We start from the raw sequence: 72,089 nt of genomic DNA on the forward strand, positions 1-72,089 counted from the left end.
TAGGACTTCCATGGTGATCCTAAGAGTCGATTCTTTTGACTATCGACTGTCTCCGAGACTTAGCGATTTTGGGTGACTTTGGTTTCTTTCTCACGGTCATCCGTAACAGGGGGCCAAGTAGATTTTTTTCTGGGTCATTTCATGTTGTGCTTAGATCGGAAGGAGTTCGAGTTGAAGGAAATATTCAGCCTTTATCGGGTACTCGATATTTCTCAGGGCCACTCGAGGAGTCAGAATCGAAATGCATGGCCATGCTCGAATACGAATTCGTTTTATCAGTTAAGTTACTCTCTAGTCGGGGAAACCACTCTAGATACAGATCGATTGTAAAATACGACCTTTGCGGATCCGGATCTGCAAATTGTTTTACATTGAGTGGGAGAAATTTTAAATGAATATGAGAATCGGTTATCGCACATACACTTGTACGGACAAGTGGGAGTTTGTTGGAGCTTGTGTCCTCCAGTTAGTGCGGATAACGTCATTGCACGTACACTTGTACGGACAAGTGGGAGCTTGTTGGGGCTGGTGTCCTTAACAGTTAGTGCAAGGACTTATAAATCTCTAAAAGGATCAAAGGGCATACTTTTGGTATTATTATCAGTTGATCCACGTTTATCAATAACGGTTGGCTTGCTAGATAAGTTTGACGTTATTGTCATACAGATGGCGGTGATCAACTGGTCCCTAAAAGTCACACCTATAGGATACGTTTGAGAGACGTGACAGTATGAAAATACAGTCATGTTGATGCCAATTTTGACTAACCAGTTAGTCCGAGTTATTTGACTAATAATTAGTCAAAATGTGATGTTGAGATATTATATTTAATACGGATTAAATAAAATGGGCTAAGGCGAATTAAACAGTTAATTCGTAAATTAAATATAAACGATTATATTTAATTAATGTATATTGAATAAATCATACAATATCGTCTTTGTCGGACATATATTAATACTTCAACTAACCCGTGTTATTAGTTGATATTTTAATAGCCGATAACCGATGACGATTTATAATATAAACCATGACATATACATTTTAGCGAGACGAGTCGGAACAGTCGGATCACGAGTTAAAAGAGGAGAAAGTGGAAAGCCCACTCCCTCCTCTAAGTGACCCGCGGACCGAGGTTAACAAAAAGGGGGCTCTCCCTCTTTTGTAAACCTAGACAATTTCATTTTTACAGAAATTAGGTTTTGAGAACATTTTTCTCTCAATAACCTAGATCTCACATCGGAAAAACCTCACAATAGCTCTCTCGATATTGCAAGTCAATTAGAGAGCATTTCTAGCACGAGGGCATAGTCTCAGACGGTCTTGGGTGCAACGATTAGGAGGAAATCTCTGTTGATTTCTGTTCTTTACGCCGCACATCAAAGGACCCGAGGTTGATTCTTAATCTTTATCGTTTTTCATTGTTTTCCATTTATGACCATATTTCACATGTTAAATTTACGTTATAGTCCTAAATTTAAAGGGTCTTATACGGATATAACCCCACAAGCCATTTTGGAGTATATTTTGACGGAGTAGCTAAGCATGTAATGGCGTAGCTTCTTCGTCGCCCACACAAGAGCGAGGCATGTCTTTTCGAGTTGTGAGTATTTGCACTCGTACTCCAAGAACTTCTTACTAAGGTAGTAGATAACCATTTCTTCACTTCCTACGGTTTGAGCTAGCATGGCACCCATGGCTGTTTCGGTTAATGTGAGATACAAACCAAGAGGTTGATCTCGTTGAGGTGGCATGAGCACTGGTGGTTTAGCCAATATCTCTTTGATTCGGTCAAATGCCTTTTGACAATCGTCATCCCACATGGTGTGGTCCGTTTTCTTGAGCTTCTTGAAGAAAGGCTCGCAAATCATGGTGAGTTTCGATATGAATCGACTTATATATTACACTTTTCCCAGAAATCCTCTGACTTCTTTTTCTGTTTGAGGTTGCGGCATTTCGATCAGAGCCTTGATTTTGGAAGGGTCTATTTCTATACCTCGTTGGCTAACGACGTATCCCAGGAGTTTACCAGATGTTACTCCGAACGTGCACTTCTGAGGGTTGAGCCTCATGTTGTACTTTCGTAGCCTTGCGAAAAATTTGCGAAGGTTCGCAATATGCCCCTCTCTATCTTTGGACTTGACAATCATGTCGTCTACGTATACCTCAACTTCTTTGTGCATCATGTCATGTAAGAGTGTAGTTGCGGTGCGTTGATATGTAGCCCCGGCGTTGATTAACCCGAACGGCATGACCGTATAGCAATAGGTTCCCCATTGAGTGACAAAGGCGGTCTTATGCATGTCTTCTATGGCCATCTTGATTTGGTTATAACCCGCATATCCATCCATGAAGGATAGTAATGCGTGGTCTGCAGTATTGTCAACCAATATGTCGATGTGTGGTAGAGGGAAGTCATCTTTAGGACTTGCTTTGTTTAAGTCCCTAAAATCAACACAAACACGGATTCTTCCATTCTTTTTGGGTACAGGTACTATGTTGGCTACCCAGTCAGAATAATCAGAAACTTTGATGAACCCGGCTTTGAATTGCTTATCGACTTCTTCCTTAATCTTGAGAGCCCATTCCGTTCTCATTCGACGAAACTTCTGTTTTACAGGCTTGAAACCTGGCTTAATCGGGATTCTATGTTCGGCGATATCCCTGTCGATCCCTGGCATGTCTTTGTAGGACCACGCGAAAACGTCTTTAAATTCGTGTAGGAGATCTATGAAGTCGGCCCTTTCGGTAGAGGTCAGGGTAGTCCCTATCCTAAGTTCTTGGGGTTCTAGTTCGGTTCCTACATTGATGGGTTCGGTGTTCTCTATTACTGGTCCCCCTTCCCCTTCCTGTAGTATTTCTTTGGCTACATAGGGAGGTATCTTGATTGAGTCTGGGTCTTGGTCATCCTCGGTATCATCGTAAACAGAATTGCACTCAAGATAACACAAAGAGTAAGCAGAACTTGATTTATTCATATTAAAGTTTGAGAAAAGTTGAAACAAAGAAGCCATCTGATCTGTGATCAGTGGCGGCAAAGGGACAGTGGTTAGGACATTTCCCGAACTACTGTTACTACTCGAGACTAAGCTAGGAGAAACAAAGGGAATGGGGATGACGACAGGAGGTGACTCCTTAGCGACTTCTCTAGACTCCGACTCTGACTCCGACCCTGACTCTGACTCGAACTCATCGTCTTCTGGTTCTCCCTTGAACATCTCTCCTTCTCCAGTGGTGAGCTTGAAGAGTCTTCCTTGATTATTGGTCCACTTGATTGATTTTCTTCATCCTTTCTGCTGACTCGCGTTTGTTTCTCTGATTAACGCGGTGGGGTTGAAGCGATCGTCTTGAAGTATCATGGTAATGATCTCATCCTGCGCGGCTCTAACGAATCGATCCTCTCCAAATAATAGACTAACAGCTTGTTCGTCTAAGCAAGGTGCTTGACGGGTTTTGACGGTAGGAACCGTTTCTGGAGGGATGAAGTAACAATCGTGAAAGATCTCGATTCCGGCTAGCTTCCTCTCGAGATAATGCCAAGGCTCGGGAAATCCGTGAAAGAGTTCTAGACTTCCTTCCTTAACGAAGTGCCCATTTAGGGTAGGGAGATAGGGTCGCATTTGAACTCCTACGTACTTACGGTTTTGAACTTGAGCAAGCATCTCAAGAACTTCCTCTTTTGTGGGTTTGTACCCTAGTCCAAGTGGTATCCTTTTTTAGTTGCCTTCCTTGTATGGTGCGAAGGTGTTCTTTCGGATGGGGTTCAAAGGCATTCCAGGGAAGTATCCCTGGGATTTGAGTATGTGGTTGACCACCAAGTTAGAGTAGGGATCATAGTATAAGGGTGCCAATTCGCTTTCTATGACACTTATGCTTTGGAAGCCCCCAAGTTCATATACCGGATCTGCAAGGACTTGATTGTTCGAATTCTTTTCCATTATTGCCTTGATGGGTGACGAAGTGATCGTCACCACTTTGCCATTTAGTGGGATCTTGATCTTTTGATGAAGGGTGGACGTCATCGCTTTGGAAGCGTGAATCCAAGGTCTTCCTAGAAGTATGTTGAAGGAAGCTTCAATGTCCACTATTTGGAAGTTAACCTTTCGTTCAATCGGCCATGTGGCTATGGTTAGGTTAACGAGTCCTACTACCTTTCGTCGTGTACCATCATATGCGCGAACACCTTGATTGGTAGGGGTCCAATCCGACTCTTTCATGCCTAATTTGTATGCCGTTTTGAGGGGTATGACGTTGACCGCGGAGCCATCATCAACCAAGTCATTGGCACATTCTTCTTTAGACAAATGACAGTAATGTAAAGAGCCAAGTTGTGACTAGCGCCAAAAGGTGGCAAATCTTCGTCTGAGAAAGTAATAGTATTACTTAGTTTCGGTGATTCTTGGAAGACCAAGTTGACTACATCTTCGGGTGTGGAGTTATGCCCTACATTTAGTTTGGCCAAGGCTTGTAGTAAAGCTTGGCGATGTGGGAATGAGCTTGCTACTAATTGCCAGACTGAAAGATCAGCCTTTGTCTTCTGTAATTGCTTGAGCAAATGATCAGTGGAGTCATCTTCGTTATCATTTGGTGTGACAACGTTGGTTGGACCACTTTGAGTAGTGTTTTGATATGGACGCCCCGAACGAGTTAGGTGGTCCACATCTTGATCTTCACCATTTTGGACTATTTCTTTGACTAGGGAGTTTTCAATGAGATACTCGTCCTCATCATCATCGGCCCAAACTCCATTGATTGTAGTTAGCTCCCTCATTCTCATGATTTCGTCTTCTAATTGCGTGATTTGGTCGACTAGTTTATCAACCACGGCAATTATTTCTTGCATAGTAGCGTTTTAAGAGAAGATTAGTGGCACATGCTCCTTAGGTGTTGCATTGGGGTCATGTAAAGTTGTCACCACATATTCTAATTCCCAAACTTGTCTATCCACACTCTTTGCCCATGTGATGAAGTCGGAAATGGTAGGAGAGATAATAGAGTAGAATCCATCACTCTCGATTGTATGGATCTCATCTTCAATTGGAGAAATGAGGTGTGAACAATCTAAGGTAGATTCTTCACTTGTGATCACTAGAATCCCAAGAGGGTTCTGAGTGTTGTTGGGTTTACCTCCTGGCGGTATTGGTAGTCGGCCATCTTCAATCATGTCTTGAAGCACATTTTTCAATTTGTAGCATTTTTCTGTGTCATGCCCCTTGCCCCTATGGTATTCATAGTACGAGTTCTCGTCCCAGAACTTGGATTTCTTTTCAGGTTCGGGAGTAGGTCCTATGGGTTGGAGTTTGCCTTGTTTCATTAACCTTTTTAGAGCGTTGGAGTAAGTATCCCCAAGATTTGTGAATTTCCTCGGTGGGGTACTTTTCTTGGATGGCTCGAGAAGGTTAACTTCATCGGTCTTGCTAGTGGAGCCGTATGAACGAATTTTTGAGCCTTGATATCCCCGACCTACCGTTTTGGACAAGAGCCCTTTACGGATGTCATCTTCAATCCTTGTTCCTAGTACGGTTAAGTCCTTGAAAGTCTTGATGTTTTGGTATCTCAAATGATTGGCATAGATGGGTTTGAGATTATCCACGAACTTCTCCACAAGGGTAGCCTCATCCGGCGTTCAACTAGTTGGGAACTAGTCTTCCTCCACCTACTTAGGAAGTCGGTTAATCCTTCTTTGTCATTTTGGGTAAGAACCTCTAAAGTGCGCATGTTAACTTGGATTTCGGCATTATCCGCATATTGCTTAGCAAACTCGATCGCGGCATCTTCCCAAGTAGCGATCTTCTTGTGTTCTAAAGAGTAGAACCATTGCTTTGGGATGGTGTCAAGAGATGAAGGAAATATCCTAAAGAACATCTCGGGTTTGATGCCTTTGATAGACATGTAATCCTTAAAAGCACAGATGTGGTTCAAAGGGTTTTCGTGCCCCTTGAATTTAGGGATATCCGTCATATTGAAGTTGGTTGGCAATTTGGAGTTGACGGCCTCATACTTGCGATTATTCTCCCTATAATTGCTCCTCTAAGTATTGGAGCCTTTTCTCGGCTACAGTCATTCCCATGGGAGGATTTTCGTCCTTGGATTCACTCGCGAAGTCACCCACTACTTCACTTTCTTGAGGAGGCAACCTCCCCTCTACGGCGTAGATCCGGCCCTCGATGGTGTCAAGGCGGTCATACACTTGGTCTTGGGTAACTTGGATTTGGGCCAGCGCGGCTAGGATTCGATCATTACCATCTTGAAGTTGGTTGAGGTTCGCGTCGCTGGTTCCAGGCATCTTGAAAACTGGATAAGAGATCGATGACGAATGAAAATATGATCGACCATTCTAACACACTTGTTAAAAGAAGAAATGTTTTGACTCGTGAAGTGGGTGTGTGCCACTTGTGTTGAGTGAGCTTTGAAGAAAAGACAAGGTTTTGAAAATGTGTATCCTAGTCGACTATAGTGTAGTTGTAGGAGTGGACTCGAAGTGAGGTTTTGAAATGGGCTTGGGCCCGAATTTTGACTCGACAAACGGACAGAGTTTCGACTGGGTTTTGCGCTAATCAATGGCCTTTTTCGAAATTTTTATTTAAAAAAAGGGTTTTGATTTTTTTTACAAAAATCGTCATGGTTTCGTTTAGAAATGGTGATCACGTAAGGTACAAGCATTTATACAAGCATTATAACGGGATGCTGAGTGCATTTAAAAGGGTTTTGGTTTAAAGGGTGGGTTGCCATACCGAACCATCAAACCCGAAGTCTGTGGAGAGGCTCGTACCAAACAGGAGTAAGGCCAACTCCTAGTCCATTTCCTCAAGTAGTGAAGGCCCTTGATAGAAACAAGAGTAAGCATCATGGTATGGATGACGTCAATCGCTATCCATCCTTAGGCCCAAATAAGAATTAGGACCGTTTAGACGGGACGATTGGTCGAATGGGTTGGGTTGGGCCTAGGAAGGCCGAATAAAACGGTCTAGGAAGACCGAGTTATGAAAACCGACAATTGCCTTGTACAAACTATTCCCTAACCTTGTTCAAGTTTCACCCTTTTGGCTACACGTAAGTGTATTATCCCCAGCGGAGTCGTCAAACTGTGGACGATGGGGCCTACGGGGGCGCTTGGGAGAGAGAACAAGCGTTTGCATTTTGTGGAGTCGCCACCAATTTTTATGGGAAATTGGAACTGTTCGAATACCTCGTGCCATGTCAAGACACAAAGTAGAGACATAAACACCAAGCAATCGTTACCCTTAGCATTCTATGTCTAGAATGACTCTCGTGGATGCCAATGAACACGGATGTTCACAGAGATCTGGAGTAAGGGGTGAGGGTACGTATTAGGAAGCTCTTTTGATCGAACACCTAATCCCGCCCGCCTCGATAGCGGCCTCTACTAATGATTAGGGACATCATCTATACTCGATATATCGTCGATTATATGCATGCAATGCAACATCCAAGTTTTAATCCTAGCATGTGAAGATTAGACTAAGTCGGTGGACACGTAATTTTAATCATACAATTTATGTCAAAGTAGGATTTAGTGTTCAATTACATGTGAAGACATACAAATGATACAAAATACAATGAATGCAATAGGAAAATTACGATAATAAAAATTACAATAATTACAATGGGTTTAGCGATTTATGTCGAAAATACCTTTAAAACGGATAATTTGAGAAAAAGAATAAAGGAACGAATTAACGAACAGGATTTAGGCGATAATATGAATAATAGTTAATTATACGTAAGCTAATTAAACTAGGTCAAGCAACAACGGAAGTTCAGAGACAGAACTCATCCTGGAACAGGCGCAGCAGGACTGCGCCCTTTGGAATAGGCGCAGCAGTTGCTGCGTCTGTTCCAAGGGTGAGTTCTGGCTGTGAAGCCGGAACTGCAAATCGTTAATATTAATTGATGAATTTAAATGATTGATTACGATACATACTCGGATGGAAGTGATTAACAGGTTATTTACATGTGATTGATGTTCATAAAAGCAATAAAACATGGATGAGACGGATGCAAACGAATTAATTACAAGATGAATGATTGATTAGTGACATGGATGAACAAAATAGGCTAAACATAATGAATTAATGACAAATTAATGACGAACAACATAATAGACAGACGAAAATATATCAAAGACTCGAATTCCAGAAATCCGATATGAACGAATCGAATTTCTACAACCCGGATTGAATTTAATGACGAAAACCCGCAAATATGAGATTATAAGGGATTTAAGTCGAACTTAACGACGAATTAAACATGTTAATGATGATGATTAATATACATACGAGGTTATTATGATGTCATGTCAAAGAATTAGAAAAAACAAACGAAAACAAAATAAAAACGAACGAATTACAGAGGACGAAGGAAGAAGAAAGGAAGCAGGAACTGCGGCAGCCTCACGAAGAGGCCAGCAGGCGCTGCGCTCCTTCGAAGAGGCGCAGCAGTTGTTGCGTATTTTCTCGACGGTTGGTCTTCTGGAAATCCGTAAAAAGGGGTTTTAAAGCACAGTTTTAGAAATCGGTTTTAAGAGGTATTTTCGACATAAACCTTACATTAGTGATACAAAAAGTAAATAACAATAATAAAAGAGAGAATTACACCCTCAGACTTACATGTTTGACGAAGCGAGATGAACTAAGTTATCGATTAGTGATGCTCGACTCGAATGTAGACGAAAGTGCCCTCGTAAGAGGAAAACGATTAAGATTGATTAAGTTGATTGATGTGGAGTTGGTCAAATTGGTCGGTCATGCAAACGAGGCTGGTACTCAGAAGGATCCGAGCTTACGTAGTCGAATGTTCAAGCACGTAGACGCCAAAAAGTAAGAACAAAGGTCTAGAATGCAAAGGGAGAAGAGAAGGGCGGACACTCGGGTGAGAAATATGAGGAGCGAAGGCTCCTATTTATACTAATCACGTGAAGGAATTAGGGTTTCGGAGAGACTTTCGAAGTGAATCTCGGAAAGATATAAAAAAGATACGAAAAATACACAGAAAAGCCTTTAAGTCTTTTGCAGTAAAGCTGGCCAATCTAGCAGAAGACCTGAATACTGAATATATAAAGAATATACATAAATATCAGAAGAGAAGCGATAAGAAGACAACAATTGACATAAAGACATATAGAAGACGTACAGGAAAGAGCAGTGGAGCTAGGCTTGCCTTTGGGTACTTTGACCACACTCAGCTTGGTCTTCATATACCGTGGCAATAATCCCTGCCCAGACTAGCAGGCCAAGCCCTCTCTTCCTCAGGAATAGAAAGGAAAGCCTCTATCCTTGAAACAGCCTCCTCGTCAAGAGGGTCGAAGTTCCAATCAGGAGCTACAAATATTACTAAAAAATGCACAGTTAAAACTTAAATATCTTAATTTCGTTTAATATAAATTGCAAATTAAGAGTACAGGAAACCTACCACTCTCCAAAGGAGGATATCTCAAATAATCAAAGCCTGACCCCAGACTCTCAGTCCGGATAAACAGGAAAGTCTTCGCCCAGCTTTTATCATCTCCGGAGTCCAGGTTAGTAATTAATGGAGACATTTTTGACTTAATTCTCAAATTAAAACGACCAGTAGAAGGATTTTTCATATGATATACTGCTTTTATATCATTAATAGTAATTACAAGTTTATGCTTGGCACATAAATTTTCAATAGAGTGGATAAGTTTCCAAACCATTGGCATGATTTGAAAAGGTGATACTTCCATAACACGAATAGTATCGATCATTAAAGGAGTAAAAGGTAACTTACAACCTGCCTTGAACGCCCATTCATAAATACAGAACCAACCAGGTGACACCCAATTAGCTCTGACTGGACAAGACTCAAGAATCCAAACCTCAGTCGAATCAGGAATTAATTTTTTCTCCCTTAAAACCCTATCATAGTTCGTTTTCAATAAGTTTTCTTCAGGGAAATAAGGATCCAGAGATTGAAGAGCAGGAAAAATGTAATCCTGATATTTAAAAGCTATAGCACGAGCAGGAGGATCAATTTCAACCACCTCCTCCTAATGGACATCTTTGGGTTCAGGCTCAGCATCAGCTATCTGGGAAGCAGGACGTTTTTTGGCTCCCATATCCTTTGTTGTTTTGGTTATCGTGATGAATTTTATTTAATGAGAAATTATAAATCAACAAACTAGAGTTCCTGGGAAATAGGGGAGAATTTTATAGAAGATTAAGCAAGGAAAGTGGAAGAAATTTGGTGAAAAACAAACTCATCACAAATACCGTATTTATAGAGGAGGAGTAACGGTGCAAAAACCCTAGAAAACGCAAAAATGTCAGCATGACATCATACAGTTAGCCGTTGCAGTGTTTAACGGTCACTAGAAGTCTAAGAGTCCTTGAATAAATCTGATTCTTTTTATTTGTTTAGCCTGGTAAATTGACATCTCACCCCTGGCCTGATCCAGCACGGGTAAAAAGTCAAGGGGCAATTGTTAGGCCCAATTTAGCCTGGTCTGATTGTAACCTAACCTGGCCTTATTAGGCTGATTGGGGCAACCAGAGTCCGGGCAAGTATAGTTATTATTTGACAGGAGAAGAACACCAGAGGATAAATAAGCTGTTAAGGTCCAGGAAGAAAAGCCTGATAATGATATTAAGATAGCTTGATGGAACTCTCCAGCAAGACGACTGATCAGCAAGCAAGCAAGACAGTTATACATATGCCCTATTATCACGGAAGACCAAGTCCAACTCTAAGAATAGTATATTTCCACGTACCAGATCGTGCAAAGGAATATAAGCCAAAGTTTGTTGAGGAAGACTGGGTCAAGCGGACAAATAGGAAAAGTGCCCTATTTTCTAGCTAACAACTGAAAACGGTCAAGAAGAACGTTGGGTGGCATCCAACATTAATTTTTGAAGAGTATAAATAGCACTATTTAACATTTGTAAAGGGGATACGTGTTTTCCCATTATTCTCTACTGAATACTCATACTTACATACAAGATTTGTAATCGGCTTATCAAAGAAATACAATAACACTATCTATAATTCTTCTATAATTTTATCCCTAATTTACAGAACTAGATACCCCTTTTTCACAATAATTAGGCATGATCCCTTCAGGGAGAATCCTGCTAAAACAATTAATATACATACGAGGTTATTATGATATCATGTCAAAGAATTAAAGAAAACAAACGAAAACAAAATAAAAACGAACGAATTACAGAGGACGAAGGAAGAAGAAAGGAAGCAGGAACTGCGGCAGCCTCACGAAGAGGCCAGCAGGCGCTGCGCTCCTTCGAAGAGGCGCAGCAGTTGATGCGTCCTTTCTCGACGGTTGGTCTTCTGGAAATCCGTAAAAAGGGGTTTTAAAGCACGGCTTTAGAAATCGGTTTTAAGAGGTATTTTCGACATAAACCTTACATTAGTGATACAAAAAGTAAATAACAATAATAAAAGAGAGATTTACACCCTCAGACTTACATGTTTGACGAAACGAGATGAACTAAGTTATCGATTAGTGATGCTCGACTCGAATGTAGACGAAAGTGCCCTCGTAAGAGGAAAACGATTAAGATTGATTAAGTTGATTGATGTGGAGTTGGTCAAATTGGTCGGTCATGCAAACGAGGCTGGTACTCAAAAGGATCCGAGCTTACGTGGTCGAATGTTCAAGCACGTAGACGCCAAAAAGTAAGAACAAAGGTCTAGAATGCAAAGGGAGAAGAGAAGGGCGGACACTCGCGTGAGAAATATGAGGAGCGAAGGCTCCTATTTATACTAATCACGTGAAGGAATTAGGGTTTCGGAGAGACTTTGGAAGTGAATCTCGGAAAGATATAAAAAAGATACGAAAAATACGCAGAAAAGGACCTGGGAAGAGGCGCAGCAGCCACTGCGTCTCTTGGAAGAGGCGCAGACTGCTGCGTACGTTTCCCAAGTGGTTTCCTCCTGCGGAAGAAAGATTTCCGTGTTTAAGTTATGGAATAACGAGATAATTTGGTTTTACTTAATATTTTGTATGAATATTACGGGAAATTGTTTACCAAAGATTAAAGATTGTGAAATATTTATAAAATATGGAATAGAAATATCCGGAACATTCCAGAACATTCTGACTCGGGATTTAACGGTTATTAGAAAATGAAGACGGTTTTAGGCCCGGACTCCAAATATACTCTAATTACTTTCAAAACGACCGTATCGGCACGTAGATGACAACTAAGAGGTAGACATCAGTGTTTGAGCAATCACTTGACGATAAACTTACGAACTGTCACAAATCGTTCCGCATACCAAACATGCGGCCCAATCATCACCGGGTGGTTTGCGGGAGGTGCAGAAATGAGGTATCTACAAGTGGTAGTTTTATTGAGCCTATAATAAGTTAGAGCCTTTAGGTTAGAACCTTTAATTTGGTTAGTATTGTCGTCTAGTAGAGAGTATGAAAAACATGGTAAGACAATTCTCTTTCGTGTTTAATTAGTAAGATAATGTACGAATTTGACTATCTTTTTATGTAAAACATTTTGCGTTCAATTCTCTTTTGTTGTCTATTGATTCCCGCATTAGCGGTCGACGTGAAAATGGATTCCCGCTTGGCGGTCGACGATTGTATGTGTTTTGCAGGTTTTGGTTATATTAGAAACGATTCAAATAGGCATCGTGGTTGTATTTGAAACGATGCAAAAAACGCATCGTGGCTGGGCAGCAGGCTGCTGTTTCCAGGCCTGGTTTTTATTAAAACCGACGGAATTTCCGTCAGTATTTTGTAAAAACTGACGGATTTTCCGTCACTACCTATTTTCCCCATTTTTCCAGAAATCACATGAAAACGCCACGTGTCAGCAAAAACCGACGGAATTTCCGTCAGTAATGCAAAAAACTGACGGAAATTCTGTCAGTTCTATTCTTTTAATATGATTTCAGAAAAACACATGAAATGCCACGTGTCAAAGAATACCGACGGAATTTCCGTCGGTAATGATAAAAAACTGACGGAAAATCCGTCACTTCCTAGCTAGAAATAAAGACAGAATTCCCGTCAGTGATCCGTCAGTGTTTTGAAATACCGACGGAAATTCCGTCAGGACAGGTTTTTTACTGACGAAATAAGCTGACCCTGTTTCCTGACCGAATTTCCGTCAGTAAATGGAAATACCGACGAAAAAACCGTCAGTATGGCCTTAAATTTCCCGTCGGTATCCCGCGTTTTCGTTATAGTGCGTCATCAGCCCCATATTTTGTTTCCAACGATTCCCAAATGGTACAGGCAGACTTATGAATCATAAATAAATCAAACAGGATATCGGTCATGTTGTTCAGTAGATGGTATTTAGCAGTTTTATTGTCCTTATCAAACTTCTTAATAGCCTCTTCATTCGACTTAACTGCAGAAATAACAGGAGGGATTTGTTCTGCAATAGCATCAGTCTCGGTAACAGCAGGCGGAGGGTCACTAAACAGAACATAATCAATTTCGAGTTGTTCAAAGAACATTAGCAATTTTTGTGACCAACGTTTGTAGTTGTTACCATCTAGACGCTCAAGTTTAGGCAAATCGGGAAGACTCTTTGACAAAACAGACGACATTATTACAGCAGTAGACAACAACAAAAATTAGTTTTCAAATTGTTGCTGCAAAGACGAAGCAGTAACAATAAAAACTAAGGAGATCAGAAGATATAACCGGTTTCGTAGTGACGTGGTATGATGGCCACTGCCTTGAAAACTATTTCAGCACGACCGTGGTGGCGATCAACAATTGTCGGTAGTCCCCCAAGGATTTACACTACAGCGCTTAAACCCACCCACTCGAGAATAAGAGCCTTGGAACGATTTAATTACTTTACCCAGAAATTATAAGAGAGGAAAAGAGAATGAGAGTGTTGATGTTGTGTGTTTAGAGGCTGAGGAAGTGCTCTATATATACCGAAAACGAGAGCAGTTGAGGAGCCCAGCTCCTTTGATCGACTAAACACAACAACAGAAAAAAAGAAAACTCGGACCCGGTCCAAAAAGATAAGCACAACCCGCCGCAGACGATTGCCAAATCCCAAATCACGAATCCGGAATCCGGATCCGGGCCGGGCTCGGGCACGCGTGTGCAAGCTGAATTAAGCACCTTGCAAAGTCCCTACAAAAGACTCACTCTACCCACTAGTGATATGGTGATGTGTAGTAAGATATATAAACACCAAAAACTGGGTAAGGAATATATAGAGACGGTTGTTGGATAAATATCCAATATTTGGAGGGAGTTTTGGACTGACCCAGAAATATGGAGGGAGTTTTGGATTGACCCAAAAATATGGAGGGAGTTTTGAGTTGATCCAAAAAAAGGGAGGGAGTGTTATGTTTTTGGGTGAAAAAATTAAGATTAGGGGAATGGTTTAGGTTTGTTAAGGTGGGTTTATTGTGTTAAGGGAAATAGATTAGGCCCATAATGAAGTGGCAACATTTGTAAATAAGAAAAGGTCACAAGGACTAAATGGTCAAAAATATGGTTAAATAAGGAAAGTTGAGAAATGGGGGAAACACTAAAACTTTGCCATTAAGAGGAAATGGGGCAAAGATAGTAATTCGGAGGGAGTACATTCTACTAAAGTGGGACAAATTGGAAAAACAACACAAGGCATAAAAGAGCCCCTATTTTCAACATTGTTATGGGGTGAGGTATGATTAAAATAAGTACTCCCTCCGTACCACACCAAAGGTAACGTAGGGAAAAGTGAAGTATTTAAGAAAAAGAGGAAAAAGTAAGGGTAAAGAGGGGAAAAATAGGTGGGGTATGTAATTGTGAGTTTGATTGTGGGTTGATAGGTGGGGTATGTAATGACATTTTGTGTAAATATTAAATAGTTATAAGGATAACTTGGTAATGTTGTGGGCCAAATAAGGAATGTTACCTTTGGTGTGATACGTCCGTTTATAATAAATGTTACATTTGGTCTAGTACGGAGTAAGTATAAAACTTTATTAAAAATAGAAAGTGAGACTTTATTGTGAATAGACGGTTATGGAATGTGGGACATCTATAAATATAATAAAAAGACAATCAAAAGCATAACATTTGACCATTGAACTATTTAAGAACAATTTATCCAGCCACATCATAATTTCTTATTTTGAAAAGGAAAAACAAAACAAAAATGAATTTGTAAACATTAAATGCAAATCCGATCTTGTATAAAACCACCACATAGCTAGTCCCGGTGAATTTTCACGGGTAATAAAACTAGTTTATATGTAGAATAAGAGGGAGTATTAAAAGGGCCGCAGACAGGAAAACAAACAAACGATAAGGGTTACAGCAGCGCAAATTAGCTACCGCGAGCTAGCGAGAGATAGAGAGATCGGGGGAAAGCAACGTGAGAGAAAGAGGTAAATCAATTTTAGGGTTTCCAATTTATCATTTACAATCCTAAAGGTAAACAATTTCGTCGAATTCGTCTATTTTTCAACTTGTTTTTCAATTATTTCTGTCGAATTTTCCCCAATCTGTCGTCACTTATGATTATCAATTCAATTGATTTCACAATAACTATTCTTAGATTTTAATCGATTAGAAAATCGATAAATTAGGTTGTGAGTTCGATTATTAGTGGTTCAATGAAATCGCCGATGATGATGTATGTGAGTGAGAAAGAGGTGTGCTTATCATGTGCAGGGTACGAGAGTGAGAGGAGAGAAAGAGGAAAGGGAGGTGTGGTGAGAGTTCTTGAGATTTCGCGGAGAGATAAGAGTGAAAAAGGTTTCGTCTTTGAGGTTTTCTTGCAGCTTCGTCTTAAGGGTTGTTCGCCTTTGTCGCGCTTCGGTTTATCGTGATCATGGACAGAAAGCTTGTGGTGAGTGCAATCTCTTTTATCTGTGATTGGTATGGTGTTTTTTATGCGAGTGTTTACTGATTTTGTCGAAATTTTGGGGTTGGTTGTAGGTTCTTGGTATCCCATGGGATATTGATACCATTGGGTTGCAGGAATACATGATTAGGTTTGGTGAATTGGAGGATTGCGTCGTAATGAAGGTATTTTATGATTTATTAGTTTACAAAACTTTGTTATTAATTAGTTGATAATGGGTTTTGATCTTGCATTTTTGAACCTGTTTGCTGGTACTTCGGAAGTTTTAAATCGTGCTACGAAGATAATTACTCCATTAGTCTCACTCTTGTTGTAGCCATTGGACTTGTGGTCAACTGGGAGTATGGCATCAACTTTTGCTAATATTTCCCCAAAGTATGCAGTAGCTCTAAACAATAATTATAATATTAAATTAGGTATATTAAATCTCTACATATATTTAGAGAAATCAATGGTTAAAGTCATTAAACTTGAAAGGACGATAAAATTGGAGTAGAATTAGTATTCCATTTATTTGAGGTGCTATAAGTGCAACTGGTTTTTGAATTTTAATCTTCTCATGCCCAGCATTATTATATACTCCGTATCTTTTATAGGCCGTCATAAGCAATAAGCAATATATTTAAAAAGCTAATTATGATTCACCCATAATAACCTAATATTTTGTAAAGAGGTCTAATCTTTTTTATTTTGATCAATAACAAAAGCAGTATATTTTACAGTTGTGGTTACTATGCGATGCATTTTCTTAGCCCCAAAGTCACACTACCCTTTTCTAAATCTTGCCTCCGTATTGCATGTTTTTAATTTTTTAACCACGGAGTAATTTATTTCATAATGTTTTTTTCCCAATTGTTTAAGTATGTCTTAGTTTAAAAAAGCACGGAATAATTAACGCCTCGTTGTGCCTTAACTCTCAAGTGCTCTTTGTAGACAGGGCAGCCAGGGTAGCACTTTAGTCACTACTATGCAATCCCAATTTTAAACTCTTCTAGTTCTTTTATTATGCCCTTCTCTTTGGCACATCGTCCCTAGTGTTTACTCCATTATATGTTCATTTTTTGAAATTTAAAATAATGAAATGTTCAAACACTGTGGACTGAGGACGGGACCTAAATCAATTCGGTCCGGGTTCGGTCCAGACCAAATGGTCCGATCCGGTCCATTTTTTCGATCTGAACCTAAACTTGCTCCGGCCTACGCCCAGTGTCTTGCGGTTTGTCACCTGAGGCCCTTGTCATCTTGGTTCCTTCTCAAGCTAAGATTAGTGTATATCGATAGAAAGGCTAGATGTAAGTAAAAGTAGATGACACGGAGAGGGAATTATAATTAGGGCTTTTGATTAATCTGAAGGCTGTAATGTAGAAAAGTTGGATAAATGTTTCTACATGATTGTAATTCACAGTGTGCATTTAATAGTTATCTCAGTTTATACATCAAAATTTTGATTTTAAACACCTGCACATATTGCTGTCTTTGTGATGATGTGCAGTCACTCTCTTGCTGTTATTTATTCGTTTTAAAATTCTTCCTTTGTCCTACGACAGTAGTGTTTTGGAAAGTAGAGTGTGTGTTCTTCATGTGGCTAGTTGTCAAACTGAAACAACTTTCAGCTGTTGGGTTCCACTATCACCTCACTGAGTTTGTATTTTCTCTTGTGCTGATCTTAGGAACGCAATACTGGGAGGTCACGCGGATTTGGCTATGTCACTTTCTCATCTATTGAGGATGCTAAGGTGAAAAGCTTTAAAATTTGGGACCTCTTTGATCCCCTGCAAAAAATATCTTTCATATCATGCTTCCAATTGTAATTAGAATGATTGAATCTCTTTTCTGGGTTTCAGAAAGCGTTATCTAGTGAGCATATCCTTGGCGGCAGAGCTCTGGAAGTAAAAGTGGCAACACCGAAGGCAATTTATACTGAAACAATTGAAACTCACGTTATCTAGTGTTTTTAACTGTCATTTCTTCTTTTTTTTTTGGAATTGCTACTGTATTGTCTCTGTTTGAATTATTTGGTTTTCTTTCAACTTAATGTCGAGGTGGTTGCAGGAAGAGATGCTTCGGTCATCTTCAAAAAAGATAACCCGGATTTTTGTGGCGAGGATTGCTCCTTCGGTTACTGAATCTACCTTTCGAAGGTACATTTTTTATGTTGTGCGTTGGACCTTGAAATAGATAAACTGTCATAACTTCTATCATCTGTGAGACTGTGATGTATGATTTATCTGTTGTTCCTTGTGCTCACGCCTATCTGTTCTGTAACCGTTTGAACAGCCATTTTGAGAAATATGGAGAGATCACTGATCTTTACATGCCTAAGGTAAGTTCTCATGCTCATGTTTTCGGACTCATCAATACACTTCTTGTCTTCTTGTTTATGTGAACATAAGTTTGAATTTTGGTAGGATCCTACCACAAAAGGGCACCGTGGAATTGGATTTATTACTTTTGCTAGTTCAGGTAAGCTTATCGGTAACTTCCTGCTTATACTTCATATACATATTATTTCTTCAAATGGCTGAGTATCTTAATGGAATTACAATATGGAGGGTCGATTTTTGTGGATTTGGAGTTCAAACTTCCTAATTATTGGACGGACTACAGATATCTTGGAGCCTTGTTCGGGTACCAAAAGAGGAAGTGAGGGAATGGAAGTGGAGGGCCAAAGCTCTCCTTTATTGGAGGGATTTAATTTGCCTTGTACGAGGGAAATATTGTTATTTTCCCTTTTCTCCAAATTTTCCAACGTCATTTTATGGGCTTTTGGGGGAGGTGATTTTCCCTCCAGATTTGGAGGGAGATTAATATGGCTTGTACGAGGTAATGGAGGGATCCATTTTCCCTCCCCTTCAAATCTCTTTACCTCCATTTTGCTAACCTGTGTTACCTCGACTCTCCGACGCGGGTGTCGTGTCTGACACGTGTCGAGTATTAGATACGGATATTTTCTGCGAATTTTTCAATTTTTTGGTTTAAAATGAAGTGTCGTGTCCATGTCGATACGATAGGTGTCGAACACGTGATACGGCAGTCGGTAGCTAAGTGAAGTGTCGGAGTAACATAGTTGCTAACCAAACAAAGTATTTCTTATCCCTCCAAATCCCTTCCCTGCTTTTCCCTCCAAATTCTCCCATCTAAACACACCCTTAACTCTGTTCAGATTTCAGATTAACCTGATAAATTAACGAAGCGTACATCAGTGTATTTTTCATAAAGATCAGCTACTCTGCTTCTACGGCAAGTTTGATATGTTTACTTAGACCTGTAATCTTTTTGAAAAAAATGCAAGTTAACTGGAGCTAGCAGCTTAAAAACCCAAATTGATTGTTGATACCTTTGCTTTTAGAGACATGAATGATATTTGCTTTTCAACTTCAAATAATATGCTTGATACAGATTCTGTGGACAGTCTGATGAAAGATACTCATGAGCTGGGAGATTCAACCTTAGTAGTTGATCGAGCAACGCCAAAGGCAATTCTCTGCTTTCCTTGTTTAAGTTCTGTTTTTTCTCTTTCTAATGCGCGGGTCTTTTTGGATAGCAAACATTCTTCTAGTTCTTTTTTGAGGCAGTGATGTTTAAGAGCTCCCTTTTAATGAGAATTGACAACCATTCAACTGTGCTTCAGGAAGATGATTTTCGACCTTTTAGTAGAGCACCATCCCGTGGCGGTTATGGTGCGTACAATTCATACATAAGTGCTGCTACTACCAGATATGCATCATTAGGAGCTCCTACCTTGTATGATCGTCCAAATTCTTATTATGGAAGTAAGATCATTTCTTACTTGTCCCCTGTGCTTGTGAAGATATCATAATGAAAACATCAAATAACATCAAATGCTGAATTGTTAGGGGATCCAATTAGAGGAGGAATTGTCAGAAAGATATTTGTTGGAAGGCTCCCTCAGGAGGCAACTACAGATGATCTCCAGCAGTATTTTGGAAGATTTGGTCGCATTTTAGATGTTTATATTCCGAAAGTAAGATTTCAGAGGGGTGGATTCTTCTCTCAACATATGGTTTATATGATGCTATGTACAATGATTTTTCTTGGAATTTGGAAATATCGTATTCTTTCTGGTTGGCCTACTCTTTTGTCCTTAGACAATGTGCGGTTTGCTTGTAGGATCCAAAAAGATCTGGTCATCGCGGTTTTGGCTTTGTTACTTTTGCTGAAGATGGTGTTGCAGATCGGGTAGCGAGACGTTCTCATGAGATTTTAGGACAGCCGGTAAGCCACAGTTTTATAGTTTGTTCGTGTTGATTCAACATCTGTCCTTTTTCTTCTCCCTGGGAGATGGAGTAATCAATCTTGTTAACTTTGATAGTGTATTAGTTGGATAAGTGAAACTGCACAATGCCACGAAATCATTTTCTTATGTACACCTATGTTAGTCAGAGTAATCTGTAAAATGAAATGTCCCAAGGGTTGATTTTGAACACAGAGTACATGAAGTATTACGAAGAGTTCGAGTAACATAGGTTGAGTTGCCAGTGCTACTAAGATTATCTGTTTAACTTTAGTACAAGATTGTTTGCTGACTACTCGTTGCTCTGTGTTTCCTATAGGTTGCTATAGATTCAGCAACCCCAGTTGACGAAGGTGGTACCAGTGGAGGTCTAATGATGGACATCCCTGAACCTTATGGAAGCTATGGTCCCATGCGTACTTATGGAAGAATGTATGGAAACCTGGATTTCGACGATGTAAGTGTCACGAGTAGTTTTGTATGGCGATTACTGTTTTTCTTAGCTAAATATGAATAGTTTGGTCCACTTTTCGTGCATGTTGATTTTCGCTAGTGTGATTTTGTTGTCCCTTCTCGTTGGGTGTGATTGTGTTTGCTCATGAAATTCGAAGTTGGCAGGTTGAACGTGTATGTGGATATATGGTTTTCTGTTTATTGATAGTTGTCCTTCCTCACTTTGCTTCCGTGCCTGTGGGCTGTGACCAACTTATGAGTTATGGGCAATAATGATCCTTTTTACTTGAAGACCTTTTTTATACCATTACTTAATTAATGTTTGATTAATTAACCTGTAGTGAATGACTATTTAGTTACAACTGTTAGATAGTCTTACTATGAGTTACATAAGAACAACCTTTCATGACTTTAACCGAAGGCCCTATTCTGGTGATAATTGGGGGGGAAAAAAACTTGTACATGGAGCTCTTTGTCCCACTGCGTGATCAAGAAAATGATGCAATTTTTTTCTAGTAATGCAGAATCCCTTTTTGATTTAGATCGACTTAACCAACTGAAATCTTGCCTCTGTATAAAGTCATTACTTGGTTCATTTTTTTGGTGGTTGTACTATATATTTTGATTTCGTACCCTTTCTTTTCATCGTTTCCAGTTATTTACGCAAGAACTTACTGATCTTTGAATTTTTTCTTTGAAGTGGGGTTATGGTGTCGGCAGCTCAAGGCCTACTAGACCAGACTGGAGATTTAGGCCATATTAGAAGGCTTACAAACATGGCAGCTAATGTGGGATTTCAACTGTAACTTGAATGTCATCTAGACTTGCTTCAGTGTTCACATTTTTCAGTTGTTTGATGTATTTACCAATGCGGAGTTTAGTAGGAGTCCTGAATTCACACGCTATAGCGATTATGAGATTCTTAATTATGTGAGCTAATATTTATGCACCCAGTCTTCGTTTTATTTTGGAGCCTGCAAGGCTGCAACACTCTCAACAATGATTCCGCTTCTAATTAGAACCCTCTGATTCTAAGCCAAAATTTGAGAAAATGGCTAGGTAAGTGATTTCAGGTGTCAATTTTTGTGCCATTGGAGTAAGTTTTTGGCCGCCACATGTGTATTACGAATGCTTGTTTAAGACGATGTTTGAAAATCCATGTATTCGGCACCTTGATTAGTTCTTTAAGTATCCTCAAGACTCAAGAGTCGAGCTTCGGGTGCTATACTTAATTCCCCCTTTTCTTTCGTATACTTTATGCACTCGAAAGGTGATTATATTTTATTCATATAAATTGAATATGCCTCTTAAGTCAACTCTTATTTTAACTCTTCAACAAAATTCTAAATTACGTCACCTGGGGTCAGGGATTTATGTGTAAGCTAAGATATTCGTCAACACATAATCTAATTTTAATTTTAATTTCAATACACACTCCAAGTGTATAGTTATTTATCAACCATCAATTACTTGGTCTAAAGTCAATGCACTTTATATTTTGAAGTGGAATACTTTAGACTTCAAACATAATTAAGTAACTTATAAGATACCGATTCAGTCGTTTTAATCGTTGGCGATGGATGAATGGGTTGTTGCCTGTTGGTGCTAAATTTTCCGGATGACTGAAAAGTTAGATGAAATTATCCGTCAACCACATTTTTTATTATTAAATTGATTGTATACATTTTAGGGTTTAATAATTTAACTGTACAATGTAAAACCGTCTTGTATTAGATTCAGACACTTACTACTAGGATTGGTAGAGCTTATGCAGGTTTTGGAAGAGCGTACATAGGCTTCACAATTTGCATTATTATTCTCTTGGAAGAGCGTAAATAGGCTTCGCAGTTTGCATTATTATTATCTTGGAAGAGAACGTATAGACGATATAGTGATATAGGTTTCCAAACTACACTATCCGTCTCAACTGTTTGTTTACCCTTAATTAAATAATTCTTTTTTAAATAAATAAATTGCTTGAACTCTGTGTCCACTCACATTTTGAGGCTGTTCTCGACTAAGGAGTTGGAACTTGTAAATCTATGGTTGCACAATTTAGTTCGACATTCCCCTTTTTCTTCCGGTTTTGACTGAATTGGTACCTTAGCGGATCTAATTTCCAAGTCACATGAAGACATTATGAATAATTCTCACCTTGAAAACTAACAACTTTTCTTATGTCCTTCATTCCCAAGGAGATCCAAAAAGTGCAAGTTGACCTTACTAATTACCATCACACGTGAACAAGTCAAAACTACGTCCACTATCAGTTTTTATAACGGAAAATGTACGCGGTGCCCTTGAACTTTGATGTTTTGCCCGAAATACCCAATTTTTTTATCCGGAAATCTTTAAGAGGCTATAACTCGTGTTTACAAGCTCAGAAAGTAACTATTCTTTTCCAAATTGATTATCTTTTCGAGACCTACGACTTGAAAAAAAAAATTGTCGTGTTTGGAATTCGTGACCAAGAGATATGGTCACTCAAAGTTTGTACGGTAAAAAAAACTTTGACGTACAAAAACTTCTAGCCACGGGATCCAAATACGACAATTTTTTTTTTCAAATTGTAGTTCTCGGAAAGATGATCGATTTGAAAAAAAAAATTATCACTTTCTGAATTCGTAGACACGAGCTATAGCCGCTTAAAGTTTTCCGGAACAAAAAATTGGATATTTCGGGCAAAATTCGAAACTTCAAGGGCACCGCGTGCATTTTCCCTTTTTATAAACATTAGTTAATTATCCTATGTTGCGGTCTTTTTCGTGTATTTTATAAAATGTGGATGTTTTTTGGTTAATAGTGACCACTTTGAAAAAAATGGTCGTTTTTTAGCTATAAAAAGTGGTCACTATTTATCAAAAAGTGAACACTTTCTACTGATTAGACTTACGGCCGTCACACAAAAGAATTTGTGTTTTATAAATGCTTAATATTTAAGAGTGTTTTGATTAATTTCAACATTTCATAGAGTTTAGCTCACTTTACTCAACCACGAGACTAATTACTCCATTGATTCATGGTAGGGGTGGTCAACAGTGCGGGTCGGCCTTACTAACCCGGACCCGGCCCGCCTGCGACCCGCTGATGGACCCGACCCGCCTGACCCGGACCCGCCCCGACCCGCCCTATATCCGGGCTGGTTACGGGTCCCCAAATGACAAACCCGGCCCGCCCAAACCCGGACTCGCCATGGACCCGTCCTAGACCCGCCCATAAACCCACCCTTGACCCGCCTCACGGGTCACTTCTTACCCGGCCAGCCCCGACCCGCCTCAACCCGGCCCGTCCCGCCCCTTACCTGGGCCGGGTCCGGGTCTCCCAAAACCTGACCCGGCCCGTCCCTAACCTGGCCCGGACCCGGCCGACCCGCACTGTTGACCACCCCTAGTTCATGGAGTACTAGTGTTTTGACTTTACTACTTTTATACTCCCTCCACTTTTTTATATATGACGTTTTGCATTTACGAGGTAAGCCTTTGACTTTAATATTTACAAAAATATATTTGTTCAAAAAATATAAAAATGGTACCATTAAATTTCTTACGAAAAACTCTTTCATATGAGTATACATATCATAATATTTAGTCTTATATTTTAAGAGATATTGAAGAGAGAAGGGAGTGTCTCGAAATGTGAGAAAGTCATATATAAAAAAATAGAGGGAGTAATTACTTTAATACTTTACTACTTTTATAATTTAATACTCATGTTTGATTTTGTTTTATAATTGAAATTGACATTCCATTTCTTTAAAAACTAATGTAATCGTTAGTAAAATAAGAAAAAACTAGAGATCAGATCCTTTATGACTGTACTGACCGGACGTTCTTGATCCAATCAATTGAAGGTGGCGTGAAAAATTAATAACTTTTTCTACTATGTCCGCCGTTAAAAAAACTGACGATTATTCTTATTTTGAAATAATGAATTAGTTTTCTTTTTAATTAATAAAGAAAAAGAAAGATGGATTATAAATAAGAGAATCTATTGAAAAGCAAAATGGGTTTCAAAGGTCCCAAGGGTGGAGGCAGCCTATAGCTTGTAATTGACTCAATACTGCAAAAGAGCATGCCGTCATCCACATAAATTATAAGGATGCGATCACATGCTAACCAATTGATCTCAATAACTATCCTATACCTCATTTCATGTTGTCAACTTGAAATGCACTGTAATCTATGGTGCATTATATTTATAATTTATTCGGTTAATTATCGCGGTTTGTTTATTGAATAAGGTATCATCATGTTAGTCTAGTGGCTAAGATGAATAGGGTAAGAATATTGAATTAGTACTAACTCATGTAATATAAATGAAAACGAAAATAAAAAGATACTACTGATTGATAATGAGAGCGAAATTTTTAATTGACAAAATAAATTTCGTACATAAATGATAAATCACGCCTAATCGATAATTGTTGTCTAATGAGGAAAGGAAGCAAACAATTATCTAGCATCAAAAAAAAAAAAAAAAAAAAAAAAAGGTCTCTGTTCCGGGTGTAATTCCAGAGCAGTTATTTGTTACCACCCGTGCTTGTAGAATGACGTCTTTGGTTGGCTTCTCCTTTCGGTCTCCTGAAACAGTGAACAAACTGAGGGCTCGGCTTTGGACCGAGCGAACTCACTCCGACGCTCAAGTCAGTAACTTAGAGAGGTAAGTTGTTGTTACTTGGCGAAGTATGTATTGTAGAGAGATAAGGAAGGTATTACCAGATGAATAGTGATTCTTAGGTTGAATTGTGGATCCTTTCCTCAATGAGGGTTGAGGAGTATTTATAGACTTTCACCTTTTGTCACGTAGTGGCCAAGTGGCTAGCAGGTGGAAAGACTGATGTACCCTCGGCTGATGAACCCATGGCAGGCCGGCGGGCCCTGATGACTCGCCGCCGAGGGGTCTTGGATATGAGTTCGCGGATATGTGCCCCGGCTGGCTAGTTGCCCCAGCCGAGGCACATGAGACAGGCCGACAGGCTGCGTCGGTTAAGCTGTCTAAGTCGTTGACTTTGCTGTGGATATCTTTGACCTTGCTCAATGTGTTGACTTGGTCAGATCAGAGGGTGCAGAATATGCCCCATCAGTCTCATTGAAGACGTGATATTCGTCACAAGCTGAAAACGAGTCAAGTAATATCCAAGTGGATAGATAAGACAAAAACAAGATGCTACTTAGTATTATTTGACAGTTGACCCATCTTTAGTTTGTGACAGATCAGGAAGTCTTGCTGAAGACGGGTCGGAGCAAGTGACGGATAATGCCACTCACAAAACGAATAAGGGTGACAAGGTGGGGCACCCCCATGTGCTTCCCTCTCTCCTCTATTTGGATCATTTGTGAGGGAAAATGGTATCCGTCACTCTAAAGTGACGGATACGTACCGTCACAAATGAGATTTTGTGGTGACAGATATACCTGTTTTCAATGGGAATTTGTGAAAAAATAATTGAGAAGGTAAAGTACTAAGGCGCCATTTTTTGGATCGAAACTAATCGATCGAATCGAATCGAACTTATAGGAATCGAATCGAATCGAACTTATAGAATCGAATCGAATCGAACTTATAGGATCGAATCAACTTATAGGATCGAAGTGAACTTAAATTAAGTGAGGTATAAGATCTCGAATCGAACTTATAGGATCGAACTAAATCGAATCGAATCGAATCAATCGAACTTATAGGATCTCAATCGAACTTATAAGATCTCGAATCGAACTTATAGGATCTCGAATCGAATCGAATCAACTTATAAGATCTAAAGTGAACTTAAATTAAGTGACTTTAAGTCCAAAAGAAAAGGGCCTAATACAGAATGATAAATAGACCATCAATCTCATCATGGTACAAGTGCTATGATTGATGTCTATTGATTAGTACTGAATACAAGTGTTCCAATTACTGGACGCGTGGTTTATGATTAAGAGGTTCAAGCTCCACTCTCCAGTCTCCACTATTCAAAATATCTTGAGTAGTACTCTGTAGTCTGTACAATTTATACGGCTAATTTTAAAAAGTTTGTGGTAAAATATTGTCAATAGAATTAGTGACGCAGTCAAGATTCAAATTTCGAAGAGCGAAAAATTTTAGGGAGTAAACAAATAAATAACGATACAATCGAAAAAAATTGAAAATTTTTACTAGAAATTTCTAAAATCTTATCCGCCGGGGCTTTTGGGGCCGAGGGCTCTGCTAGCCCCTAACTCCACCACTGCATAAAATGACTTAGACATTAGAGACATATCACATACCCTATAAATAATTGAGTATAAATTTATAGATTAAATCTTAGTTAAGTGATAGAGATTTAAATACTACGGAGTAATCAGTTGTAAAATTTTGTAGTATAGTGTCACATATTGATATGGCTCATCTTATAAGATAGAAATCTTCAACTCACAAGTTAAGAAATTGCGCAATTAATTTGCAATTTTGCATAGTACTCGTACTTAATTAACAAAAATCGTAGAACTTGGCCGGGCAGCTTCCTAGTATTGTTACAAGAAATATACTCCGTACTAAATAAATTAAATTATAATCTATCGTGATCATTTTTTATATATTTTTTCCATCGAAAGAAAAGTAAACAACACTGTATAATATTCGAAAGACTAGTAAATTGAAACAGAGGATGGAAGACAATGCTAGGAAACTCCGACACCAACTAATCATCATCGTAATCAAAAATTCAAACATTCAAACTAAGATAATAAGAGACAGAAAGCTTCAAACAATTTAGAATTTGTTGAATACAGAGTTATATATATATAAAACTAATACAAGTGTAAACAGCGTTGAATATATTTGGCTATTGACTAAATTAGCAATTAAAAAATCACATATTCACATTAGAGTATAGCCGCGTTAAAGTAATCTAGACATTTCTAGATTAATCACCCTACGTTGACGGCAGCCTTTCGATATTGCTCCATTAAAATGTCCCACAAGCCATACCCAAAGGCCCCGCTTTCACACTACCGTCACCTTAATAAGTCAACTATCGGATAGTATAAATAAGATAGGCTTAACTCGACCTAACAAAATTGACCCGACCCGACACCTAAACTCTAGACCTAAATTTGACCCGAATCTGAATTGACCTAATATTAGTGATAGGGCGCCACCGGGTGACGCCCAAATTGGGTGCCACCCTCTCACAAGCATTCTTTATTGAAGGGGCCCGCACTCACCCCATGTGAGAGGGTGGCGCCCGAATTGGGTGTCACCCGGTGGCGCCCTTTCATTTTCCTATAATATAAGTATATAACTGTCCTGAATGTTGACTGTTATTATCTGTAAATAACCCGGCCCAACCCGAGTTGACCGGAACACTTGCAACCCTGAAGTTAACCTGACCCGATTTGAACCCGACCTAGTTGACTTGTTTGTCAGATCTCTCTGAACCGCTCAAGCCACATTGCATTTGGTCATACCGACAATCACTTATATTTTGTTAAGAAATTTGTTAACACTTCTTAATCTAAAAATTAAATACTAACTTGGTTTGAATTAGTAGAAGGTAGGGACTAAGGATGGTTGCAATGCACCTGCTTGATTGTCAATAGTGAAGAAGCTGGCTTGATATGAAAGCTTTAGGTTGGTACGAGTAGTAGTACTAGTAAGTAGTAACCCACATTACCATTACCATTAATTAATGTCCTGTAAATTAAGTAAAGTGATAGTGATTAGTGATGGACTTATGATGGTATCTTACAACTTAAAAGTACACCATTACACGCAAATACAAGGTCCAACACGTACTACATTCCATTACCATCAACCTATCATTTAGGGAGTATGTACTACTTTTGCTTTTCATTGATTTTGCATGCCTCTAACTTCAAGTTTGTTTATGGGGTGCTCGCTTTTTTAATTTTTACTCTACTCTTCATAATAACATTTGTCAACACCTAGTCTCTATATGTTCACACCAACAGAGGATACATGAATCAAGATGTAGTTTTTACAAGCTAACTTTTCTCAATTGAAAGACAAAGACAATGTAGCATCTTGTCTAGCAAATTTCACTAGTAAGGCCTTGTTCTTTTGGCTTTAAATGAAGTTGAACTGAGCTGAAGTTTACTAAGATGAATAGAGTTATAATACGCTTATTAGCTGAACTGAATAATTTAGCTGAACTGAGATGAATGAGAGCTGATATTAAGCGGAAAATAACAGGGCTCAAACTATCATTCCATTGTCTTAAGAATCAACAATGCATTTTGAACATATTAAATTTAGCAAGTTGTTTGGCCAATCACCATATGACTTGAGGTCATTCTAACGAGTCAGCCGGGCCCTACCACACCCTCTTAACCCATGTAACCCCGCCCCTTAACCATCTCAAGTTAGGATTGAATTTCCCCAACTCAGTACATAAATTTTTATTAATATGATCCAACCCAGGTCGACCGAGCCATGGGCCAAGTCAAGGACAATCCTGAACAACCAGACCCAACTGGCATCTTCCCATATGTTGGTTCAAAGTCTGACGATACGTCGATCTTGACCTGTCTTCCTTCAATTTGGCTTGGCCCCACCTCAACCCCGAACACCTCTACAAAAAACGCTAATTCGCGCCCTTTATATTATTTTCCACACACAATTATACCAAGTATACAAATAGTATGCACCCATGATCCATACATGAATGTGAACGTGCACAACTTTGTTTTTATCAGCCAATTTATTGTGCACATAAATATCCACACAAAATGAAAACAAAGAGTAAACAAAATAGGAAATAACTAAATAAGTTGTTGACATTTGATAAAATGCAACCAACCAAAATTAAGATTTTAAGAAAAAGAAGCAAAATAAGAAAGGCGTGTGGTTGAGTAAGAGTAAAGGTGCCAACTAATTGACCACGTTTCCAACACTTTTACCGTCAAAATAGATTGCCTTGATTTGTAGTAGTCGTGTTATGTATACCGTCCACATTCCACACCCCCCCTTCCTTTCCTTTCCTTTCCTTTCATTTCCTTTGCTTATCTATCACGTGCTCCATTTCCCCGCCAACTTCTTTGCACCAACTCTTTCATTATTATAACCAATAAAAAATTATTATTTTATTTACTAATAAAATATCACCAAACCCCACCTCTTCTTCTATAAATACTTCTCCCCACAATTTTATCACAATCAAACTTCTACTTCAAAAAAAAAAAAACATAGCAAAAAAAATATATACAGAGTTCAGAAGTACGAGCCTATAGAACAGATCCTGTTTAAGTAAGGTTGTGTTTTAAAAGTGTATTTACAATATGGAGTGGATTAGAGGTGAAGTTATAGGAAGGGGAAGCTTTGGAACAGTTAATTTAGCAAAATTAACAAAATCAAACACAAATCATCAACAACAACAACAACAAAATCCTTCATTTGTTGTCAAATCATCTCATGTTTCTAATTCTAGTTCACTTGAAAATGAGAAGAAAATTCTTACAAAACTTGGAAATTGTCATACTAATATAATTCAATATTTGGGTGATTCAATTTCTGAAGAAAAGGGTACTCAATTTTACAATTTGTTTTTGGAGTACGCTTCGAAGGGTAGTTTAGCGGATTATTTACGGAAATCCGGGGGTAAATTCGGGAATTCCGATGTTAAGAGGTATACTAAAGGTATATTGAATGGTTTGAGTCATGTTCATGAAAATGGGTTTGTTCATTGTGATGTTAAGCTACAAAACGTGCTTGTTTTCGAAGATGGCGGTGTTAAATTGGCGGATTTTGGGTTAGCTAAGACGGTTAAGGATAATGATTCCGGTTCCGAATTGAGGGGAACTCCTTTATATATGTCGCCGGAGATTCTCGCCGGCGGGAAGGTGACGGCAGCGGCGGATGTTTGGGCGGTGGGATGCGCGGTGGCGGAAATGGTGAGTGGTTTGCCGGTTTGGGAGTATTCGCCGGAAAATGACGTCAGCGGGTTGATGTACCGGATTGGGGTTTTGGGCGAATGTCCCAAGATTCCTGAGAGTTTGTGTGATGAAGGCAGAGATTTTTTGAGCAAGTGTTTTTTAAAAGATCCGAAAGAGAGATGGACCGCTAGTATGTTGTTGGATCACCCGTTTATATCCGGGTGTGACGGTGACAATGACGGTTTAATTGAGAAGCCTTCGGTGTCCCCAAAGTGCCCGTTTGAGTTCCCGGATTGGGAATCTGTCGAGCAATCAAGTTTTGGGTCGGGTTCAGTTGAGTCATTTGATTTTCAAGAGTCTGATATTTCGAGTTGGAGTTCAATTTCAAGTAGGTTTGACGAGGAACTGGTTAGTGAACGTGTGCCCGATTGGAGCGAATTAACCGGGTGGATCACTATTAGGTGATTAATTAATCGAGATTAATTAGGATTAGTTAGTGTATTAAACGACGGCGTTAGTCGTGAAATGTCCGATCATGCTTTTTATTTGATCGGGCGGGTGTCGATTCTTTTAAACATTTTTTTTGGTTGTAAATACAAAATTCAATTGAAGTTAAAATTGTGAAGTATATGGAATGGAATATGCTTGGTTTATGTTGCTTTGTGTAGCATTTGAAGTTAATGAAAGAGTAGCTGTCGATCCACATGAGTGATGGGCTAAAACCAACTGTCACTATCTTTAACACAACTCACAACTGAGATTAATCATATCATTCCCTCTCTGTATCTTACTGTTTTCAAGTGATGCATTAAACCAGTGAACTTGCTGATAAGATTAAATATTATTTGTAGTATTTAAATATTGTTTGTAGACTTAATAACAATCATGCCAAATCAAAGGCTTGTTTTCAAATTATTCCGGGCCTTCCGGCATAAGTTCTGTTTGCGACTGTCACAACACTCATAAGCTTGTGACGTCTTATAACCCTTTTCCTTTTTGACGCAAGTTAAATTAACAATGAGTGTCCTCGTAAGTCGTAACATATAAGGTAACGTAAGAATTTGTGTTACTCTAAAACATCAGATAATCATATGATATCACTATGATATAAAGATCAGGTGATTCGGCTTTCGGACCATAAGACAATATGACAAATGTTATTCCAAATTAGTTTAAACTCTAAGGCTAAGACCTTTATATTACTTAAGAAGGTAATTTAATTCACATTGTAGAGTAGTAAAAAAAAAAACAATCCCAGTAACTAAATTAGAAGACAATAATAATTCAAGTAAACTATCGATCGAAGTAACAATAAAACCGGTAAAAATTTTGATATTTGAAAGATTTTAGTGGGATTATTAGGACCTCTCCTTAACCACTATCCCTTATTCCCTACCACGAAGTACTCCGTACTTTGTGAATATCAACATCATTTCTAAGTAGCACAATCAACACTTCTCTTGGTTACCAACGTTTCTAATTTCTTCTTGTCCAGCCGACACTTCTAATTTTTCTTCCTTCTTAAAATTACAATATTTATAGTCATCCATGTATCATTTGCTCATTGATTAAAATCAACCACAACACTCGGAATTGTGGAGTATTTATGGCCTCAATTCATGCCTTCTAATTCGAGTCTGTCACCCACACTCTCGGGTGACTTACTTGTTATACGTGGTTTGCAAGTTATTACGTATCTTTTGTCGAACTACTAGGCTATCCATACTTAACTATTGTTTATCAAAGGTGAATTAGATATATACTCCATAGCATTTATAATCTTCGTATTATTTTAAGGGTGATTTGAATGCTAATACGTGAAGAGCTCTCAAATGAGACTCACACTTTGTCAAAACTCTCACTCAACATAACAATTCTTCTATATCTAATCACACCATTGAATTGCCATCGTAATGTTAGTTGCTCATTCATTTCCCGAACTCTCTTCACAACCTCCCGAGTCTCAACACAATGTCAGGCTCCCTCAACCCGGTCACCTACGCAACTAACCCATTATCTATCTCCACAATCCTTTGTACCCCTACATTTAGGAAACCATGATCAACACTTACATACACACCCCACCTCAAAAGTCAAACTATAGTCCATGAGCCATCTTATTATAATTTTCGAAGTCAAAATCTTTCACCATGATTTAGAAAAAAAGGTTAAATTACTTTACGTGATTTACAGGCTACCATATATTTTCCACCCTTAATAAAATATAGTCCACTAGTCCCTCCTATTCAGCCTAATATTCCCCTTTCATTATAATACTCCTCACATATATTAGAGAAATGGAAACTATAGGCTGAATAGGAGGGAGTATTTTTTTTCATTTGCTCCAACTCAAAAGTGAAGCCAGGATTCACGATTAGGGAGCAAAAGATTTCAAGGGTGACGAATAAGTAATGGCATAATATAAATCGGAAATTTGAAAAATTTAACACAGATTTTCGAATTTTTCCGTGGTCAACGAAAATGAGCACCCCTGCTAACCTCCCCACGGGCTCCAATTGTATTAGTATGGCATATACGGCTATATATTATACTAAATTAAGGGTCATAGTGATTTATACCGGAATCATATTAAATTGACGGTCATAATAATACTAGTCTAGAATTGTCCGCTGTGAGTGGAATAAGCCTTGGAAATTAAGTAAAATAACCTTTGAAACACAGATTAAGGCAGCCGTCATAATTTCCGCATCAAAGAAGAAACTCAATATAAATGTTGGGATATTTTGTTGGAAGCAAATTGAAACGCCGTCACGTGCTAACCAGATTCAGTTATACGGAGTAAGTTTTACGGAACACAAATTCTCATTATAGACGGACACTATCCGTCTATACGTATAGACGGATACCATTTTCCCTCACAAAATACCCATTTGCCATAAAGTAGAAAGCACATGGGGGTGCCCCACCTTGTCCCTCTACCCATTTTATTAGAGGTCTTTACCCGTTTGTTCACCCACCCATCTTTATCAAGACCTATTATTTACGAAATTGGGTTTGCTACAACTTGGATCTGTCAAAACTACCTTTTAGCATTACCATTTAGCCGCAGCTAAATTTAAACACCCTCTTGGGTCCTACCCATGAGCCGACATGTAGTTATGTTCACCTCTTTCCCAAGGTCTCTATCAACCAAAGTTAAAAAAATACTACTATAGTATAATCGGAGTTAAAAGGTGCTTCTTTGATGACATGACCCACTTAGACATGTTAAACGGGCTAATTAGGTCGGATTTGGGTTGAATTATTTTGATGGGTTTAGCTTTAGGTTTGTAGGAAGTTGAATCAGGCCGAGTGATTCGGATTACAGTCATACTCACGTCTAGGGATGGCAGTGGGTCGGGGACCCGACCCAGACTCTGAGGGTCGGACCCTAATGGGCCGGGTATGGGTCTCATTTTTTCATACCCAATGGGTATGGGTCGGATATGGGTCTTAAGAAAATATTTCGGGTCCGGGTCCGGGTCTAAGTTATGAGACTCATACCCGACCCTTAGACCCTTTATTAAAGAAAAAAAATCAAAATTACAACTTTTATGAATTCATACTGGCAGACTGTAGAAACCCAACTAAAGTCTCTTTCTCTTCCCTCATCCCATAAAGTGATAAAACTCAACCAAACTCTTCTGACAATACCACCACTCCACCATTGACACAAGAAAACCACCACCACAGCACTGATACGCGACCGGAAACCACCTCTCTAATAGCCGGCGACCGACAACCACCATTAACGGCAGATTAATAAACTCATAATGTTAAAGTAGTATGAATTTTTTTTTTTTTAATATTATAGACCTCATAACTGTTAATCTTGTTACTAAAGTGGCTGAAACTCGGACCCACGAGTAGACCCAGACCCTACCCTTACCCATAGGGTCCGGGTATGGGTCCTCAAATTTTAGACCCTTGCGGGTCTGGGTCGGGTACGGGTCCAAAGGGAAAATCTTGGGTCGGGTCCGGGTCTAGGCGGACCCTACCCAGACCATACCCATTGCCATCCCTACTCACGTCCTTAATTCAGGTGACTAGCCGATTCAATCGGTCTGTGTCAATTTTGTTAGGTCTAGGTACAATTTACTAAATCGAGATGATTCAACATGGACCTTTAATAACAAGTTTTATATTTTTAGAATTCGACAAAAAACATTTAGAATCAAATAACTAATTTAACAAGATAGTAAACTTAAATTGTTAGACAAATTATATTGTGTGAATATTTTGTAATATATTTTGTCATATTTGTATTAGTTATTAGCAGTAATGATATCGTTTATATTAGGTTAGAATATCGTCATAAGCCTTGTATATTAGATGGAACATGATGAACACGCACATCACCACGCGCAACCTTTTCTCGTACAAAATGAATGTCAAGTTCAATGTGCTTAGTACGTTGGTGTTGAACCGGGTTGCCAGCGAGATAAATGGCACTTATATTATCACAATAGACAAGAGTAGCCTTTGCAAGGGGATGATGCAGTTCGCCAAGAAGATTACGAAGCCAACAAGACTCCGACACAACATTAGCTACACCCCTATACTCCGCATCAGCACTGGAGCGTGACAGTGTAGGCTGCCGTTTACTGGCCCATGAGACGAGGTTATCACCTAAGAAAACACAATATCCACTTGTGGACCGGCAAGTGTCCGGACAGCCGGCCCAATCAGCATCAGTATATGATGTCAAGGTCGTAGGAGGTGAAGACCCGAGATATAAACCAAAATGAGCCGTGCCCTTTATATAGCGAAGCACTCGTTTTAAAGCATTCATATGTGACTCCATCGGGTTATGCATAAAGAGACATATCTGTTGAACCGCATACGAAATGTCCGGCCTTGTAAACGTGAGATGCTGTAAGGCACCCGCAAGGCTTCGATATAAAGATGGATCATCATAGGCCGTGGTCGATGTGGAGCTGAGCTTGGACTTAGTGTCCACCGGGGTTGGGCAGGCTTTGCAAGCAGCCATGCCAGCACGTTCCAAAATTGATTCCGCATACTTCTTTTGTGACAAAAACAGACCATTCCGACGAGGTGTTACAGAAATGCCCAAGAAATAGCTCAGTGACCCGAGGTCTTTCATGGCAAATTCAGAACCAAGACTAGCCATGAGAGACTGGCGTAATGAGTCCGAGGAAGCGGTCAGTATTATGTCATCGACATAGAGAAGAAGATAGGCCATATCGTTTGAAGTAGTGCGGTAAATGAAGAGTGAATGATCACACTTACTTTGAATAAACCCGAGCTTAGCCACAAAATCTGCAAAACGTTTATACCAAGCTCTCGGAGCTTGTTTGAGACCGTATAACGATTTTCGCAGAAGACACACATGAGATGGAAAACGTGGGTCACGATATCCAATGGGTTGATGCATATATACGGTTTCATTGAGATTCCCATGAAGAAACGCATTCTTTACATCGAGTTGATGAATGGACCACTTTCGTGATAGAGCCAAGCTGAGCACTGTACGTATTGTAGCGGGCTTAACAACCGGACTAAAAGTCTCGCCACAGTCAATTCCTACCTGTTGAGTTTTGCCATCACCTACAAGACGAGCCTTATACCTTTCAAAGGAACCATCAGAATTAAACTTATGACGGAAAATCCACATAGACCGTATAATATTCACATTAGAGGGACGCGGGACTAACTCCCATGTCTTATTGCTAATTAGAGCATTATACTCATCGTCCATGGCCAATTTCCAATGCGGGTCTTTAAGCGCGAGGAGGGGAGTTTTGGGTATTGGGGAAATGGACACGGTGGTATTTAAATTATACCTCGGGTTTGGTTTCCTAATACCGTGATCACCTCTAGTGACGGCTTTTGTCGCAGTGGGTGGTGGGATGGGCGAGGCAGGGTCATTTTGTGGGGTAGAAGAAACTGATGTAGGGCTCGGAACACGGGCAGGTGTGGTGGCAGGGGTACTCTGACGCGGGGAGGACATGGGTGAAGCATTCACCGTGGCTGGGGTTGATGGCTCAGGTGGTGGTTGGGCTTGTGTGGGGGGACTGGTTGTGTGGTGAACTACATACGGGGAGATGTCAGTAGCAAGAAAATCATATGGTCGTGAGTCAGGACGATTAATCCGAGCCAAAGGGAATTAGGATTCATCAAAAATGACGTGACGATTTATGGTAATTTTCTTTGATGCTATGTCGTAACATTTATATCCACGATGATGTTCGGGATAACCAAGAAAAACACAAGGAGAGGACCTAGCTTGAAGCTTATTTATTGTGGTCGACGGAATAAGAGGGTAGCATATACAACCAAAAACGCGAAGGTGAGAATACGACGGTCTTTTATTGTATAGCATATGAAGAGGAGTATTGTAGTCAAGCTGTTTATTAGGAAGAATGTTTAACAAGTAAGTCGCCATTAGTAACGCATGATGCCACATAGACGGAGGGACAGAGCTATGGAGAAGTAAAGTACGAACAATATTATTAATGGAGCGGATTTTACGTTCGGCCTTGCCATTTTTGGATGACGTGTGTGGACAGGACAGTCGAAACGACAAACCATGTTTAGCACAAAAATCCCAAAACGGACCGTTATCATATTCCTTCCCATTATCACATTGTATAGTTTTTATTTCTCGTTCAAATTGAGTCCGGATAAAATTTCTGAAATTTACGAAAATAGAGTAGACTTGTGACTTTTTAGCAATGGGAAATGTCCACAAAAAATTTGTAAAATCATCTAGAAATAATATATAGTAACGATGTCCCGATGAACTAGGAACCGGAGAGGTCCAAAGATCGCTATGAATAATATCAAAAGGCATAGACGTGCGTGTCATAGAAGGCAAAAATGGTAACTTGATAATTTTTCCAATAGAACAAGCATGACAAATAGACTTATTGTTTGACGAAGTACAATTAAGCAAACTATTACGTCGAAGAGAATTGAAAACTGGAGCTCCGGAATGTCCTAATCGATCATGCCACAGAGAAGGTGCAATAGCAGCAAAAGACGCCTGGGAAGGAGTTGATTTGAGACTATTGACCGGATATAATTCGCCCTGACTATCACACCTCATGAGTCGTGTCCCCGTCATGTAATCCTTCACAACAAAACCAAAGGGGTCAAATTCGACACTAACGGAATTATCAGTAGTGAATTTTCTGACCGACACTAAGTTTAATTTTTAACAAGTTTGGGTACATGGAGAACATTATTGAGGGCGAAAGGAGGGTTCGGTTTTGGTAAAACAGTGCTGCCATACCCGTTTATTGGCGCATATTGACCATTTCCGACAAGAATTCCATGTTTAATACTCTTATTAACATAAGAAGAGATTTTACCTGCGTCCGACGTCATGTGAGATGTAGCTCCCGTGTCCATAAACCACCGTGGATCAGGTGGAGTCAATCCAAGTGTGTAAATCGCAGCCTCGATGTCAGTTGGAGTAGGAGGAGACTCGGCAGAATACGCCTGTGGTCTCGGGCTTGGAAAAACGCGAGAAATAGGGGGCCTAGTCCAGGGAGCTGTCGGGTATGGACATGGAGGATATCTCCATTGAGGTGGAGGCCATTGCCATGGACCATAACCACCCGACCAAGGGGAGGCAGGAGCAGAGGGTGTTTGTGAAACCGAGCCTTGGCCAGTTTCATTGTTACCTGACGATGCTTTGCCTCCATTGTTACCTTTGCCACCACCTTTATTTCCCCCTTTCTTCTTGTTCCAATTCTTGTTGGATTTATTTTGAGCAGGGGCAGGAGGTCGGCCAAGGATTGACTCGCCATCGGCAGTATTCTTTGCGAGCATAGCCGACGGTGCACCAGTAGCAGATTGCTTCGCTTTTCCTGCTTCTTCTAGCGTTAACATAGAGCGAGCACGATAGAATGGAGGAAGCGGGTTGCTTTGGCGGATAATAGTACCTATACCACTGTAGGCAGAGGACAAACCAGAAACCAATTGCAAAACGAGACGACTGTCACTTACCGGAGAACCGACATTCTTAAGTTGATCAGCGATACTTTTGAGACGTTGGCAGTAGGTAGAGACGGTCGAAAAATCTTCCATAGAAATATGCGAAAATTCTTGCTCGAGTGTGACTGCTCTAGAATGTTGGTTATCATGAAAAATATTTTTAATTCTATCCCAACATTCTTTTGCAGTTGAGTTCTCTTCAACAATGGTTTCAAGGAGGTCATTTGTGACGGTTGCATAGATCCATTGCAAGACCGTCGCATCAATTGTCTCCCATAACTCTTTATCATCATCAGGTGATGGGCCAATTGATTTACCCTTTGAAGAGATGATATGATGAAGCACGCGAGTAGCCTTGGCGTGATTCGTGAAAAGAGCGACCCACAGCGGATATTGATCATTATCCATGCCGAGGGTGACGGAGATATGATTGCGGATGTTGGCTACGGCTAAAGCCGGGTGGAAAGAAGGAGAAGAGGAAGATGACTTCTTGTCAGGCATGGTGACGTGAGGTCGTTTGAATGACGAGAGGTCGAGATGAGATTGGTCGTGTGAGAACGACGGCTAGGGTAGCGGAAGCGAAAGAAGGAGATCGTTTGCCCTAGGAAGCTGATACCATGAAAAATTATAATGCTTGAGTATTATTGAATGAACATAAGAGTTTATATACAAGGCTTATGACGATATTCTAACCTAATATAAACGATATCATTACTGCTAATAACTAATACAAATATGACAAAGTATATTACAAAATATTCACACAATATACTTTGTCTAACATAAATCTAACAAAATTATGAATAGGCGTAACATTAATTGGATCACCGAAATGCAACACGTTATTTATTTGATTATTTGCTAGCCGAAAACCTAATTCGAGGACCATTTACTATATAAATTTAATGGCTCGAATTGACTTTTGAAATCGGACTTCTAAAATTCATTTGATGACCCAGTTAATATGAGCATGGTAGATCAATTGGAATTCTCTCCATTTATGCCTCTCTCAATTTCCTTCCATTTCTTATTAACGGTCAAGATTTCGTTTTGAAACGATCCAACGGTTGATTGTTTGATGAGTTGGAGGATGAATAATGATTTAATATTGTTGTAGGAAAAATGAAAGGACGTCATCGGGTGACACCCAATTTGGGAGTTACCCTCTTACATGGAGTGAGTGGGGACCCCTTCAATTAAAAATGGAAAGGATCCATACTCATGGTAGATGACTAGATGTATTGATGAGAGTGACCAAATGATGCGAATATTTGGTAGCTTGGTGAACCCATAAAGTATATGATCATGGTACGTAGATGACTAGATGTATTCATGTGTGGTTGAGGGTGACTAAAAATATGCGAATATTTGGTAGCTTGGTGAGCCCATAAAGTATCTAGATAATTAGCATGCAAATTGTTAATTGTGATACTACTTTTGTGGCTTTACGCGCCCTCAACTTTCATCAAATTGACAGGAGGGGATATTATTATTATTGATTGATTACGTCTGAATATTACCGGTAATTTCTGTTGCAATGCTGCAACTGTTTGCTCAGTTTTGCAAATTGTCCTCATTTTTTTATTTACCAACTTGCCATCAACGAACTATGAATCTATGATGCACCCTTGCATGCTTTCCCTCGTATTAGTCCTTCCATCCCATTTTTATTGTACAAAATCGAAAAGTGCAATGTGGAGTTTAATAAAGGAGTACTTCCTCCATTCAACTCCACTTTATATGTTTGCTTTATCTCATTTGTCGCTTCTTAAATACGAATCAAATAAGATTTCACATGAATATATTTTAACTTTGTATCGAGAAAATTGAAGTTGAATGTCCGTTTGTGAATAGTGTGCAAAAGAGAAATATGCAAAGTGGAGTTGAATGGAGGGAGTATTATTTTTGGCAAACTGGCAACATAGATTTTTGTTTAAAACTGTTCCGGGTGTAATTCCAGAGCAAGTATAGTTACCACCCGTGGCTTGTTGAATGATGTCTTGAGTTGGATTCTCCCTTGGTCTCAATCGGTCCTCTCGGCCTCTCCTGCAACAATGAACGAACTGAGGGCTTGGCTTTGTGCCAAGCGTACTCACTCCGACGCCCAAGTCAGTAAACTTAAATGTATAAGTTGTATGCTAATTGGCTAGGAATATATTGTAGAGAGATAAGGAAGATTATACCAGATGAATAGTGTATTTAGGTCAAGTTATGTATTTCTCGATTGGATCCTTTCCTCAATGAAGGTTGAGGAGTATTTATAGACTTCACCTTTTGTCACGTAGTGGCCAAGTGGCCAAGTGGCTAGCAGGTGGAAAAGACCGATCTACCCCGACCGAGGGACTGTGGGTGGCCGGCGGGGCCCCGGTGACCCCCGCCGAGGGGTCTTGGATATGAGTACGCGGATATGTATCCCGGTGGCGAGTTGTCATGCCGGGACCCAGGTTGGCAGCCGTAGATGGGCCGCATCGGCTAGGGTGTCTAAATCGTTGACTTTCTTTGTGGACATCTTTGACCTTGCTCAACATGTTGACTTGGTCGGCGGTGCGAGAATATGCCCCATCAATTTGCCCCCAGCGTAGTCTATGCCGTGGTATGGGCTTCGATGTACGTCCGAGCGTATATTCTGCGCAAGTAGTTTGTAGAAAATTTTTCCGACGGCTTCTAGTCCGGCGGCTTCTTTCGCTTTCTGCCTAGTCTTTCTTAGGCCGTACCATATCTCCCCTCCACATGGATGTGTATTGGGCATCCGATGTGGAAAAGAAAGGGACGCTGGCCGAGACCGAGGTTGATCTGCGGTTATTTTTGATTGCCCCCGGCGGCGGTGTCTAGCTTGGTTGATCATGTGGCCGGCGGAGAATAGGTGCATGGGAATTTGTTTGAGGAAGTTGAATAGGCGGAGAGATTTGAATAGGCGTGTTGAAGACGTTTGGTCACTGTTGCATTGATTGACACAACTGTTGCAACGATTGACATCCTGTGGTTGCATGTCCGACACGTGTCCGCATCATGCCGATTGGTTGACGCTTCATGGGTCATTTCTTTGATTGGTCTGCTTCATGGGCTTTTCCTATAAATAGGGTAATTGCTCCGAAAAATTGGCCATCAATTTCATTCTCCAAAATTTCCTTCTCTCTAAACTTCCAAGGGTTTCTTTGTCTTCCGATTTCCGAGTTGTTACTCCGCGAGCGTTTTCTTCAAGGTAAACAAACAAACTTTCCAATTTTTAATTTTGTAAGTTCATTGTAAACATGTCTTTTGCCGACGCCGGGCCTAGTAAGCCGGGCCCTAGGTCTCCTTCTCCCGAAGTCGATCCTCGGATTACGGAGGAATGGGAGGATGATTCGATGTCGATGATGACGCGGACGATTTTGGTGATGATCCGAGGAGGCTCGTCCCCTAATACCGTGAGGCGGTACGTTATGGATCACGGCCTTGCTCGTAAGGCACGCGTTGACCGAGTTTGGACCCATAAGTTGGCCGGCTCTTTCCCGGTGAGAAATTTTTCGAGGGCCACTTCTTCTTCGGCGGGGATACAAGATTGTTATCCCCGAGGAGGGCCAAGCCGTCTGTTGCCTTCCACCGGGCCACACCGGCGTATATATGCGACATTTGGAGTACGGGCTCCGGTTTCGCATTGAATGGGTATGTTGTGGCCATCCTTAAGGCCATGAACGTTGCCGTTGCCCAATTGCACCCGTTGGCTATGAGGACCATAATCGGGTTTGTCTGGCTGTGTCTCTTCAAGGGGGAGGCCCCAACGGTGAACTTATTTCGCCGACTTCATTACCTCCACCGTCACTCTCGGCGCGCCGGTGGTTCGGTGTGCACACGGAGAAGGGTTATGTCTCGGTGACAAACTTTCCTCTTGCAAGGGGGCGGGGGTCGGTGGGTGTACGTTAAGGTGCCGGATGACTATCCGCCGCCCGCTCCTTTCAAAGCATCAAGTTAACTTGCGGTGTGAGACTAAGGCGGAGCATGACGGATGGGTTTCCGGAAGAAACTCAAAATGGATCTTTGGCAGGTTCTTCTCTCGGAGGACGAGAGGCCGGCAATGCGGCTTTTTGAGGTAGACAAGGGTGGGTGCCGAAAAGATGGATTCCTCCAACGCGAGATCATTCTTCAGGATGAGCCGCTTTGCCATGTCGGCCTCATACCGGCCCTAGCGCGGGGTGAGTGGGGTCGGTGTGAGGCCCATCACCGTTATCGTTGTGTCTTTGAACTTTGATTTATTTCTTCTACTTAACTCTTGCTTCGTTTCCTTCGCAGGCCATTTTGGACCGGACCTGTCTGAGGATATCCTCCGGAGAATGGGACTGAACAAAGATAAAACCGTTGCTAACTTACATCCCAAAGCTCTCCCCAATGACCGCAGGAGGTCGCCGACCGATCTCATAGAGCGGTGGTTTGAAAAGCTTGAGTGCGGTGGAGACCCGGGCGAAGGTTGTTATTAACGTGCCACGCCACACGCGCAAAACGAAGTCCTCGGCGGTGGTGGCGTCGACACCGGCTCCGCCTTCCATCCCCCCTGTTCAGAAGGAGACGGTGGAGATCATTTGTATCTCCAACGGGGATGACTCCGACGAGGAGGAGGGCTCGCCCTTTGTCCGTAAAAGAAAGCAGACGGCCTATACTGCGACCGTTGATTCTGCTGGCGACGAGGAGACGCGTTTCGGCCAAGAAGGCCAAGCACGGTATTGTTCTTTCGTGGCTTCGATTTAGCCGGTTCCTTAGGGCGCGCCGTGACAGCTCTTCGGCATGTCTGCGTATGTCGATACTTATGCTTACTTTAAATTTTGTAGATCGGCCGCGGTCGTCCGCCGCTCTGTTGGGCGCAAGTGGAGGGGAGTTCGTGCGGCCGATGATCAACACGTCACCGTGAACTCTTCATCCCGAAGGTTTTCCTCCCATTGCTGCAGCCGGTGTTCAAAATGTCACCTTGTCCCTTCATCCCGGAAGGTTTCCTTCTCCCGGCTCATAGATGAGGGCACGGAGCGATCAAGGAGTCTGGCGAGGTGGAACAGTCTTACCGGTGCTCGTGTCGTAGAGCGGGGAGAAGGCCGTGGCTCAATCCGCTTTTGAGCTTAATGCTACTAAGAAGGTGGCCGCGAAGGCAAAGCAGGATCTCCTCAATGAGCAGAGGCTTAGGGGAGATGCTGAGAGGGCGCTCTTGGCTGAAAGAAAACTTAGGCAGGACGTTGAAAAGGAGGTCCTTGCTGAGAGAGCCAAGGCCGAGGCTGCGGCGGCCGATGCTTGCTAAGCTCCGGAGAAGTGTACACTTGTTTAGAGGCACGCCGACCTCTACCTCCGGCAGAGGAATGAATCCAGGGACTGTTTAAGGCCCCGGGCGGAGGTGGTTCGGATCGGAGATGCCGTCATTAGGCAAAAGGAGAAGGACATTGAGATGCTTCAAACCGTCATGCTCCCTAACATGTGTCTTGAATTCGGGATTTAGCCGAAGGAGTCGCTAGGGAAGTGATTGAGGAGCTCTTCCCTCTTGATGGTTCCTTTCCGTGGGGCAGATATGACAAGCTGCTTGATGATAAGCTCGAAGCCAAGGAGAAGGCCATGGCGGAGAAGGCTAAAGAGGCGGTGAGGGCGAAGGCAGAGAAGGAGGCGGTCGGCCGAGAAGGCGGCTACGGTGAAAAGGCTAAAGAGGCCCGGGAGGAAGCCAAGCGGGCAAAGGCGGCCGAGGCCGCGAGGCTAAAGCCGAGGCCGCCAAGCCGAGGCTGCTAAGGGAGCTGTTGGGTTACCTATCGAAGAAAGTGCCGCTGCCGCTGCTGATGGCGAGCAACAACGGACATAGGGAGATAACTTCTGTAGCCTTTTGTCTTTTGGCTTATGCTTGTAATTTCTTGTAATTTGTTGAACATGTTTAATAAGAGTTCGTTTTTACTTCACCTCTTTTCCTTGCGCTAGTATTTGAGCTTCGACTGTCCTCTTAGCGTCTTCGTCTTCGTCTGGGTTGTCTTCTTCCGTTATTAATTCAGTGTCTCTTTTGTTCCCGCCTCGGCTTGGCCGAGGCAGTCTAGAGTGCGCATCTCAACTGAGTAACGCTTCCAAGGCATTTTGATCGTCTCAGCGAGTATCAACCGCGCTGGTTATAACCGTCGCGGTGTCTGCTTCCTTAGGGTGCATGCCGCTCTTGTCGGTATGACAGTGTGAGCCGTCGTCTGCCGTGGCGTCTACTACTTGGAGTGACTGCGACGGTGCCTGTTTCTTGAAGGAGACTCCCGTGGCGTCTACTACTTGGAGTGACTGCGACGGCGTCACACCTCTTGGGGTGATCGCCGTGGCGTCTACTACTTGGAGTGGCTGCGACGGTGCTCGTATCTTGAAGGAGACTCCCGTGGCGTCTACTACTTGGGTAGCTGCGACGGCGTCACACCTCTTGGGGTGATCGCCGTGGCGTCTACTACTTGGAGGACTGCGACGGTGCCTGTTTCTTGAAGGAGACTCCCGTGGCGTCTACTACTTGGAGTGACTGCGACGGCGTCACACCTCTTGGGGTGACTGCCGTGGCGTCTACTACTTGGAGTGACTGCGACGGTGCCTGTTTCTTGAAGGAGACTCCCGTGGCGTCTACTACTTGAGGATCTGCGACGGCGTCACACCTCTTGGGGTGACTCCGTGGCGTCTACTACTTGGAGGATCTGCGACGGTGCTGTTTCTTGAAGGAGACTCCCGTGGCGTCTACTACTTGGAGTGACTGCGACGGCGTCACACCTCTTGGGGTGACTCCCGTGGCGTCTACTACTTGGAGTGACTGCGACGGTGCCTGTTTCTTCATGGAGACTGCCGCTCTTGTCGGTATGACAGTGTGAGCCGACATCTTCTTACTGATAAAGACTGCCGCTCTTGTCGGTATAACAGTGTGAGCCGACATCTTCTTACTGATAAAGACTGCCGCTCTTGTCGGTATGACAGTGCGAGCCAGCGCCTGTTTCTTGGTGACTATGGGGAAAAATGAACATTCTGATGGAATACTTGGACGATTCTCATTAGATAAAAACATGCGTCGGGGTGCCCACAGCTGTCTTGGACACCTCCGCCGCTACATAGAGTTTCCCGAGATCACCAGTGTCCTCATGGTTCATCAGAGGCACACACTCCCAGTCAGCCGCTAGTTACGTCCATGAGGTCGCCCTCCTGTTGCAAGGATAGACTTTTCACTTTCTCCGACTTCTTCGCTACTTTGAGGGATTGCATATTGCATCCTCTGGCGGCTACTTGAACGTTGACCACCTCGTCATTCTCGTCCTTGGAGATGAGCTTATGCGCTTCCCCCCGGTCCGAGACATACATCAGTGTTAGGGCCCGGATGGACATCACTGCGTCAGCCTCGCTCAGAGTGACTCGGCCTATGAGAACGTTGTAGGCGGACGAGCCGTCGATGACCACGAACTCAGCTAGGACATTTTTAGCCGCATTCTTTTCGCCGAACGTCACCGGTAGTCTGATTGATCCCAGTGGTACCAGGCCGGCCCCAGAGAAGCTGTATAGCGGGTTGGTGCAGGGGCTTAAGTCCTTGACCTTGGCCGAGGCGAGGAAGCACTCCCGAACATGATATTCGTGTATGCGCTGTGTCAATCGGCACCTCTTGACAGGTGGTTGGATATGTCCAAATTGACTACAAGTGGGGTTTGTGAGGAGCGATGACTCCTTCGTAGTCCTTTCTTCCGATAGTTATGTCGGGGATGTTGGAAGAGGGGGTGGCTGTGTTGGGCACAAAGTTGATGGCCTGATAGAGCTCGTTCAGGTGTCGTTTGTACCCATGAGCGGACCCTCCGTTCTCGTGGCCCCCGATGACCACGTGGATCACTCCTATCCGTTCGAAGACGGATTTCTTCTCTGAGCTGCCGGCATCAGCTTTTTGGCCTTTGGCAACGTACTTGCCGAGGCTCCCCTTCCGGATCAGCTCTTCAATGGCATTCTTTAGATGCCGGCAGTCGTTGGTTAAATGGCGGTGTGGCCGTGGTACTCGCAGATCTTGGCTCGTGTCACCGTCACTTTTTGGCTTGGGGGTCTCTCCCACTTTTGGCCCTCGCTCTTACTCGGGGCAAAGACCTCGGCGGGCGATACGACGAGAGGGGTTTTATCGCTATACCGCCTCTGGTGGTATGTCCCCGAACTCCACCCGGCGCCTGTCGAGTCCTGTCTCCTGGCAGGTTTGTCCGACCGTGACCTGTTATTCTCACGGCGTCTTTCATCGGACCGTGACCCGTTGTTGTCACGGCGTCTCTCGTCCGGGTTGTCCTCCCGGTGGCTCTTCTTTTCTGAGTGTTCGGCCTCGTTGGGGCCTACCCAGGTCTTGTGGTAGTCCTCCACCTTGATGGCCTGGTCGGCCATCCTTCTAGCGGCGTCCAAGTTCAGTCCTCCGCACTTGATGAGATCATTTTTTAAGTCTCCCCTTGGGAGGCCCTTCATCAGCGCGAAGGCCGCCAATTCGGGATTAATTTCTCGAATCTGCTGGACTTTTCCGTCGAACCTCTTCACGTAGCTTCGTAGAGACTCGCCCCCCTCCTGTCTGATAGTCAGGAGGTCCGATGTCTCCACGGCCCTCCTCTTGTTGCAAGAGTACTGGGCTAGAAAGGCGTCCCTTAGGTCGGCGTAATAGTATACCGAGCCGTCGGGAAGCCCCTTGTACCAACTTTGAGCCATCCCATGCAACGTTGTTGGGAAAACTCGGCACCACACTTCATCGGGCTGCTCCCATACCGACATGTGAGACTCGAAAGCCTCAGCGCGGTCGGCTGGATCACCCTCCCCTTTGTATGATATGGGCGGCAACTTGAGCTTAGTTGGCACCTGGACTTCTAGGACGTAGGCGCTGAGGGGCTGTCTGATCACATGCCGGATGACTCGTGGCGATCGGCTCCTCGCATTCCTAACCCGGCTCCTCTCCTCGTAGCGGGAGGGACTGCGTCCCTGACTCTGGCGAGTCGGGCTTCTTCTTCTCCGACTCTGATGAGTCGGACTTCTTTCATTTCTCCGGGGGCAGCCTCGTGGGCTCGCTGCGGTGACGCTGTCCTCCCGCGAGCGCGGTCAGGACTTGTGTCCACCACTTGCATTCTGGGCTCTTCCGGCGTTTTGACAGGGCCAACTTTTTCTAGTGCTCCGTTCAAGTCTCTTGGAGTCACGTTCTGGGCCCTGGTTTCCTGTGCGGGTTCCGCCGCTCTTGTCGGTGTGACAGTGTGAGCCGACGTACTACCAATGAGGTCCAGAAGTTGGTTTAGTAATGCCACGTCGACCACATGTCCCATGAGGGTGACTTGGTTGGCGGGTAGTGGCGCATCTGGTGTTATTGGCATCCCGAACTCCGGTTGGATCACTCCGCCGGTAGAGGGCTGCATGACCCCAGAATTGTTGAAGGTATCATCTGGGTGGAGGGGCTCGTCGGTTACGAACACCTCTTGCTGTTTCGACATCTTCTTAGCTTTTTGGGTGGGTTTTTGTGTGTTTTTTTTTTTGTTTGGGAATGAATGTGACTAGCTTCTAGTGTCGTTTTCCCCACAGACGGCGCCAATTGTTCCGGGTGTAATTCCAGAGCAAGTATAGTTACCACCCGTGGCTTGTTGAATGATGTCTTGAGTTGGATTCTCCCTTGGTCTCAATCGTTCCTCTCGGCCTCTCCTGCAACAATGAACGAACTGAGGGCTTGGCTTTGTGCCAAGCGTACTCACTCCGACGCCCAAGTCAGTAAACTTAAATGTATAAGTTGTATGCTAATTGGCTAGGAATATATTGTAGAGAGATAAGGAAGATTATACCAGATGAATAGTGTATTTAGGTCAAGTTATGTATTTCTCGATTGGATCCTTTCCTCAATGAAGGTTGAGGAGTATTTATATACTTCACCTTTTGTCACGTAGTGGCCAAGTGGCCAAGTGGCTAGCAGGTGGAAAGACTGATCTACCCCTTGACCGAGGGACCTGTGGCTGGCCGGCGGGCCCTGGTGACCCGCCGCCGAGGGGTCTTGGATATGAGTACGCGGATATGTATCCCGGCTGGCAGGTTGTCATGCCGGGACCCAGGTTGGCAGGCCGATGGGCCGCATCGGCTAGGCTGTCTAAGTCGTTGACTTGCTGTGGACATCTTTGACCTTGCTCAACATGTTGACTTGGTCAGCGGTGCAGAATATGCCCCATCAAAAACAAACATATCAGTGTTATATCTAAAGTGGGTCAAATAATACTCCCTCTGTCCCGGTCATTTGTTGTCCTTTTCCATTTTGGGGTGTCTCAGTCATTTGTTGTGTTAAATCATGCAACGGGCCTGGGCCGCACCCAAATAGAGGAGAGAGAGTCCGCTTCATAAGGTCAAGGAGGTTCCACTCTAAAACCAATTGGCAATAGAGGGAGTAGCCCCATGCCTTATAAAGTGATAACTCCTCTCCTCTTTTATCAATGTGGGACACTCACATGTGGGAATATATAAGTGGTTTTCTTCACATGTTGTCCTTTCTATTTTAAGAATGAACTTGATGAGCAATTTGATCATTCTCATTCAATTTGTTCCATTTGTCATTTAGTTATTGGCCTTTTCTTCATTCCTTGGTCTTTGTGCCAAAACGAAAGGATAACAATTGACCGGGACGGAGGGAGTATAAGACAAGACGTATAGAAATAGATGCACTGAGATTAATAAAACGCTTATATATCTCATCAATATATGTAAAATGTTTGTTTTAATTTTAAAACGGATACACTTTTCGAATTGTCGAGACCGACTTCTGTGACAAAAATCAACAATATAGGCAGAGTGGGCAGAGTAGGAGATCCAATAGGGAGTTATTGAGGTCATTAAAGTGAAAGTTAAAGATAAGGCGTAAACATGAAATAAGCAGAAGCCCAGAACACAAAGATTTAGACTGGCGAGAATTAAAAAGAGTGTGTTTCAAAAAATGGTGTATGTTGCAGTGAAAGTCATGAGGTCAGACTTCAGAGAATCACAACAGTCAAGTTGATCTACTTGGAACTTGTGGGTCCCACCGCCGCAACTTCTTCCCTAGCTAGCTCCTCTTTACTCTCATGCAACTGTTGTTCTAGGCTGACATAACTCCTGGCCCCACACTTTTTAGTAATTACTCCGTATCTGTATGCGACATAGAGATGGCAATGTTTAGGCACAAATTTTTATTAAACTAGTACTCCCTCCATTCAACTCCACACTATCACTTTCTTTTTTCACGTTTGCCAACGCGTCTTTTACGCGCTAAATATCGTTAGCTACGTATTTGCAAAAAATATAAAAGTTAGATATTTTTAATGTACTCGTAACGACGAATAAAACAAGATCCCACATGAATATATTTTCACTTATGTATTGGGAGAAAATTGAAATTGAATGTTTAACTATGAATAGTGTACAAAATAGATAATGGTAGTGTGGAGTTGAATGGAGGGAGTATTATCTATCTTAAATTTAAAACGACTTAAATATATACTAAATTATATGACAAATTGTTTAAGAAGTGCCATAAATTTTGTCTTCGTTATTCACAAGTGGTAATATTTGACTCGTTTTAAACCTAAGATGGATAGTGTCCCATCTCAAGCAAGGCTTACTATAGTTCGGGTTGAATTGGGTTATGCGAAATCCAAATCCAATCCATTCATCTATTGCACCATTGATTGAGATCCAAACTCTATTTATATCCAAAACATTGAAATTCATACCCAATTCATTATACTTTTTTCGAACTCATTCGAAACTTCGTTTGACTAAATTAAAAATTCATTTTATATGATAAAATGGAAATTTCAAATTTAATAAAGCTTACATTTTTAAAAATATTTGATTGCATGAGGTTCGGGTATGAACGGATTGGATTTGAATTTGGTTCGGGTTTTTCAATAATGGATTTGGATGTGGGTTTTTATATAGTTGATCGAGTAATGGCTTGTAAAAGTTGGGTTTGGATTGAATTTTTTTCCTTCGGTTTCGATTCGATTAGGGTCATAATTGTCATTCCTAAAATGAGACGGTATTAAACTATTGAAGATTTAGTTTGAATTTTGGATATTTCCTTACTTTTTTTTTTTTATCTTTTTACTTGAATATTTATTTATTTTTATTTCTAAGGAACAACTTATTGATTAAAAAAAAAGACACATACTCCTTTTGCTTTACAAATCTGTTTTGCCGTTTAATCTTCTAATCTTGGTTTTTTCACTTTTTTTATTTTTATTTAAATTTTTACGGACACACTTGTTTTTTTTTTTTTTTTTGATAAAAACCCATAAGGGTTAATTCCTTTCTTTCAAATCATCGCAAACCAAAGATAACAACCAATCCGGGAAGTCCGTAGTCCATCTACGCCTACCAGTAACCCATGGCAAGGAATGAGCAAGAGCATGTGCTACCCTATTGAAGTTTCTACGAACAAAGGTAAAAGAAATCGAACTAAACCATGTGCTACACTTGTTTTGTTTATCTTTTAATCTACTTTCTTCTCCCTTGTTTTTCTACCTTTGACCATATCGACGGATTCAAACCTATACGATTGATGATTCATGTTAGCCGACCGTAATCTATGTTAGGACTAAAATGATGATGATGTTGTTGTTGTCGTCGTCGTTCTAATGCTTAAACCTTATTTTATCTTGACGTTAGATGGTCGTCAAATAGCAATAATGGGTTGAAACATTAAATAGCATATGCAATGAACATGGCAAATGGTCTGAAATTGGAAGCTTGTGAATTGTGATAGCACGAAACTTCTGGTATGTATTCCAGCTTTAGTCCAGATTCAACTCTTTTTTTTTATTGTTTTGATAAGTCATCCTATTCTACCAACTTTGTGCGTATCAGTGCAATTTAGAAAAGCAAGTCCTTGGCTGTATCGGGCATTCACTTGGATATTTCCTTTTTCTATTGCCAAAACTGTGGGATACTATAGCTTCGATATTTATTTCTAAGATTTTTTTTCACTTATAAGCGTGATTTGAGGAGTATTTTTTTGTCTACGATTTTTTTAACATATGATATGAGAGTACACATTAATAATTTATATGTGGAAATATTCAGGACATATTTTCACTAAGATCCTGTTCTTTTGGACTTAAAGTCACTTAATTTAAATTCAATTCATATCCTATAAGTTCAGTTTAGATCGTATAAGTTAAGTTCAATTCAGATCCTATAATTTCAGTTCAAATCCTATAATTTCAGTTCAGTTCAGATCCTATAAGTTGAGTTCAGATCCTATAAGTTCAGTTCAGTTCAGATTCTATAACTTTAGTTCAGATCCTATAAGTTCAGTTAAGTTGAGTTCAGATCCTATAAGTTCAGTTCAGTTCAGTTTAGATCAGATCAGTTTCAGTCCAAAAGAAAATGACCGAATCATGATAACAAAAATGAATTTATATGTGAAGTTCTCATGAGAATATTTTGTAAATATTTTCCACATTTAGGTTATTAATGTGTACTCTTTGAGTACACGTTTGAAAACATGATTTACCTATTTTAATGAACTTGATTGATAAATGGTTAACAAACCTAACAACTGAAAGTAAAACTATTTAAGAATTTATTTACTTTTTAGGTCGTGGTTGGTGAAAGAAAACTTTGTTTGTGGTATTGACCATAGTATTTCCTGTCTGTCGATCATTGTAATAATCTTTTTTGGGGATAGTGAAGACAATTAAACGGGTGGAATTCTTTTTAAGTTTAGGCTTTTTTATTTGCAAAAGTTATGAATTGAACTCGTGATGACTTGTTTAAAACATGAGAACCTTAACCACTCACAACAACTAACTTTTAGAAACACCGTTAATAACGATAATGTTACTTGAACATGAAACATGGAGCAAACTACAATTGTTCATGAACAAGGTTTATTTGATAACGTGTGGTTTGGCCTATGTCTCACTTTGGTAGTCGAGATTTAGAATCTTTTTCACTTAAAAAAATCGTTTTTTTTACTTAAATTTAAATATGTTCCACTTCAGTCACCTAAATGAAAAATATGGAGTATCTCAAATCTTACTAACTCGGATCACCAAAGCAATAGTAGTGAATTATAAATGACTTTACAAACTTAAGATCCTCCATAAAATCGGGTCAAAATTATATCATATTGGATCGGAAAATGACTTCTTATAATTTAATTTTGGACAACACTGTTAGCTAGTCAATATCCTATAGTTAGCTAGTAAATATTGTAGTCTTATTTCTCTCCTAAAGTAGTTGGATTGTATCCTCTAACTTAGGTAAGTAGATCTCCTTATTTGTAGCCAAGTCTGTTGTATCCTTTGCATATATATTGCTAATAATATCTCAACCCTAATCAAGGGGTTTCAACCATTAACATGGTATCAGAATAGTGAGAAAATTTCGATTTCTCATCGATCTCTGTGCCTGCTCCCACTCGTCCTCCGTCTCACTATTTTTTCGAAAAATAGCCGTCCCAATGACTCAGGGCGAGTCTGTTTCGTCTTCCTCAAAACCCCCTCTTCATCCCGTTTTCACAGTTACCAATATCCAAAACAAAGTTCGTGTTCTTGACAGCACGAAAGTTACATATGCATCTTGGGTTCGCCTCTTCAAGCTTCACGCTCGTGGTCACGATGTCCTCTCGCATATTGATGGCACACGTGCCCCATCGGAGACCGATGAGACGTATGCGGCTTGGCTTAAAATTGATGCTCATGTATTACAATGGATTTATGGTACCATGAGTGAGGAGCTTCTCCCTCGCGTGTTAGAAGATGAATCAACTGCTCGGGCAGCCTGGCTTCGGGTGGAAAATATTTTCAACAACAACAAGGGTGCTCGCGCTGCCGCTCTCGAGGCTGAATTCAATGCCCTTCGCCTCGAAGGAATGCCATCATTGGAGGCTTATTGTCAACGCCTTCGTGAATTGGACGGGATGCTCAAGGATGTCGACGTCGCTGTCTCTAACCGCCGCCTTGTCATACAATTGGTACGTGACCTTACTAATGAATATGACACTGTCGCATCATTTATTAATCAAACTATGCCTAATTTTGAAACCGCACGTAGTATGTTAGAATTGGAATTACACCGTAAATCGGGCCGGGATGAACCTGCCACGACATTGGCCGCTCCTGCTGCCCCTCTCTCTGAACCGTGGATTGACCAGCAACCTAAGGCCACCCCTACTCCTGCACGACACAATAATAATAATAATTCTCATAATAACAATCGCCACCGTCGCAATAACAATAATAGTTCAAATAATAATTATCGACCAAATAGTACTACCACTGCTTCCCTTCGCTACCCCTCTGCCTCGGCTCAACAGCCTGCCCCTTACCCGCCACAGTGGGGTCCACCTCCCTCCTGGCCTCCATCGTGGACACCACCTCCCTGTCCGTACCCCACCTATCTTGGCTGGGCATCATGGCCTGCCCCATCCCCTTCTCGGCCTCCTGCTAATTTTTCCAGGAACCAACAATATCGTCAACAAGGCCAAGCTTATGTATTGGAATCCGAGGCCCCTCAACCCACCGATTTAAGTCAGGCCTTCCAAGCCTTGTCGGTTCAACATCAGGCTGACCCATGGTTTATGGACACGGGAGCTTCCTCTCATCGTACTTCCGACCCAGGTATCATTGCTAATCCTCTTAATACGAGTCGAATTCGTTCAATTTATGTTGGAAATGGAAATAGCATACCAGTTTTAGGATCTGGCACTTCCACACTAAATACCCATTCCCGGACCCTACATTTACATCATATTCTCCATACACCTAACATTATTAAAAACTTGATATCCGTCCGACAATTTACCAAAGACAATAATGTTAGCGTAGAATTTGACCCGTTTGGTTTTTCTGTGAAGGATATTCCGACTGGGAAACTGATTATGCGGAGTGACAGTGACGGCGACCTCTATCCTGTGTCTACTGACCCATCCTCTTGTCTGTCCAAGTCGCCTCAAGCTTTCCTCATTCATGGTCAAGATGTTTGGCATTCCCGTCTTGGTTACTCCGGGTCATCTATTTTAAGTCTTTTAAATTCTCAGCGTCGTATTTCATGTAATAAGACTCATACTTCTAGTTTATGCCCGTCGTGTCAAATTAGTAAACACAAACGTCTTCCCTTTTTTGATTCAACTTCACAAACTTTGGCTCCTTTTGATATTGTTCATTGTGACCTTTGGACATCACCAATTCTAAGTAAGACTGGCTTTAAATATTATATGGTCTTAATTAACAATTTTTCACAATTTGTATGGGTTTATCCACTAAAATTTAAATCCCAAGTATTTGATAAATTCCAACAATTTGCCAGCTTTGTTTCGACCCAATTCCACACAAAAATAAAATCTTTCCAATGCGATATGGGTCGTGAGTTCGATAACAATTCCTTTACAAATTTCTCCCAAAAACATGGCCTAGTGTTCCGTTTTTCTTGTCCCCAAACCTCCTCACAAAACGGTAAGTCGGAGCGTATGATACGCCGCCTCAAGCCCTCAATGACATGGTCCTTGTCCTTCTTCAAAACGCGTCTCTACCTCCAAATTTATGGGTCGATGCTCTCCATACTGCAACCCACCTCCATAATATTCTTCCTACCTCCACCCTCCAATTTCGAACACTCACAACAGTCCTCTATCTTAAACACCCCTCCTACGACCATCTCCGCGTCTTCGGATGCGAATGTTACCCCAACATCTCTACCACTCGCCCACATAAACTAGCCCCTCGCTCTCTAAGGTGTGTCTTTCTTGGGTATCCTCCAAACCAACGCGGATATCGCTGTCTTGATATGTCCTCCGGTCGTGTCTACATCTCTCGTCATGTCACTTTTGCAGAAACGGTCTTTCCCTTTGCGGATACCTCCAAACCGAAACCCCACAACTATAATTTCCTAGACCTGACTACTGACTACCTTAACCCTATTCTCCTACCAGACTTTCACCACACCAGCCCAACCCCCACGATGGCCCAACCCGCAACACTCCTCCAGCCATACCCAACAATCCCCACCCACCTTCACTCACTCCAAACCCTCCTCCTGCTACCCTCATCGATCAACCCTCCCCTGCCCCAACCACACCACAAACCTCACCAGACCATACTTCCCCGACACCTCCTTCACCTCCCACACCAGCTTCCGCCACCCCTCCACCACCACCTTCCCCACGAAGACCCTCAATCCCCACCCATACCATGTCGACCCGCGCTATGCATGGTATTTTCAAACCCAAAGCCCTCGCTACTAGTACTATCTCACGCATACCCAAATCACCCAAATGTGCCCTTGACGACCCTAACTGAAAACGTGCTATGACCGACTAATTTACCGCATTAAAGGACAATCATACATGGGACTTGGTCCCTAAACCCACTGATGCTTCTATTATTCGCTGCCATTGGTTGTATCGTCATAAATTTCATGCAGATGGCTCATTACAGCGCTATAAAGCGCGCCTTGTCGTTAATGGTAAGACACAACATGTCGGTATTGATTGTGATGAAACTTTTAGCCCGGTTGTTAAACCAACAACGATTCGTACCGTCCTGAGCTTAGCAGTCTCCAGGTCTTGGCCGATTCACCAACTTGATGTTAAAAATGCCTTTTTACATGGTGACTTGGAAGAAACAATGTACATGCATCAACCATCCGGGTTTGTTGATCCGTCTGCACCTTATCATGTGTGTAAGCTTCGAAAATCTCTATATGGGTTAAAGCAAGCGCCCCGGGCTTGGTATCATCGATTTGCTAAATTTATTTTGTCTCAAGGCTTCACTAGTAGTACATGTGACCCGTCGCTCTTTATTTATAAAACTGCTACCTCTACAGCCTACTTACTCCTCTATGTGGATGATATTGTGCTTACCGCGTTTAGTAGTGCCCTTATTCGGTCCATCATTGCTGGCTTGTCTCGAGAATTCGCTATGACGGACCTTGGCACTCTCCATCATTTTCTCGGTATTAAAGTTACCCGCTCCAAAGATGGTCTATTTTTATCACAAGAACAGTACGCTCGTGACATCATTAAACGAGCACAAATGATCTCGTGCAAACCCAGTACCACTCCTGTTGATCCCGGTTCTAAGCTTAGTGCGGACTCCGGTCCGTCTGTTGAGGATCCTTCTTTATATCGCAGCCTGGCTGGTGCACTTCAATATCTCACATTTACCAGGCTCGATATCTCGTATGCCGTTCAACAGGTGTGTCTATTCATGCATGATCCGCGTGCCTCCCATCTCCATTTTCTTAAGCGGATTATTCGGTATTTGCAAGGAACGGCCCATCACGGCATTACCATTCGCCCTTCTTGATCCCCTAACCTCACGGCTTACTTTGATGCTGATTGGGGAGGGTGTCCCGATTCTTGCCGTTCTACTTTTGGGTATTGCGTGTTCATGGGTGACAACCTTATTTCTTGGTCCTCGAAGCGCCAAGCAACCGTCTCACTGTCTAGTGCTGAGGCTGAATACCGTGGCGTTGCAAACGCCGTTGCCGTGACCAGTTGGATTCGGAATTTGCTTCTCGAGTTACATGTGCCATTACACCGATCCACTATTGTATTTTGTGATAACATTTTTGCAGTTTATCTATCCGGCAACCCGGTCCAGCACCAACGAACCAAACATGTCGAGCTACATATCCATTTCGTTCGTGACAAAGTCAAACTTGGAGAAGTCCGTGTCCTTCATATTCCAGCCGAGTATCAACACGCTGATATCTTTACTAAAGGGCTTCCACGGCATCTCTTCCAACGTTTTTGCTCCAGTTTGAATGTTCGGTCCCCTCCCGCTCCAACTGCGGGGGCGTGTTAGCTAGTCAATATCCTATAGTTAGCTAGTAAATATTGTAGCCTTATTTCTCTCCTAAAGTAGTTAGATTGTATCCTCTAACTTAGGTAAGTAGATCTCCTTATTTGTAGCCAAGTCTGTTGTATCCTTTGCATATATATTGCTAATAATATCTCAACCCTAATCAAGGGGTTTCAACCATTAACAAACACTTTCATGTCAGCCTATTAGTGTATAAAACACATTAATGTCAGCCTATTAATAATGGCCATAATTAAGTCAATACACAACTTAAACATGTTTATCACTATTATAAGAAACATTGTATTTGTCAATGTACGGAGTAAATGATATGTCATGTGGATGTACAGTGGTTAACATATTTTTTTAACACAAACTTTCATTTAAGACGGGTATTATCCGTTTTAAACTCTACATGTCAAATACATACCAACTCACATGATAACCTAAAAATGCCAAATTTTTTGTCTTTATTACTACCATATAATTGCATTTAACCCGTTTTAAGATTTAAGACGGATACTCTATTTAAGCCGAACTTTACTACTTTTTTAAATCATGACTAGGTATTAATGAAATCAATTGGTCTCCCTTGTGACGGGTTACCATTTGTGGCGGATATTTTGTTAGTAAAAATGTTAACAAAATGGGTTAGTGGAGAAAGGGGACCACATGAATAGTGTTGCAGAGAGAGAAAAAGTGGGTACTTTGTGAGGTAAAATGGTATCCGTCACTCAAGAGTGACGGATATGTGCCGTCACAAACAAGAATTTGTGTAATGAAATTGGCCGTACTTGTAATTTATTTCTATAAAGCCTGAAGGTGAGCAGTGAGCACGTTCGTGGATATGCTTCACCGGCCCAATTATTAACAAGTACTCCCAAAGTCCCAATGATTGTGAATGTGATTCTCCGCATAGGCTCATATACGTAGTTGATGCTCTGAGACTGTACAGAGTAATGGACTAATGGAGTATATATAATTAACGGCCACAATTTAGCTCTTTATTTTTATTTCATCAAGAATTTTTCTTAATATAAATCCATCGCATTTTTGTTTTATTTTATGGGCGTAAATGGAGTAGCAAGAACAAATATAAAGATCAGGGCTTGTACTTAGGTCATCTGATCCATTACAACTACTTACCAGTTAAATTAGTTAGCATCCGATCCATCACACTTATTTAACTAATTGTGCAATGGAAAAGTGTAAAACTTTTTTACTCGCTAAGGTAATCATTTAAATCAAGAAAGTTGGCGAGTATCTACATACTTATATTATGGCCTTCTCATATGACAAATGAATTATTTAGGACGAGATTATTTCAGGTTATACGACTTTTTAGTGCACAAGAATTTATCATTTTCAGTGGCCATCTTAGATGGGATTATTCATTGGTGGGGTAGTTTTATGTTAATCGGGGTCATATTTATACAAGATTTCTTTCAAATGAGTCATAAGTTTCTTTTTAAGGTATAAAACAAATTATCGATCCTCAGTCATTAACTTAAACCTGAATCCTCACAAGCAGAATGTGAACATGGTTTAAGGACAATCCATCCCAGACTCCCAATTTCGAGTCCTCCCACTCTCGTTACTACACTGCCCTTGTAACTTATTTGACACCAAAAAAAACTTACATCTATACCGTCATAAGAGACTTTCCATATCTCACCCCTTTTATTTTGCAACTTCCATCCTTAAAGTCCTCACCTTTGCATCCCTTTTCCAAGTAAAAATAGTTTTTTCTTAGATAAAATAGGAATAACATAATCCCTTGATGCACAAGCTTAATTTTCTCACCAAACCAAAAACTAATTAACAACCAAAGACTCGAAACCGCGAAGTAGCCAACAAGTAAACTAACTAACTAAATTTAATCAAATCAAAATATTTAATTACCTAATCTACAATAATAATAACCCCATGATATAAATCCCGTTTCACACAACACTTTCCTACCTCCATCTAATTAGTAACGCTACCTTATTTCTTTTTCTAATCAAATACATGCACCTAATAATATAAAATTAAATTAATATTATTATATTCTTCCCCCCTTTCTATTTTACACATGTTTCTCACACCCCTTATATGTATTCCTCCACATATTATATCTCCAACCGAATCATTCTATTCGTAGTATAAACTTTCCATAATTCTTTCTTATCAATACATATATATATATATATACATCGTTTTGGGTTAATCCCGCTTCTTGTCAAAAATAAAAACCTAAATAAAACAGAGAGTGATGGAGTTTATGGATTGGGTTAAAGGTCCATTGGTTGGTAGAGGGAGCTTTGGTACGGTTAATTTAGTAATACCCAGTAGTTTTTCGACGGAATTTTCGCCGACAATGGTGGTTAAATCATCTGCAGTTTCACAGTCTGAATGCCTTAAGGCGGAGAAACAAGCTCTTTCCAACATTGGGAATTGTAAGGAAATTGTTCGGTTTTTTGGAGACGGGTTTTGCAATGAGAAGGATAATAAGGTTTATAATTTATTTTTCGAGTATGCCGAAAAAGGTAGCTTGGAAGATAATTTAAGGAATTCAGGTGGGAAGTTTAAAGATTGTGAGGTTAGGAGGTATACTAAGGGTATACTTAAAGGACTTGGTCATATTCATGGGAATGGGTACGTTCATTGTGATATTAAATTATCGAATATTTTATTATTCGATAATGGAGCTGTCAAGATAGCTGATTTTGGTTTAGCAACGAAAATTGAGGATAAAAAACGGAATCAATTGAAGGGAACACCGTTATTCATGTCGCCGGAGTTGGTCGCTGGCGGGGAGGTACGGTCGTCGGCGGATATATGGGCATTGGGGTGCGCGGTTGTTCAGATGGTTTCGGGGAAGTCGGTTTGGGAGGTGTCGCCGGAATGTGATGTTGGAGCGTTGATGTGTCGGATTGGTTTGGGGATAGAGTCTCCTCGAGTGCCAGAGGATGTTGGTTGTCAAGCTAAGGATTTTATTAGCAAGTGTTTTATTAAAGATCCGAATATGAGGTGGACTGCCCGAATGTTGTTGGATCACCCGTTTGTTAACGGGTTTGATGATGGTGATGACGATTGTGAGGTTTCGGTGTCTCCTAGGGATCCGTTTGAGTTTGCGGATATGGAATTTGCTGAGAGTTCGAGTTTGGATATGTTTGAGTTTCCGGATTGGGAACAGGCGGATGCTTTGAGTTTGGATCCGTTTAGTGGTGATTCGAGGTTCGTATCAACAAGGGACGGTTGGAGCTCCGCTTGTGAAAGACTTGGGGAGATGGCTAGTGATTCTATACCCGATTGGTCCGATTCGGACGGGTGGATTGATGTTAGATGATTTAGATTGGATATATTTGTACATGTTCGTCTTAATTTTATCTCAAACTTCAATATTAGTAATGACAATTGTACATAATTGATACTAGTTGCACATGAAAACTTGATTGTTGATGCTCAATTTGCAGATATGTTCATATATTAGTCTTGAGATTTTAATTGATCTTGTTCTTGTATTATAATTACATTAGTTGGTCTCTCTTATGACAGTGACAAATTATGACGAATTCAAACATGACCACTTTATGATAAAAAGTTTGATAGAGATGGTGTTATCTGGTGATACACGATTTGATACCACCTTTTTGTATACGATTTTACTATCAAGAAATCATCTCAATCAGAAGCTTAAGCTGATGGTTGGAGTTTCAAGATCGGTTTTATACTCTGACACGCCCCCTTCCACGACTTTTGGTCACACTGGCTCTGATACATGTCAAAAAGCTATATCAACCAAAAGGTTAAGCTGATGGTTGGAGTCCTAAAATGGTTTTAACAATTACGATGTATAGAGCTTATATAATTGAATGAATTTTTTTTTCAAAATATATTTGATTGGATGATTGATGGACCTTTTATAAAGACACGTGTGAAGTAACGAGTCTTAGTACCTCCGACGCACGATACAAAATTACAAATTACAAAGGAATAGCAAGAAACGTTGTTTTGATGTAAAGTTTTGCATAATTGCATTCAAATGATTGATTGTCTTAGATCTCTCAACTTTACTAATGAATAGACTTTTCAATTAAAAATTAATTAAACTTGTGCATTATGCAACAGTAAGATAGATGTATAAGTAGGCGATCAAAATAACGTGGTGCCACCAAAATAATATACTCCATAATTATGCCTTAGTGCTCCTACAAAAATTGTGGGATCTTGAATATATGCCAATTTATAATGGAATCGACTTTGATGCAGACTGTGCATACTAATCTTTATTTGAACAATAATTCTGACACGTAGAATTAACGCACTAATTTTATAATCCGTCAAAATAGTCTACGTTATTTGGGGAATCCAGCTAGTAGCAAATGATAGCATTTGTTACCCCAAACTTTAAAAAAATGATTAAGATTATCGAGTTTTGCTACCAAAAAATTCTTCAATAAAAAATCTTAACGTAAGTAAAAATAATCTAAGTAAAATTCGCTACCCTAAATTTTTATTTTTAGGTTCGCATCATTCCAATCAAATATGTGAGTTTACTTGAAGGGGATAGTAACCTTATCAGTAAGCAACTAAGCATTAAACGCAAGGGAGCCGGCCTTATACATATGGAACACGTGATGATCTCTCCCAACTCCAAAGGCCCCCCTTGAGTTTTTCTTGTAAGACAAGTGTGTAATGTTTTTCCGTAGTTTGGACCGACATTCTGTTAATTTTTTTCAAATGGATGAGTATGAGTCTAAATGGGCCGGGGATCAACTTTGAAATTGAGATATTCTAGCTTAAAATTGCTCTTTAGTTTACGCGTTCTGTAATGTGAAAGTCTCTTAAAAATAAATGGATTTTTTTGTCGAACACAACCTTTAATTTTTTTCTTCCAAACACCACCTTTAAAAAAAGGTTTGTAAAACACAACTTTTAATAATTTTTTTGTTGTCAAACACGACTTTTTGGCTGAAAGACTTAGGATTTTGCAATGGGGTAACTTTCAATCGATGTTTGGGATAGCAAATGATGTCGGTTTGAGGTGTTTTTGGACTCGTTGGAAAGGTGGAAATACAAGCTTTCCATGGGTTATCAACACGATGGTCAAAAGTGGCCTTATGTGGGGTGTATTGTTGTGTAAAGTAAGGCTGATCGGAGAGATTAGCGAGTGGTCGAGGATTTTTAGTGGGTCTTTTAAAAAGGTTATGATGCTTTGTTTGGTCTGAAATTTGGTATGTAGGTAGCGGGGAGTGCAAGTTAGGTCTTAGTTGTGTTGTTTGTGGTGGTTGTTGGTTACAAGTGGTGGTTCGAGGGGAGTTAATTTGAAAGTAAAAAAAATTTCAAAAGAATGTTAAAGTAGGATTTCTTTTTCGTGGGTCAATTCACTCCCCTCAAACCAGCACTTACAACAAACAATCACAAAAAACAACACAACTACGGCCTACCTTACACTCCCGCTACCTACAGATCACTTTTCAGACCAAACAAAGCATCATAACCTCTTTAAAAGACCCACTAAAAATCCCCGACCACCCGCTAATCTCTCCGACCAGCCTTACTTTACACATCAATAAACTCCACATAAGGCCGCCTTTGACCATCGTATTGATAACACCTGGAAAGCTTGTATTTCCACCTTTCCAACGAGTCCAAAAACGCCTCAAATCGACATCGTTTGCTATCTCAAACATCGACTGAAAGTTACCCCATTACAAAATGTTAAGTCCTTCGGCCAAAAAGTCGTGTTTGACAACAAAAATTTTATTAAAGGTTGTGTTTTACAAACTTTTTTTTAAAGGTGGTGTTTGGAAGAATTTTTTTTTTAAAGCCGCATAACACAAATACAAGTACTTTGTGCCGTTAAAATTCACAATTTTATTCTTATTATGTGAACAAGTTAATCTTCTTATTAGGCATTTTTATTCAGCAAATTGATAATCAATTGCATTATACACTTCTCCCCAGATATCTTATAAAATCTTACAATAATGCCCACTCATGAAATCTCATTTATCAAGAGAAATCGCATTCTAAGGTGGTCAAGTGAATGATTGCAATCTATCTTTAATATAATTTTTACCACCTTAGGGGGAGAAAGTAAGTGAAAAGTTGGTAAAACAAAAGAAGTTTTATCATATTAAATTACACTTACAGTGTAATATATGAAGAATGACGATTCTTGACATTTCTACTATGATCATAAAAGTATATCCATATGAAACGGATACACATTTGCGCGCAATATTCAATTGCCAATTGGATTAGGACTTTATAAGTCCGTTTAACCACCGGCATATTTATGGTTATTAACGAGCTCATAAACCTGAAATCCATCCAAATCATGGATATTGAAAACAATACTGTACAGTTTGCATTATCGAGTCATCATCATCATGTGCATATAAAGACTAAGTATATCATCTTTGAATTAGTTTCATATCACATCATTACATTCTTTCATGTCATATAGTTTAGAAAATAGTCACATATCATATGAATGCACATTGTTATAATATGTTTTGCAAAGAAAAATTCTGGTGATTTCAAACTATAAAAGTGACAAGATCATTTGGAGTGAAGATGCAAAATCATTATGAATGGCTATCATCATATTATGAAATTTGAAGCGATCAACAATTCTAGAATAACTAATCTTGTTAAATTGAAGGCATCTATTAAGTTGATCAAGTACGATGACAGCTATTTTAAAGATCGAGAACTTCGTCACATCATGAGTTGCATTAACGTTTTACAAGTGATGTAACCATTAGGGGGAGTGTGCACGCGCTGCACTCTTTTTCCTTATCTATGGTTTTGTCCCACTGGGTTTTCCATAGAAAGGTTTTAACGAGGCAGCTTATTTGTTTGCGTGTTAGAAGAATATTGTACTCTTTTTCCTTACTAGTGTTTTTCCCACAAGGTTTTTCTATTAAGGTTTTAACGAGGCATGTTCTTCAGTAATGTACATCCAAGGGGGAGTGTTATGAAACATTAATTAGTATGGATGTCCATTGAGCTTCTATCCAGTATAGTCTATATATATATGTAACTAGGTTGTAGTTCACCCTCATCTATGTACTATATATACCCCCATATGAGATGAATAATATTCAACCCTCTTCCCTTTGTCAATCTATTTGCTTGTTTTCTCTCTATCATTTCTTCTCTAATTCTTATTCTAAAACAATAATTAACAATAATATATATATATATATATATATATATATATATATATATATATATATAGAGAGAGAGAGAGAGAGAGAGAGTGAGAGAGAGATTTAGGATCCGGTGAGAACGACCACTCGGTGAGAACGCATATCAAAGTAAGCTAACCTTTAGATTAAAAACACATCAGCTGTTAAATTAAAAACCCCAAGCTCTGATGTCGTCTTCCCTTGTTGACAACTTGACCTTTTCTCACGGAAAGTCACCGGAGCCGGAGCTCCGACAAGCCACCATCAAACATAAGCTGGTTGGACGGCGAGTTTAGTCAGTCATACGCGGGCTCTGGTAATCCACCATCTTTCTCTTCCCTTTTTCTCTCACGTCTGCGATGCCCTTCCAGCCTCAACCACCAGTAACGATCCTCACCGGAGATGTAGCATGGATTGTCGGATTTATGCTTCCACCTAAGATATAGCATGTCCGTCAACCTAAAGCTATCGTCCAACCCATTGTACTACTCCATTTTTTTTTACTGTACCCCTTTTCTCATGAGTTTCGAATTTTCTGCGACTGTCTAATTTTGCAGGTATTGCCATTAGGACTAAATGTAGTGGGGGAACAATTTTTTACTAAGCTTACATTTGACCAAGACTAAATAATGAGATGGGAGTCACTCAGAAAATGTTGCATAGATAAGTCCAAACATTATTATTGAGTTGTAACACCCCCATACTCCAAGTGCCTTACCAGGACCACTCAGGTATGAAGACATTACCATCTCGGTTACCCGAGGCAATGATAATCAAATAAACAATAAAGAAACAACGTTTAAATAGAAATACTTAGTGAAAGGTTACAATCTCGAAACCAAAACCAAAAGTACAAATACATGTTCTCAAACCGATCATTTCATTTCTTGTTCTAAGCGAAATGTAAAGAAACTACTAAGCTACAGCGGAAGACTTCTATCATCATATCGTGGCAATCCCACTATCCCAAGTACACATCTCATACTGCTCAATATCTCGCTCACCATCTCCGAATGGATCACCGCAGTTTACAAAACAACAACGGTCATCGTACTAATCACATAACTCAATATATATCAACAATAAGATAAAAGACGACTTAACCGTCACACACACAACCACACACAATTCCAACAATCTCAATCACCGATCGTCCCTTTGGACCGATCCCGCGATGGGGGGCAGCCGTACCCACCAAATCCCCGCTCCTCATAATGAGCGATAACCCTGTCCTTTAATGTGCACATCCCCTTCAGTGGCGGGTTCCACGGAGGGCGAAACTAGGGCGTGAAGCCACTCTCGCAAGTGACCCCACTCAGCCGAGGACACGCCTCGAGAACCAGAGACAAACAATCACAATCAACAAACCGTCACCATACAATTACTATATTATTCAATCAACCATAACACATCAACAATCATCCCATTATGGGACTAAAACTGAGTAGGAAATCCTACCTGGAAAGCACAACTATCAGACGGTCTCTACAGCTGTATCAAAAAGCTTCCTCTACGAAACCTCCTCCTATCATACAACATACAAATGCTACCAAATCACATACTACTAAAAAACCCCCAAATCCCTATATTAGGGTTTAACCAATTCGAAGGAAAGACAACAAAAAGGGTACATAGATCTTACCCTCGACGCAAGGATCTCAACGGTATATCAAACGATGAAAACCGACTTTCCAAACTCCGGGATTTGCTAACAATGCGATTAAGATGATGAACGTACTTGCTTTCTCTCTTTGACAGTAAATTAGATTTTGCAAAAGTGTTTAGTATAATGACGAAGAAGGTTATATATCTTAATCGCATAATTAACAAAACCCGAGAAAAACTCCCAGTAAAACCGGCTACTCGATCGAGTACCCAAGGTACTCGATCGAGTACCCAAGGTACTCGATCGAGTACCCAAGGTACTCGATCGAGTACCCCCTTACTCGATCGAGTATCCTAGTTACTCGATCGAGTACCCAACAGGTCAGAAACTATTTTAAAACGCAACTTACCCTTACTCGACAGAGTAAGGCCTACTCGATAGAGTACCCAAAGACTCATAAATACGGAGTATTACAGTCTTCCCTCCTTAAAAAGAACTTCGTCCCCGAAGTTCAAACCACTACTAAACAAAGGTACTCCCACAACACTTCAGACTCAACAACCAAAACAAAACTCAACATAAAACATGTTACTAACCCAACTCATCCCGACAAACATACCGACACAACATACAAAAAAGGTATAAAACTCTTAAAAACTCTTCGCGATCATCTCCTACCTTCCTAAAAGAAACAAGGTTACGTCCTCGTAACCATACATACCTGATCAAACAGAAAAGGGTAACGCTCTTTCATAGCTTCCTCTGGCTCCCATGTAGCTTCCTCAGTCTCGTGGTTAGACCAAAGGATCTTAAGCAAAACTGTCTCACCACTCTAGTCTTCCTAACCTTTCGGTCAAGAATCTGCTTAGGCACCTCAAGATATGATAAGGACTCATCTAGCTCTAAGCTCTCTACCTCTAACACATGTGACGGGTCACTCACATACTTCCGCAGCTGCAATACATGAAACACATTATGCACTCTCTCTAGCGCAGCTGGTAAAGCCAGACGATATGCAACTTCCCCAACTCGCTCTAAGATCTCATAAGGCCCGATAAACTTCTGACTTAGCTTACCTGTAACACCCCGATACTCCAAGTGCCTTACCAGGACCACTCAGGTATGAAGATATTACCATCTCGGTTACCCGAGGCAATGATAATCAAATAAACAATAAAGAAATAACGTTTAAATAGAAATACTTAGTAAAAGGTTACAATCTCAAAACCAAAACCAAAAGTATAATACATGTTCTCAAACTGACTGTTTACTGTTCTAACTGAAATGTAAAGAAACTACTAAGCTACAGCGGAAGACTTCTATTATCATATCGTGGCAATCCCAGCTATCCCAGTACTCATCTCATACCTGCTCAATATCTGCTCACCATCCCCGAATGGATCACCTCAGGTTTACAAAACAACAACCGGGGTCAGTACTAATCACACAACTCAATATATATCAACAATAAGATAAACAGACAGCTTAACTGTTACACACACAACCACACCAACTCCAACAATCTCAATCATCGATCGTCCACTGGACCGATCCCGCCCGATGGGGACCGCGGCCGTACCCACCAAATCCCCGCTCCTCATAATGAGCGATAACCCTGTCCATTAATGTGCACATACCTTCTGTGGCGGGTTCCACAGAAGGAGAAACTAGGGCGTGAAGCCACTCCCGCAAGTGACCCCACTCAGCCGAGGACACGCCTCGAGAAACTTAGACAACCAATCACAATCACAATCACAGCCGTCACAATACAATTACTATAGCAAACAAACAATCTCAACACATCAACAATCATCCCATTATGGGACTAATACTGAGTAGGAAATCCTACCTGGAAAGCACACTATGAGACGATCTCTACAGCTGTATCAAAAAGCTTCCTCTACGAAACCTCCTCCTATCATACAACATACAAATGCTACCAAATCACATACTACTCAAAAACCCCCAAATCCCTATATTAGAGTTTAACTAAAACAAAGGAAAGACAACAAAAAGGGTACATAGATCTTACCCTCGACGCAAGGATCTCAACGGTATAACCAACGATGAAAACCGACCTTCCAAACTCCGGGATTTGCTAACGATGCGATTAGGATTAAGAACGTACTTGCTTTCTCTCTTTAACAGTAAATTAGGTTTTGCAAAAGTGTTTAGAATAATGACGACGAAGGTTATATATCTTAATCGCATAATTAACAAAACCCGAGAAAAACTCCCCGCAAACCGGCTCCTCGATCGAGTACCCAAGGTACTCGATCGAGTACCCCCTTACTCGATCGAGTATCCTAGTTACTCGATCGAGTACCCAACAGGTCAGAAACTTTTCTAAAACGCAACTTACCCTTACTCTACAGAGTAAGACCTACTCGATAGAGTACCCGAAGACTCACAAATACGGAGTATTACAGTCTTCCCTTCTTAAAAAGAACTTCATCCCCGAAGTTAAAACCACTACTAAACAAAGGTACTCCCTCAACACTTCAAACTCAACAACCAAAACAAAACTCAACATAAAACATGTTACTAACCCAACTAATCCCGACACACATACCGACACAACATACAAAAAGGGTATAAAACTCTTAAAAACTCGTCGCGATCATCTCCTACCCCCCTAAAAGAAACAAGGTTACGTCCCCGCAACCATACATACCTGATCAAAAAGAAAAGGGTATCGCTCTTTCATGGCTTCCTCTGGCTCCCATGTAGCTTCCTCAGTCTCGTGGTTAGACCAAAGGATCTTAAGCAAAACTGTCTCACCACTCCTAGTCTTCCTAACCTTTCGGTCAAGAATCTGATTAGGCACCTCAAGATATGATAAGGACTCATCGAGCTCTAAGTTCTCTGCCTCTAACACATGTGACGGATCACTCACATATTTTCGCAGCTGCGATACATGAAACACATTATGCACTCTCTCTAACGCCGCTGGTAAAGCCAGACGATATGCAACTTCCCCAACTCGCTCTAAGATCTCATAAGGCCCGATAAACTTCTGACTTAACTTGCCTTTCTTCCCAAATCTCATAACCCCACGCATAGGAGACACTTTCAAAAGAACCTTGTCCCCAACTTGAAACTCTATGTCCCTGCGATGTAGATCTGCATAACTCTTTTGCCTATCTTTTTGCTCTCATCCGTTCCCCGATCATCTTAATCTGTTCCACCATCTCATGCACCATCTCTGGTCCTAAAACCTTTGCCTCAAAGACTATCGTCCCAACAAATCGGACTCCTACATCTCCTCCCATACAAAGCCTCAAACGGTGCCATACCAATACTAGTGTGATAGCTGTTATTGTAAGAAAATTCTATCAAGTCCAACCTCTGTTCCCAGCTACCACCAAAATCCATCACACAAGCTCGCAACATATCCTCAAGAGTCTTGATTGTTCTCTCAGTCTGTCGTCTGTCGCAAGATGAAATCTTTGTACTCATCTTCAAAGTTGTTCCCAACGATTCTGCAACTCTTTCCAAAACCTTGATATAAATCTCGCATCTCGTCGGACACTATGTCCTTAGGGACTCCATGTAACTTAAGCACGTTCTTTCGATAGGCCACATCCAATTGTGCTTTAGTCCATGTATCTTTCATTGGAACAAAGTGAGCTGACTTGGTCAGTCGATCCACTATTACCCAAATCATGTTGTTACCTTGTTGACTCTTTGGCAAACCCACGATAAAATCCATGGAAATGGATTCCCACTTCCACTCAGTACCGTTAAAGACCGAATCTTACCTTGTGGTCTTTCTTTGTTCCCCTTTAACTCTCGGCATGTCAAACAACGGACACAAACTCATTTTGTCTCTTTCTTCATCCCAGGCCACCAAAACGTGTTCTTTAAATCCTTATACAACTTATTCCACCTGGATGAACTGAATATGGTGTGCAATGCGCCTCTGTCATGATAGTCTTTTTCAACTCCTCATCATTAGGAACACACCACCTACCGTCAAACCTCAAACTACCATCTGTGTGAATAGAGAATCGAGACACTGTCCCTTTCTCTACTTGACTCTCCACTCAACTATCTTAGGATCCAACGCCCGCTTACCTCGAATGTCATCATAAAACTCAAGCCGCACTTTGTCATATCACCCATGGCATCTCCTTTCTGCATCATATGTATCCCAAACCTCACTACCTCATCTCTCAGCCTCATCAAAGATAGAGCTGTACACAGAGAATGTACACTATTCCTACTCAAAGCATCAGCAACTATATTGGCCTTCCCTTTATGGTAGATAATTTCCATGTCATAATCGCCAATCAGCTCCATCCACCTCCTCTGTCTCATGTTCAACTCCTTTTGAGTGAAAATATACTTGAGACTCTTGTGATCAGAAAATACCTTAAAGATTGCTCCATAAAGGTAATGTCTCCAAATCTTGAGAGCAAACACCACTGCACCCAACTCCAGATCATGAGTAGGGTAGTTCTCCTCATAAGGCTTCAATTGCCTAGAAGCATAGGCAATCACTTTACCGTTCTGCATCAACACACATCCCAACCCATTCTTTGAGGCATCTGTATAAACCTCAAATTTCTCGATCCCTTCAGGCAATGCTAAGACAGGAGTTATGGTCAAACGCTCCTTTAATGTTTGGAACGCCGTCTCACAACTTTCATCCCAACGAAACCTGTTCTCTTTCCTCATCAACGCGGTCATAGGTCTAGCTATCTTGGAGAAATCTTTCACGAACCGTCTGTAGTACCCAGCTAAACCCAGAAAACTCCTGATCTCAGCAACATTCTTTGGTGCTTCCCACTTTGTCCTTTGCTTCTATCTTTCTTTAGGATCCACTACCCCATCTTTAGAGATCACATGCCCCAGAAAAGCAACTTTCTCTAACCAGAACTCACACTTGGATAGCTTAGCATACAACTCATGCTCCCTCAAAGTTTGCAACACGATTCTCATATGCTCCTCATGCTCCTCCTTAGTCTTGGAGTAGACTAAGATATCGTCGATAAACACCACTACAAACTTATCCAAAAACTATCTAAAGATCCTATTCATCAAATCCATAAACACTGCCGGTGCATTAGACAACCCAAACGGCATCACCACATACTCATAATGGCCATACCTCGACGTGAAAGCTGTCTTTGGTATGTCCACCTCTCTAATCTTCATTTGATGGTACCCCGATCTCAAATCAATCTTAGAAAAGACTGATGCACCACTCAACTGATCAAACAAGTCATCTATCCTTGGCAAAGGATACTTGTTCTTCACCGTCACTCGGTTCAGCTCCCTGTAATCTATGCACAACCTCAAACTCCCATCCTTCTTCTTCACGAAAAGAACTGGTGCTCCCCACGGCGATACACTAGGTCTAATGTATCCCTTCTCTATTAAATCATCCAACTACTTCCTAAGATCCTCCATCTCCTTAGGACCCATACGGTACGGTGCCTTAGAGATTGGCCCCGTCCCTGGTTTCAACTCTACTGTGAAATCTATCTCTCTTCTCGGCGGCAACCCCGGAATCTCCTATGGAATCACATCCTCAAACTCTCCCACCACTGGTATCTGATCAACTGTCGGACCCTCTATCCGGTCATCTCTCACATGGCACAAGATCAAAGGACATCCCTTCCTCAGGTAAGACTTCAAAGTGACAGCTGCAATCAACTTAACTTTGGGTTTAACTAGAAACCCACGATAAGACACACTAACGCCCTTAGGACCTCTTAAAGACACTTTCTTTTGATGACAGTCTATCTTAGCTTTATACTTTCCCAGCCAATCCATCCCAACTATCATCTCAAAACCGTCAAAAGGAAACTCTAGCAAGTCTACAGGGAAATCAACTTGCCCAACTATCATAGGTACATTCCTATATAACCTCCCACAAGATACAGACTCACCTGAAGGTATAAAAACTTTCTCACTAACAGACTCATACACCCTCAAACCCAACCGTTTAACATGACTCGAAGATACAAATGACTGAGAAGCCCCCGAATCAAACAAAACAAAGGTATGAATACCATTAACAAGAAAAGTACCGGTGATAACGTGTGCATCCTCCTCAGATGCTTTCTTCTCCATCATGAATAACTTTCCACTGGTCTTCTGTCCACCTCCCTGGACAAGATCGGGTGATGTGGTCGGCTTAGAACCCGACCCTTGATTGTTGTTGTTGTTC

General features: G+C 41.0%; 5 protein-coding genes across 6 annotated transcripts; 4 read left to right on the forward strand and 1 right to left on the reverse strand.

Annotated features, from left to right (window-relative positions):
- Positions 1-15,245: 15,245 nt before the first annotated feature.
- LOC141643493 (uncharacterized) lies at positions 15,246-21,503 on the forward strand. 2 transcript variants are annotated; one of them, XM_074452678.1, is made up of 14 exons: positions 15,246-15,409; positions 15,650-15,827; positions 15,917-16,006; positions 17,513-17,578; positions 17,687-17,752; positions 17,895-17,983; positions 18,120-18,165; positions 18,251-18,305; positions 19,242-19,318; positions 19,474-19,615; positions 19,700-19,827; positions 19,974-20,078; positions 20,417-20,554; positions 21,251-21,503. In XM_074452678.1, exons 2-14 carry the CDS (start codon positions 15,810-15,812, stop codon positions 21,311-21,313), a joined length of 1,083 nt encoding a protein of 360 aa, XP_074308779.1. In that variant the 5' UTR covers positions 15,246-15,409; positions 15,650-15,809; the 3' UTR covers positions 21,314-21,503. The 2 variants fall into 2 exon arrangements, with proteins under 2 accessions (XP_074308779.1, XP_074308778.1); XM_074452677.1 differs by having other exon boundaries at positions 15,253-15,363.
- An 8,158-nt stretch (positions 21,504-29,661) lies between these two features.
- On the forward strand, positions 29,662-31,057 carry LOC141643492 (mitogen-activated protein kinase kinase kinase 20-like). The gene has a single exon (XM_074452676.1). The coding sequence runs from the start codon at positions 29,811-29,813 to the stop codon at positions 30,867-30,869; it is 1,059 nt and encodes a 352-aa protein (XP_074308777.1). The 5' UTR covers positions 29,662-29,810; the 3' UTR covers positions 30,870-31,057.
- Positions 31,058-37,574: 6,517 nt separating this feature from the next.
- Positions 37,575-38,867, reverse strand: LOC141641708 (uncharacterized). The gene has a single exon (XM_074450360.1). The coding sequence runs from the start codon at positions 38,865-38,867 to the stop codon at positions 37,575-37,577; it is 1,293 nt and encodes a 430-aa protein (XP_074306461.1).
- A 13,912-nt stretch (positions 38,868-52,779) lies between these two features.
- On the forward strand, positions 52,780-57,124 carry LOC141641710 (uncharacterized). Its single transcript, XM_074450361.1, has 3 exons — positions 52,780-54,370; positions 55,740-56,512; positions 56,741-57,124. Exons 1-3 carry the CDS (start codon positions 52,780-52,782, stop codon positions 57,122-57,124), a joined length of 2,748 nt encoding a protein of 915 aa, XP_074306462.1.
- A 2,091-nt stretch (positions 57,125-59,215) lies between these two features.
- Positions 59,216-60,572, forward strand: LOC141631390 (mitogen-activated protein kinase kinase kinase 20-like). The gene has a single exon (XM_074444069.1). The coding sequence runs from the start codon at positions 59,376-59,378 to the stop codon at positions 60,450-60,452; it is 1,077 nt and encodes a 358-aa protein (XP_074300170.1). The 5' UTR covers positions 59,216-59,375; the 3' UTR covers positions 60,453-60,572.
- The last annotated feature ends 11,517 nt before the right edge of the window (positions 60,573-72,089 follow it).

Source organism: Silene latifolia, chromosome 2 (assembly GCF_048544455.1).
Source record: "Silene latifolia isolate original U9 population chromosome 2, ASM4854445v1, whole genome shotgun sequence".
Lineage (NCBI taxonomy): Eukaryota > Viridiplantae > Streptophyta > Magnoliopsida > Caryophyllales > Caryophyllaceae > Silene > Silene latifolia.

Coding starts and splice junctions, on each gene's coding strand:
- LOC141643493 (XM_074452678.1), top strand. Junction 19,616..19,699: donor TCCAAATTCTTATTATGGAA/GTAAGATCATTT, acceptor CTGAATTGTTAG/GGGATCCAATTAGAGGAGGA. Junction 19,828..19,973: donor TAGATGTTTATATTCCGAAA/GTAAGATTTCAG, acceptor GTTTGCTTGTAG/GATCCAAAAAGATCTGGTCA.
- LOC141643492 (XM_074452676.1), top strand. CDS start 29,811: ATGGAGTGGATTAGAGGTGAAGTTATAGGAAGGGGAAGCTTTGGAACA.
- LOC141641708 (XM_074450360.1), bottom strand. CDS start 38,867: ATGCCTGACAAGAAGTCATCTTCCTCTTCTCCTTCTTTCCACCCGGCT.
- LOC141641710 (XM_074450361.1), top strand. CDS start 52,780: ATGACTCAGGGCGAGTCTGTTTCGTCTTCCTCAAAACCCCCTCTTCAT. Junction 54,371..55,739: donor TTCTCAGCGTCGTATTTCAT/GTAATAAGACTC, acceptor AATTTCATGCAG/ATGGCTCATTACAGCGCTAT. Junction 56,513..56,740: donor TCTCGTATGCCGTTCAACAG/GTGTGTCTATTC, acceptor TGGTCCTCGAAG/CGCCAAGCAACCGTCTCACT.
- LOC141631390 (XM_074444069.1), top strand. CDS start 59,376: ATGGAGTTTATGGATTGGGTTAAAGGTCCATTGGTTGGTAGAGGGAGC.